The sequence below is a fragment of the Silene latifolia genome, chromosome 5 (assembly GCF_048544455.1).
Source record: "Silene latifolia isolate original U9 population chromosome 5, ASM4854445v1, whole genome shotgun sequence".
NCBI classification, from domain to species: domain Eukaryota; kingdom Viridiplantae; phylum Streptophyta; class Magnoliopsida; order Caryophyllales; family Caryophyllaceae; genus Silene; species Silene latifolia.
Genome location: NC_133530.1, coordinates 82,728,880 through 82,800,968, shown reverse-complemented (window position 1 = coordinate 82,800,968; position 72,089 = coordinate 82,728,880).

The following is a 72,089-nucleotide window of genomic DNA, read 5'->3' as shown; positions in this document are numbered from 1 at the left end:
AAGTTCTGATTCGACTTCTTCTTTGTGAGGATATCTTTCATGTACTTTCGATAAGGCCGAACGTGATTGATTAATTCCTGAAAGGAATCGAGACTTCTAAATTCTTCACAATTTCCATGAACTTTCCAAGTTGATCATCAAAATTGGGCTTGGCTTGACGACTTGGAAAAGGAAGTCTAATCACAATGGGCTCCTTCTCCTTGGCCTTGTCTTCATTTTTTTTGAACTTTCTTCTTTTGATGATTCTCCATCTTTGGAGTTTTGCACAATTCTTCCTTTTCACTAGCTTCCACAACTTCATCCTCAACTTGCTTCTTTGGTGCTTCATACCTTGTACCACTTCTCAAGTGAATGGCACTAACCGCTTCAAGGCTAGGTGGGGATTACTTTGAGGCAGTAATCGCCCCCTTGTTCTTTGTGAGCTTGAAGATGCTAGTTGTTTCACGTGGTTTCCAACATCTTGGTGAGCTAGGATGTTGTTGATGGTGGTTTCCTTTGCTGGACTATCTTTTTGCATTTGAGTGAAAAACTCTTGTTGATTCTTTTTGTATTTGAGGATCATGCTGACATCAAAACCTTGGTCATTTTGGTGATCGTATGGATTTTGATTTTGGTAACCTTGGTTTTGATTGTAAAAGGGTCTTTTGATTTGGTTTCTCATGGGTGGTGGAGATGTTGTCGAATAGTGGTTTTGGACATTTTCGCTGTAAGAGAGATTTGGATGGAATTTGGTGTTTTCATTATAATAGTTGGAATAAGGGGTACCACTCAGATGTTGAAAGCATTCACTTGTTCATTTGTTCCCTACATTCACTTGGTCATGTCCCAAAGTTCCACAATTCTCACATATCCCACTTGGGATTGATGAGGATGCCGCCATGGCATTAACATGATGCTTTGGGCATTTTGAGACTTCTTCAAGTCTAGCCATAGCTTTTTCAAACTTCAAATTGACGTGTCAATGCGAGCACTAAGTCGAAAGCACTAATCGAGTAACTGAGAGTCCACTTCATGCTTTTCCTCCTCTAGAGGCCTTGCGAGGTCTACTATAATGGAATTATGGACCGCCATTTTCAATCTTGTTCCATGTTTGATTGTCATCAACTTCGCTGAACATTCCATTTGATCCCATAAGCCGAGAATGTTCCGAATCTTCATAAACCATTCAAAAATTGATGTACCAAGAACCATTCGCGCAATGTCCATGGTGAGGACATGAGCGACAAATTCATTTGAACCGCTCCCAAGCTTCATACAAAGATTCTTCATCCCTTTGCTTAAAAACCCACTTGAGCTCTTTAGCATGTTATTCCTTTTCCTGGGTAGAATTTTTTGTGAGAAAGCTGGGAGTCAATTTCTTTTCCAAGAATCTATTCCGAGAGTGGCCTTACTAAGGCCCTTCAACCATTGTTTCGCTGCCGATTAGAGAAAAAGGAAATAAGACCCATCGAATTTGGTCTTGAGTCACACCGGTTTGAGAGATTGCATCACAATAGTCGCAGTGCTGCTTCATATGAGAAATCGAGGTCTTCACTAGCATCCCCCAAATTGGCTCCTTTCGACTAATCGATAAAGTGATTTGGCAATAAAATTTCGCTAGATGCTGTGGGTAGACACCATTGGGTAGGTCTCTCCCCGGTGGTACCAATGGACCAGAATTTAGGCATTGTAGGTTGATTTGCTGGCATTTGTGTAATTATTCTCCCCTCCTTCTGTCATAAAGGCCGATGAACTCAATAGTTGGTTGAATAACTTTACCAATACTTCAAATTCCTCCTAGCAAGTCTCCTATTGTTAAGCCAAGGTTCTTTCACTTCACTGGTCATTAAAATAACAAATCACCTTGTGACCTTCTAGACATGCAAAATATCAAACAACTTAAAAACAACATAGAAACAAACCATGAGGAGTTTTACTTCCTTGCATAATGTCCAAACATATCAAGCACGTATCAAGCGAGCTTTAAACAAAGGGTTAGGCCAAGAAACAACAAAGAAGGAGACTTAGTACTTAAATCGGTTAGAGCTCTTTTACTGTGGACCGCGAGAAAATTCAAACCTAATTGGGCCGGACCATTTCTAGTCAAATCCATACTCCCGGGGGTGCGGTTAGAATCACAGACCTAGATGGGAATGAGTTTTCAAACCCAACAAACCTCGACCAACTAAAACGGTATTATGCCTAGAATAGGAACAAAAACGCGCCTCGCGTAACCCGACGTGTCGCTCTTGTGGCACTAAATAAACATTTTGGCCAAGCCGAAATAAGCTAATGTCCTTTGTGCTCTTGCATTTTGACAAATTTGTCATCCTCGTATCATCAAATAAACTAAATTCGCACCTTCAGAGTAAGCAAAAGCTCATGCTCATTTTCTAAGTTTATTACAAGCTCTTGCTTAGAACAATTATTCTTTTACATTTACTCGAACTACGCGCAAGGGTTTGATTTCATTTTTTTAAGTGAATACGTAGGCAATCCTTCACAGGATTCAACCCATTATATCTAAAATGTAAATAGAAGGACATTTGCATTGCATTTGAAATTCGACAAGAATAATAAATAGAAAATCACAACGGTTTCATAACCATTTAACCTTTTTTATTTCATTCGTTTTCTAATAATAATAGTGAGCTACATAATAAAAATAGAATAGGCTAGGATTCTAAAAACCCCACCTTTTTATTACAACAATAAATAATAATAATAATCAAATAATAAATAAAGACTCGGGCTATTCTTCCATCTTCCCCTTGCCCTTGTCGTTCTTGTCATATTTCTTGTCACGACCTCGAGCCGGACGCTCTTGCGCCACTTCAGACCTAATCACCAATTGTCTTTCTCGAGGCCTAGCTTTTCCATTCTTGCCAATCACCATTTCCGCGACAGGAGTAGTCTTTGGTTTCTTCGAAGGATGAGCAACTTGAAACCCGACTTCTTCTTCTCCCTCTGTCAGATGCTTCTCTTTCTCTTTCTCTACCTCGCGCACCTTGTAGTCAACGGGCTCGCGCTTCCTCAGTCTCTCGCACTCTTCCGGAGTAGTAGCCTTTCTCCATCTCAGATAAGAACCCGACACCCACAAGGCATTGGCGGAGAAATTCAAGAACCACATGTTTCTGTGGGCCCATTTAATGGCCCACTCTCTTGACTCTCGTAGTAAGCGCCATAGCGATCAAGGGACGGTATCAAGCCTTGGGATCGTCTGTTTCAGCCCAACTTGTCTCATCAGCCTTTCCGGGAAGATGCACACCATAAACTCCAATCCAGGAATACGCACGGACCTAGTGGGATCCAAAGAAGACACTCCAGTGACAGATTTGAGGTGCCACCACGGTACGACCCACCTAATCAATGGGCCATCGTCGCTCTTCAGCTTGTTCTTCAAGTAATCACAGACCCGAGTGAAGTCCACCATGTACAACCTCGTCCTCATCGCAATCGAGCGGGCATGATAGGAAAGCACATGAACTGGGGGCTCGATCAATCGGAGCCGTTCTATAAGCCAAACCTACCAAAAGCGGGTATTAGACATCATAAAAAAAACGAAAACGTAAAAAAAAAAAAAAAAAAAAACGTCTTTTACCTGCAGAAGGACGGGACTCCCCAAATACGGTAGATCGCGGTTGGATTTCCTATTATCCAAGCCCAAAATAATCTCTCCTAAGCATAAGCAAGTGGGCTCTGCGACTCCATCCGCTCCACAAGGCCCAGAAGACGGAGATCACCTCTCAAGTCTTCATCAACATGCCCTTGGAAGACATACACGTGCAACAAGCAAAAGCCAAATGCCCTCCGCCTAGCAACATGAGAAACGGTGGGGTCGGCCCTGTTGATGAATCGATCTATGAAGTCCAGCATCCTAACGCCCTTCGAGGTAACTAGACGGTCCACCTCAAGTCTAGTCAATCCAAGCAAGTCTCTAAATTTGCTCTTATACCCTTGCGAAGTAGAAGGAGGGGCGGACAAGTGTTCAGGATCCCATCCACCAATAGCAGCAATTTCTTCAGGAAATGGGCAAATATCACCTCCAGGGAACGCAAAAACATGGTAATTCGGGTCCCAATTGTAACACCCCACGGTAATTGAAGAGGTCCAGTGATAGGCTTAAATGACTAGTGCTTAAAGGGATTGGAAGTACTACTCATATCAACAAAGTGCACTTTCTTTTATGGTCATCCATTCGAAAGAACTCCAAAGTTAAGCGTGCTTGACTGGGAGTAGTCTTAGGATGGGTGACCTCCTGGGAAGGTTTCCGGGATGTGCATGAGTGAGGACAAAATGCAGCTATAAAGGACCCGTGTTAATCTGTGGGCCATGTACACAGCCTGGTGAGCTATCATAAGTAACCGCTCCCGACCTGGTTTGGGTCGGGGTGTTACACCAATAGTCAAGGCAAGCATCCAAGAACGGTTTCACAACCTTGATGAGTTTTAAACTCAATAGTGACCCAAAATTATAAGCACCCATATCATGCTTCTCCATATTCGAAAATTCGTTGGTCCATTCCTTCAAGCGGATCTCCAAAGTATTCATGATGAAAATTTATTTTGAGAATTTTATGTAAGTAGACGAAGAAGAGACGGAAGATTTGTATGAATAAAAGCTCCATCGACGTTTCTATTTATACTAATTTCTGTTTCCAAAAATCCGTCAGAACAAGACACCTTGGGAACAGGCGCAGCACCTGCTGCGCCTCTTCAAAGGGACGCAGCTCATGCTGCGCCTCTTCCTCAGCTTCACTTCTGTGATTTTCCGCGTTGGATCTTTCCTTATTCCATGACGAATAATTTCCTATTCCTACGGGTTATTATTTTGGTAAATACGGGAAGATTACCATGTTTCAGGTTTCCTAATTTCGCGGCACGCATTTCGAGGCGACATCGACATTTTTGCCATTTTATCACACTTGTATATTTTCATTTTAGGAAGAAATTGTCATTTTAATTCATCATTTTAGAAAATAATTTTCGTTTTAATTTATTTTAATTTTATATTTCTCATTTAATTCATTTATTTTACCAAATCTCAACATTTATATATTAATTTCAATTCTTAATTTCATTTCTACATTCCTAACTTAAAGATTTCTATTTTTTCTTTTTAGGGGTAACCCTCCCCTACCGTCCAGGTCATTTTAAAGCAAAATTTTTGCATTTTTGCATTCTTTTGAGTCACTCGCTTTGCGCTAATTAAGGCCATATGTATATATAAATGTATGCTTTGCGTGTTTTCTATGTAAATTTCGGCGGCATGACGGCGTAAACCGTCATCTACCAAACTTGTTCAAAACTAACTGCGGATACAAGCAACACAACCCAGCGAGCAAAGGCACTCGGCCGTCGTATATACACCAAACGAAGGAAATGTACAAACTGGGGGCTCGAGCCCCAAACAAAGTCCAAAAATGTCCAAATCAATGTCCAAATGTACAAATGTACAAAATACGGCAAAAAGCTACACAAAACTCGCGGGCGCCCTCCAACTCGCAACTCATGCCGCAAGAACGGCGATCTCGGCGTCTGAACCTCGAGCTCCTCAACAAGCGAGATGTCTCCTCTCGAGATCGGGTCAACTCTCGCTCCAGCTCGCGGTCACCTCAGTAAACAATAAATTGGCTCATGTCAATCGTTTCAAGCAAAATCGGAAAATCAAAAATCAAAAATGAAATAGGCATAAGGTTCATACCTGACGACCTCGACCGCCGACAAGTGCCTCGACGGCAGTAGCTCGCAGCCGGTTGGCCACCCTCCACAACGCCACAAACAGAGACGGCGCAACCTGCATTTTCAAGAAGAAATTCTCAACAATTGAACAAACAAAATCAAATGTGTTCTTACACAAAAGTTATAAAAGTTAGAGGGTTTACCCTCCGAATCAGATGCTGCCAGTCGTCCAGGCCAGCATCCGTCACAGCTACATCAAAGTCACACAGCTCGGAGATCGTCGTCCTCCCGGTCACGTCAGTGTACTCGAGGGTCTCGGGGTACTCTGGGGGCTCGATGCCCGCCGCCTCGACCTCCTGCAAAGACAAATGGTTCTCATTAATCGATGATCTTTCATCATAAATCTCAAAATCAAATCAAGAGGAAGAATAAAAGATGCTCACCACTACCGCCGACGCCAACCTCCCGTAAAGGAACGCCGAGTAGTCCTCGCCAGAAAGAAGAAGGGCGTCACCACTGGCACCAGCCAAGTCCGCCTCCTCTCGGCCTCGAAGGCTCCTAAACATCGTCTGGGAGGATCGACGGAACCGTCAACACGTCCCAGAGCAGCGACGAGCCAAGCGCTCGCCAAAGTACCACACGGGACCCATCGACATCCTCACGCTAGTCGGCTCGAGCTCCGGGTCGAAGGACCTCGCCCACGAAAAGGAGGCGCTCCAGTGTACTCCGCCCAAGGCCTCGGCACCCACTGTGACAAGATAAACAAGGATCATTCCTATGATCAATTAAAAGACAACATAGAAGCAAGTGAATATAAGTGAGATACTTACGCTGTCCAGCTGAAGAGCGTTCACGTCCCGCCGGTAGACGTTGTAAGAAGAACGCTTGCTCTTCGTCCGGCACATCACCCAATCCCTCACCACGGGATAGGCCTTATCCAGCGGCTCCGTCCTCTTGGGCGCGAGGCTCGGGAAGTAGAAGTACACCCACGCCTGTAAAGCAAAATAATCAATGACGATCTTTCGTGATTTGATAAAGAAAGGAATTTACTTTGGTCTAAAGGAAGGTTCATACCACCAGCGGTAGTCCGGTCCGCGGCACCGGGGAGAAGTCCCCTTCTCCATCAACTCCGGACGAACCATGGCCCTCATGAAGCGGATGAGGACCGCGAAACCAACAGTGACCAAGTCCCAACGCCCTAGGGAACTCAGGTCAGAAAGGAAGGGAAGAAGCTTCGTCGCTTGACCTCTCGCCCTTGTCTCGAGGTAAATCGAAGACGAAACCACCGAGCCACAAACGAGCCCTACTGCTAAGGCGTACGGGGAGGAGGAGCCGTCTCCCTCCGTCAATCGTCACCGGCCTTTGGGGTCTTTCCCAAAGTAGTCTCGAACGTAGGAACTAGGTATCAAACCCGACATCAGAATGTGACCTTTGGCGACAAGTTCCGGCCGATCAATCTCCTCGCCTCGGCCGAGTCCACCCTCATGGCGTCTCCGCCACTCCACCTCCTCGGTCCGCACGGCGGACGAGAAATCATGCCGTAGTCCTCCGAGTGACTCCCACCTCACCAAAAGGCATGTGAAACGTGGAAGTCGTATCCCAGGATCGGTCCAAGAAAGCGCGGACGGACTAAGGTTAGTCCGCGAGCTTCCTCTTCGCGATGTCCCTCCGGACACCGCACCAAAAGGACCGAACGCTCCACGCTCGATCATGGCCCGCTCCTCCGCCGACAGCCGCTCGTAGTACTCCATCGCTGTCGTGTAACCCGAGAACGACCTGATGTTCCCGGCCTCCTATTGTGGTTTGAAACAAAAGCTATCTTTAGTTTTGAATAAAATTCGAAAGGAATTTGAACAAATGAATGAAAGAGGATGAGTAATGAGTAGTGAATTCCTATTTACCAAGCTCTTCACCGTCATGTAGGACAGGTGACCCTCTGCAGCCCACAGCAGGTGCCTACTCTCCCAAGTCTCAGCCCACGCAGGAGCTCCTCTCAACTGACGACCTCCTCTCCCGACGTTGGCCCGTCTCGGGGCCTCCTCCTCCTCGACAGCCTCCTCCTTCTGGACCTCGTCTCCGGCAGCCATCACCGCGGCGGTGAAGGCCTGCTCTAAAGCCTCCTCGACAGTAGCAACGTCTATCTCCATGGGAGCTCTCCCAGAAGTAGAAGCCTCATCACCTGCAACATTAAAGCAAATTTAGGCCGCGTCACGTGACGACAAGCCTTGGTTAAGGGATTTTCGAGCCTTCGGAAGCCCTGAAATCGCTCTTTTCTTGCCATCCTTGGCCATATTCCCACCAACTCAATCACTCATGTGGTAACTTGGGTCAAGTCAAGCCTAATTTAAAGCCTAGTTCCGGGTTCGAGCCGAAATTTCGGCAGCATTTCGTTATAATGACAATTATGCCCTAGAAAAGTGTCCTGAAAAAGCCATCACAAACCAAAATTCCGAGATGGTAGAAAGTTTACCCATCATTCAAGGATCCCAAATATCAAGTTTCATCGCAAATGGGCAATCCTAAGGCTATTTTCGAAGCAATTTACGGTTTAGCTGTGAAACCGTCTCAAATTTCACTCAAAGGCTCAAAACTCAACGAAAATTCGAGACAAATACATGGTTATGTTCCTAATATTACCTATTATCCATTTCTAATGTCAATTTGGCAAGGCAAATGCGTTTGGGGGAAAAGCCCCAAAATTTCGATCGAATGGGTCATAAACCCTAATTTTTTCGGCTCAAAATTGAGTAAATGTAGACGATTAATGCAAGAATGAGACACATACCTCGATTAGTCATGATTAATGCAAGCTTTTGGATCAAACCTTGGCAGAAATGGTGAAGATTTGAGAGAGAAATGGTGTGATTTGTGTTTCGAAATAATGAACATAAAACCTCTGATTATCGCGTTTTTACGCAGAAATAACACTTTGGGGAATAGACGCAGCAGGCGTTGCGCCTCTTCCAAGAGACGCAGCTCTTGCTGCGCCTCTTCCTTGTGTTCCCTCCATACGGATTTTCAAAAATTCGTTATGAATTCGTTATTTGTGGGCCCATCATTGGTTCGCCTCTTCCCCGATGCTATTTTATTCTTTTGGTCCGTTTGACGATTTTCTTTCGTTCCGGCCCGCATTTCCAAGCCAGCAGCAGACTGTCGCACATTATTTATTCCTTCCAAGACCTTTTGCACAGCAACAGTATTTATTCCTTCACGAGAATTCGACACACCTTCATTATGTCTCCCGGCGAGAGTAAGCGGATATACTTTCCCTCTCATGACAAGAAGAATAATTCCCAATCATGCCTCCTGCGAGAGTAGTAGCGGACGTCTTGTCCCTCTCAAGACATGAGGATTGACATCTACCTAAGCGATTTCCCTTGGCAGTTCCCTTTGTGTCCTGCTACTCGCAATTGTTTCTCGAAGACTACCCAAGCAGTTTTCCCTCAGCAGTTCCCGCCTGTGTCCTGCTACTCACAATATTTCGTGTTTCCTCGCGGAGTTCGACAAAGGAATCGTTCTCCAGAAGTTCCCAAACTAATAGAGTTCCTATACCCAAGCTTTAGTTACCCCTTAAGTTGAACTTATATTTGGCCTCCTTCCCGTCAATGCTTTCCTTTAGGGCCCCACACCCTAGCACAATCCTTATATATTTTTTAGGTCTTACCCTTAGCTCCTATGCAACTCCGGAAGCATCTCGAGAAGAAGTCTCAGGTATGATCTCTTCTTATGGCTGGCGAGCCTCCTTACGTAGTCTAATGGACTTTAAACGACCCTCCCCGATAGTCGACAGACTCTAAAATGTTCCCGACGACAGGTCCTTGGTTCAGACCCCTTGAGCCGCCTCGCGTCGCCATAGTCGTCAGGTTGTAATCTTCGATTGACCTGATGGCTATACTTTGACTTTCGCCTTGTCCAAGCCTCAGTCAAAGTGGGGGCTCTGTAGATACCTCATTTCTGCACCTCCCGCAAACCACCCGGTGATGATTGGGCCGCATGTTTGGTACGCGGAACGATTTGTGACAATTCGTAAGATTATCGTCAAGTGATTGCTCAAATATTAATATCTACCTCTTAGTTGTCATCTACGTCCTGATACGGTCGTTTTGACGATGAATTAGAGTACATTCGAGTCCGGGCCTAAAACCGTCTCCATTTTTCGATAACCGTTAAATCCCGAGTCGAGAATGTTGGAATGTTCCGGATATTTCTATTCCATATTTCATAATTTTTATCTTTTGGTAAACAATTTCCCGTAATATTCACATAAGATATTAAGGAAAACCGAATTATTTCCGTCCTACCATAACTCAAACACGGAAATCTTTCTTCGCAGAGGAAACCCTTGGGAACAGACGCAGCAGTCTTTGCGCCTCTTCCAAGAGACGCAGATGCTGCTGCGCCTCTTCCCGTGCCCTTTCTGCGTATTTCTCGTATCTTTTTCATATCTTTCCGAGATTCACTTCCAAAGAGTCTCCGAAACCCTAATTCCTCCACGTGATTAGTATAAATAGGAGCCTTCGCTCCTCATATTTCTCACGCGAGTGTCCGCCCTTCTCTTCTCCCTTTGCATTCTAGACCTTTGTTCTTACTTTTTGGCGTCTACGTGCTTGAACTTTCGACCACGTAAGCTCGGATCCTTCTGAGTACCAGCCTCGTTTGCATGACCGACCAATTTGACCAACTACACATCAATCAACTTAATTAATCTAATCGTTTTCCTCTTACGAGGGCACTTTCTTTGCATTCGCGTCGAGCATCACTAATCGATATCTTAGTCCTTCTCGTTTCGTCAACATGTAAGTATGAGGGTGTAATCTCTCTTTTATTTATTGTATTTAAATTATTGTATCATCAATTGTAAGGTTTATGTCAAAAATATCATTAAAACCGATTTCTAAAACCCTTTGTTAAAAACCTCTTTTTACGGATTTCGATAGATAGCAAGTCGAGAAAGGACGCAAGAATCTGCGCGCCTCTTGAAGGAGCGCAGATTCCGCTGCGCCTCTTCGTGAGGCCGTCAGCCAGATTCGCTTCCTTTCTTCTTCGATTAAATCTCTCTGTAATTCGTCGTGTCTATTTGTTTCGTTTGTTCTTTAATTCTTTATCGTGATAGTCTAGTAATTTCATGTATATTATAATCATCATCATTAATATGTTTTAATCATCACAAATCCGACTTAAATCCCAAATAATCCAATATTTGCGGGTTTTCGCCATTAAATTCAATTCCGGGTTTTAGAGATTCAATTCATCAATATTGGCTTTCTGGAATTCGTCTTTGATATAGTTTTCATCTGTCTTTTGTCGTAATTATCACATATTCGTCATTAATCCATCATGTTTAACTTAATCAATTGATTTAATTTGTTTCATTTGTTAATATCTTTCACTCCTGTAATTAATCCATATTAATTCATTTAATTCCGTCTTATCCATGTTTTATCGTTTCTATGACCCATTCATATGTAAATAACCCATTAATCACTTTCATCCGAGTAAGTAATTTTAATCGATCATTAAATTCACCAATGAGTATTAACAACACGCAATTCCGGCTTCACAGCCAGAATTCAGGTCAGGAACATACGCAGCAACTGCTGCGCCTATTCCAAAGGACGCAGCTCTGCTGCGCCTGTTCCGGGTTGAATTCTGTCCCTGAACTCCGTTGTTGCCTTGACCTAGTTTGTTTAGTTTACGTATAATTGACTATTAATCGTATTATCGCCTAATTTCTGTTCGTTAATATTTTTTATTTCTTTTATTCTTCGTTTTCTCAAATTATTCGTTTTAAAGGTATTTTCGACATAAATCGCCTAATCCGTTGTAATTATTGTAATTTTCATTATTGTAATTTGTAATTATTGTATTTCTTTTATTGCTTGTATGTTCTCACATGTAAATCAACCTTAATTCCAACTTTGACCCAATTGTATGCTAAACTACATGTTCCACCGACTTAGTTAATTCTCACATGCTAGGATTAATCTAATTGATGTTGCATTGCATGCATATAGCCGACGATATATCAAGTACGAATAACTTCCCTAATCATTAGTAGAGGCCGCTATCGAGGCGGGCGGGATTAGGTGTTCGATCAAAAGAGCTTCCTCATACGTACCCTCACCCCTTACTCCAGATATCTGTGAACACCCGTGTTCATTGGCATCCACGAGAGTCATTCTAGACATAGAATGCTAAGGGTAACGATTTCTTAGTGTTCATGTCACTACTTTGTGTCTTGACATGACACGAGGTATTCGAACGGTTCCAATTTCCCATAAAAATTGGTGGCGACTCCATACAAAAATGCAAACGCTTGTTTCTCTTTTCCTCCCAAGCGCCCCCGTGGGCCCCCGCTGTCCACACAAATGATTACACATATGAGAACCACAACCAGTATCAAGTACCCAAGTTCCGAAACTTGCATGGTTAATCTCAATCATATGAATATAAGATGACATACCAACAGGAGTGACGCGGCCTGCTTTTATGTCCTCACAGTACACGGGACAGTTCCTCCTCCAATGCCCAGTCTTGTGACAATGGTGGCACTCAACGTTACCGTCCTTACTCTTTACCTTGCCTTGTGAGCCACTAGTCTCACCAGGCCCACTCTTACCATTTCCTGACTTCTTAAACTTTGGCTTTCCTACAGTTAAGTCGCCGTGAGCTTTGCCCTTACCCTTATTCTTGTTGGAAATCATGAGAACATCTTGCTTCATGCTCCCACAAAATTTCATATCCTTCTCGGTCTGTACGAGAAGTGAGTGTAGCTCATGAGGACTTTTCTTCATGTCATTCATGTAGTAATTTGCCCTGAAAAGGGCAAAACCATCATGAAGTCCATGAAAGTTTTGAGCCAGGACTCGCGTGCAAGTGTGGCACTTGGCATAGGGATATCATTATTTCCAGCCATTTGTTGTAAGCAGTATTATCAATATAAAACAAATTCTACACTGCGAAAAGAAGAAGAAAAACATAATAAGCATACTCATCGTTATGATTTAAGTCTAATGCAAAACTGTTATAATGCGAAGACTCAAACATTTATACAATTGACCTCCCTCAAGAATTATATTAATGATCCCTAGACTCAATTATCTGTAAATTGATAAGTCAACCTCTTGGCTAATTCTACTTTTAGAATTCTTGGTTGATAAGTTTCTGTAAATTCTATCTATAGTCCATCATAATCTTGAGAAACTCTTCGGATTATAATGTTGAGGTAAAATAAGTCAACACAAACTACTTACCCAACATAGAAGGGGTCATATGGAGAGTAAGGTCCTATATACCTACCGACGAAGAAGGGATTCATAGTTGTTTGGCCTATAAAGACTAGTCTCAATTTTAGTTTTAGAGGAAGATCCCATCAACTTTATTTTAATACATTTTAAGTGAACTAATATCTAGCATGCGAGAATGAATAAACTAAGATGATGGCTTAAAATAGTGTGACATCTTTATGTCCATGATAACTAACATCCAAACTATATGAGTCAATTTTCATGCATATAAGTAGGTGGTTTGGTTTAGGCGGAATATGATGCACTAACTATCATGCGAAAAAAAACAACAAAAATGGAAAAACGTAAAACAAAAACAAAGTCCTAATGTGGCCTATCTACCAAAATGAACATAAATACAACTTTGAAATCCTTCCTAGGACCCGAGAAGCTTGTCTTGATGTTCCATCTTGGTCCATGTAGCGGGAGTGAGCAATCCAATCTCCATCTTTAGTCTTCTCAAAATTACAATAAATAAATTACAAAATAATCCTATTTACATTCTAATTTCAAAAACATAATACTAAAGAAAACCAAAGGAGATTCGAGATCTCAAAATTACATCAAGATTATGTTTCCATCATTACGAAAACATAATCAACTAAGGCCACACTAGGTAATACCAAATTACAACCGATTGCAAAAATACGTAAATAAACCATTCAACAATTCATACAACTAAATAAAATGCATCAACAATAAATTAATCATTCAAGACATAATTCCTTAGTTATGTAGAGTAATTTATCCAAACCACCTATTTTAAAATGATCAAAATTATGTGACAATTCCTCACAATAATTCCAATCTTAATACACATTAACTTGTAATATGAATTAATCTAACATCATTTTAAACCACTTTAAAATAATTGGGTATCTAAAATTTGTGAACTTTTTCACAACAAACAATCATACATTATAGATATAATGTATAATAATTATCCAAAACACAATTTTTTTTTTTTTTTTTTTTACTCTCGGCATTCTGCCCTAAAATTTCGAAAAACAAGTTTTTTTTTCTTTTCTCGAAAACAACCCCTTTTATGTGAACAAATTTGTTTAATGTTGCTACTATAACAAGATTGGCATAATCATCAACGTTTAATTTAAACATAGATCCAAACTAGATGATTCAATTAACCTCTTAAAATGAATATCTAAATTATGATTAAATCGATTATCTGAATATTTGATTCATCACAATTGATTTGAACATTATTAAATTAATGAATCATAATTCTTAAACAACAATTTAACATCATGTATGCCAAAACTATATAGCAAAAACAAATGAACATCATCAATCAAAACAATTTCCATTTACATTTCAATTTAATTCTTATTAAATCAAAACATCTACAAATTTATCACATTATCATCTTAACATATTAAAACAACAATATCAATAAATCAAAATGGAAACAAGGCATCAAAAAAAAAAAAAAAAAACATCTCGGCAAAAAAAAAAAAAAAATTGATACGGCCGAATTTTTTTGTTTTATATTTTTTTTGTTTTTGTTTTAATCCATTTATGAAAATCATATAAAATAATTCCGTGGCCTATGCTCTGATACCACTTGTTAGAAATATCGGTATATTTCATCAAGAAAATTCGGATTATAACGAAATTATGAAATATGAAATTACGAGTCATAAACGAAATGCATAAACAAAAGAATAGAGATTAGAATTAACCTCCGGTCCTAGCAATTTGGTTTTAAGAACAAATATCGAGATCGATATTCTCCTAATCGTTGCACCCAAAATGCTCCGAGAAATGCCTTTTTGTTGCTAGAAAGAGAACCCTAATTCCTAATAATTTTTAGGGTTTTGTGATGAGAGTATAGAGTCCAAAATCAAGAGAGAAAATGATCCTCCCCCTTCTCCTATTTAACCGTCCAAAAGGAGAAAAAGAGGGGAAGATCTTTTTCTTATTTTTCTCCCCTTTAATTGTGTAACAACTAAACAAATAAGGAGAAAATCTTCTTATTTTAGGTTGTTATCATATTGTATAAAATGTGTATTATTATCAATTGTCATTTATGTCGTCACATATTAATAAGTCCACACACAACAGTTTGTAGTCGATTTATTAATACCGGTCTGTCATCATTTATTATGACAATTTCGTATAATATATACATTAACTATAAATATCGCATATTTTTAATTTGCTAATTAAATATAACCGTTTATGTTTAATTACGAATTAACATCTTAATTCGTTTAAGCTAACATTATATACATTAATTAAATATAACAGTTTATATTCAATTTACGAATTAACAATTAATTCGTCTCAGCTTATATTATTTAATTATATTAAATAATCGACTCATCATCACATTGACTAACCTTTTAGTCAAATACATGGACTAACCTTTTAGTCATATAAGGCATCAATGTGATTATATTTTCATATAATCACATCTCTCAAACACATCCTTTAGGTGTGACTTTTAGGGACCAGTTGATTACCGCCATCAGTATGATAATAACGTCAAACTTCTAGCAAGCCAACCGTTATTAGTAAACATTAATCAACTGATAAATTACTAAGTATACCCTGTGAACCTATAAGAGATTTATACATGTTATCACACTAACTGTGGAGGACACTAGCTCCAACAATTAGGAAGTGAAAGAACGAATCAAAGCAATGAAAACTACCCAAATTAATCACCACAACCCAAGAATGCAAGAGTTTTAGAGAGATTTAGGGAGTTAGGGTTATGAAAGATGAAGAAAGAAAAAAAATAGGAAGAATGAGGAAGAATAAGGGTTTTATGAAACCCGCGGAAGTCACTGTACGGTAGCCTACTCGATCGAGTGCCTAGGGTACTCGATCGAGTTGTGGGATTTATCTGTATGCATCCCTTTAAAATTAAGGACTATAACGAATTTATGAGATGATACGAGTCATAAAACTAAATTGCATAAACAAAAGGGTAAAGAGATAACGAAATAACCTTCGGTCCTAGCTTATATGGCCGATGAACAATATCGCAATGATATTCTCCTATCAGTTGCACCCAAGATGATATGAGATATGCACTTGTTCTTTTGCTAGAATCGATTCCCAAATCAACGGATTAATTTTAGGTTTTTTGTGTTTTTTTTTGGATGAGAGGAGGCAAGGTTGAGTTAGGGAAAAAATTGGAAAAGAATTAGGTTAAAGGAAAAACCCTACTCTCCTCTTATTGTCACCGAAATTAGGGTGAAAGAGGGAGATATTTTTTTCTCTTAAATTCGGCCCATAGGAACCGAAACAATAAGGATTAAAATCCTTATTTTCGGTTATTCCAAAAATGTATAAAATGTGTTTCTAGTGAGGATCGAACCCATAACCTCTTGGTTTGAGTACCCTTACTATTACCACTATGACACATTCAACTTGTTGATTAAATATAACTGATTATATTTAAGTACGAATTAACATATTAATTCGTACAAGCTACCATTACATACATTTAATTAAATATAACTTATTATATTCAATTTACGAATTGACAGTTAATTCGTCTGAACTCATATTATTTAATCTTCATTAAATAATTGTCCCATCAACACATTGACTAACTGTTTAGTCATATAAGGCATCAATCTATATAAAATAATAAAACAAGAACCATTATACACGTTTTTCCCGCCCAACTCCACCAAGCCAAAACAAATGCCAACAGGAACAACGCTTTCTACCTTTATCCTGATTCCTAACCCTAAAATTATTTACTCTTCTAATTTTCTCCCTTCAAAAATTCAATCGGAGGTATGCTCATCAGCGTTCAAACTCATCTGGTAAGAGTAACGACGTATTTACGTGGCAAATTTACTACTCCTATCTATTATCTCCCTCTTTAAACTCAAAATACACACCATATTCTTCATTGAATAAGTTGTTTCCCTGAAAGTCTACGAATTGTTTATTTGCAGTTGCAATTTCCATATCTGCCGGCCAGCCATCTTATTGCTCATTCTACCAAATTGTTTTCAATTTATCCATGAACTTCAATTACTGTGTTGTTTTATGTATATTCTGTAGTATTTTTTTGTCTGTAAACCGCACCTCCAATATTTGTCAAGTCTTTCGGTAAAACATCGTATTAGGTACAGTAGTATATTTGAGTTTGATTGAGGAACATGGTTGGTCCAATTAGATGAATTATTTGATCATGTGACTTGCGCTCAAGGTGTTCGACGGAATGTTGCTTCATGTTTGTTACCTTATGTCTGGCAATATCTTTTGTATGTTTTCAGCCTATATAGTTTGTGATATTAGGATCATTGTAATATCTTGGATTCCTTGAATTTGCTTTGAGTAGTTATATTCTACATTGTTTTTACATTTGTACACAGGAAGTTGTTGGCCTAGATGAAGCTTTTCATTGATAGCATTGTGAATTTGTGATGATAGAACAGCAAACAATGTATGCAAGTGGTTTATCCATTTTTTAAGAGATAGCACATGATCAATCAAACGTGGTATTCTTCTTTTACATTTATCTACCCCTGTTTCCAAACGTTTTTTGGTTCATTTTTTTTTTTTTCTGTTTTTATAGACTTTTCATTGTCTTGGTTAGATTTTTGTTTGTAATTGTGGCTGTTTCCTTATTGAACCCTTCTCAACATTCTTCTACATTATAAGCATATATTTATTGAGATCTGATGCAGTTTTGCAATTAAATGATTTTTTTCCTAATTAATATTTTAGTTACTCTGTAATGCGGGCAGTTGTAGATAGCATATCCCCTGAAATTCAAGTTTTACGCTTTTTAATGGTCTTTCCCGCTTTTGTTTCGTTCGACTATTTTACAGAAAACGTTCATGTTTTGGGTCTGAATTGAAATGTCTGAGTGTCTTACCCATGTATGAATGTCAAGTGTCCGACACAGATACGCGAGTGTTCTACTCATGTATAATTGTCAAGTGTCCGAAACAGATATGTTACTTGATATATTATTGAAGAGTCCGAGCAACATAGCCTTTTGTTATGTTAATGAGTGATGAATCCGAAAATTAAGCATTCGGCTTACTTGGGACCGATAGATATATCAATGTTCTCTTCTCTTGTGGACAAACGAGTCATGTTTACTATGTGCTTCCGCAGGTATGCATCTGAGAGTATTAGGTTAGCTTTTCAATACGCTTACAAAAATGCCAGTCCAGGAAGCGTGTTAAAAGGTAATAGCTGTCATACCCTTTAGTTGAATAATGCAAGAAAACTCAGGATAGTTTTGTTAGGATAAATGACTCATTGTTCCAAATTTCCTTCTTACTCTGTTCCATACTTACATCAGTATTCGTGGTCAGTGTCCAATATTTCTAATGAAGTCAAATATGTTGTAATCCCTCATTCTCAATCATTTGTTTACCTTTTTATTTTTTATTTTTTGTGAGGGGTATTTTAATTAAAGATAAACAAATGATTGAGACGGAGGTTGTGTTACTTTTTGTTTTGGGATATAATGATCTAAATCGGAATGTTTTGCAAACCCACCCTACCATTCTGTTTTCATAAAGTAGTAGACAGTTGTACTTTTCCATTATCGGTTTGGTAAAAAAATTTCCCATATTTCAATGGAAGCCTTAATACCGTCCCAACACTATACCACACTTTTCATATGAGTTTATTGTGGATGCACCGCGATAATGATGAGTTAGTGAAATATTGTTAGCTTTGTACACGCTTATCTAATTCAATTTTTATTTTCTACATAATGCGCAATGAAGACGATGACTACTTGACTAGGCTACCCGTAGTTGAGAGACAACTAGCCAAAGGAGTTGAGGAGTCCGATTAGCTGAAGTGACTTTTGTACCTACAACAACTAACACAATATGTATTAATGTTAAAACTATATGTCACCACTATACATAATTGACAAAAATTAATGGGACAAATTCGGCTTAGTTATCGTAAGTAACTCTTTATACGCTTCTTGACGTATTCTGGTAACTGATACAAGATAAAAAAAAATTGTATGTTGCAGGATTGTTATTTGGCTAACAAGATGGTAAGGGTGGAAAAGATGATTTGAAGAAAATATTAGTGCGATCAATAAGCAGCATATCAATTATTTTATTAAATAGAAAATATTTTTTGCTTTATACTCCCTCCGATTCGCTATAATGTTCCCCTTTGTTTTTGGCACGATACTTAAGGAATACTATTAAAAATGAATAAAGGGCATTGGTGGGGTTGATGATAGGAGAGAGAGATGAATTATTAGGAGTTAAATAAGAAGTTGTGGGGCCAAAACATTAAGAAAAATAATAAAATAGGAGTAAAAGAGTTGTGTGGGGTTTGGTAATAGGAGAGAGGGATGAATAAAATAAGAGTAAAAGTTACCAAAAAAGAAAATGGGAACATTACTTGAATAATCCGTTTCGGGAAAGAGGGAACATTATAGCGAATTGGAGGGAGTATGATTGAACACTACAATAATATTTGAAGTGCTATGTATTTGTCCTTGAAATTCCTCCACGTAATTTTTAAGTTTTCCTATATAGTAACCAGTTTATGTAACATTTTGTACATTTAAACAAATATAACATTGTACGGAGTAGTTATTAAATTTTAAAAAATTGTTTATGTATAATTTTATGTATACCCGTGCAACTTTGCACGGGTTTTAAACTAGTGTGATTATATTTCTATAACCACATCTCTCAAACACATCCTATAGGTGTGATCATTCGTATGATAATAACGTCAAACTTTACCGTTATTAGGTAATCGTTAATCAACTGATTAAATACGAAGTATACCCTTGTGAACCTTTAAGAGATTTACAAATGTTATCACACTAATTTGTGGAGGACACAAGCTCCAACACGAGTGCCCTCTACTCGATCGAGTAGGCGCTATTTCATGGAGTAATCGTGATAAATTCCTACGTCTCGACCTTATAGCTTCCTAACTAGATCGAGTGAGGTCTACTCGGTCTAGTAAGCACTTGCACTCGGTCAAGTAAGGTTGAGTACACGGTCAGAATTACAAAATTAACTAAGGGTTCCTGCAAAACAATATCACGTGTCGATTCCAAACCAAGTTCGGAAGTCGTCACTGGTTATCGTACTCATTCATATATTACCATTTCTAACCAATTACATCATACAGTCTTGCCAAATAAGATTCATATCACATCATCTTATCACGAACTTCACTCAACACGATTTACCTGCTACCGAGTCATCCATGCATACAACTATCCCATTATATCATGTCTAAACTTTGTTTTACTACATTATTAACAAATTTATACTCACGCAACTTGAAGCACATAATTAACGACAAATTTCCATGTATTGACCAAGTGTATTAGAACCATATTCATGCCTCAACATAAACAAATTATTCTACACAAATTAATCACCACACAAGGGGAAACTTTCAACCATTAAACATTGCATATACCCATTACTATTTTGATAATTCCCATTATAACTCAACACTTCCCTAGCTATCATTATTATGGCTACTGTAAGACTTATAAACTCGTATAGGATCACCATCACTAACAACCTGAAACAAACACTAGCATTACCACATTTCATATCACATCACACATCTCTACTCTTTTCACGCACTTCTATCATATAGAACCTTCTACGTTTCTCATTATCATCACTTACGCAACTTAACTCGACCACAAATTCACCATACACGATTCTAACGTAGCTATTGCACTGATACTATCTTCAACAAAGATTCAACCACAAACGATTCTCACATAATCACCATACACGTTAAGCACATACTTACTGACTCCACATTCCCATACTCAGTGACTGGCTTAAGCACAATGGGGCTAAGATTTTGAAATGAGGGCGCCTACTCACCCAAAATCTAGCATCAGCTGGGGCTCCCATTATACATACACCAGGTTCATTTTATTAGACTCACTATGTTCATTAGGTTCATTGGTTACAGGTTCCAAAATCGTCGCTCTGATACCACTTTGTAACACCCTCATATACCGAGGAGCCTTAACCAGACCTTCCTTAGCATATAGAGGCATTACCATCTCGGTTGCCCGAGGTAAGTAATCATCAAAAGTCGATAAAAGAACAATTATAGCTATATTACAAGTGTTACAACCAACTAATAAAATGAAGATACAACTCGTCAACTACACGTTATCTCTATCAGAACTCGTGACGACACACCCCTGCCAGGACTCCAGTTATCAACCACATCAACACCTGCTAAGACTTACTGCTCACCATAAGGGATCACGGCAGACACATAAACAAACAAGACAACCACACAAGGTCAGTAACTGAGGCAAGACACAACAAAACCAACAACAACCGTCAAACCATACAAACACAACCAGTCATACACAATCATACCCACTCCAATCAATCTCCGTCACCGATCGTCCACCGGGACCGCCGCTGGGGGACCGCAGCCGTTCCCACCTAAGCCCCGCTCATCATACCGAGCGATAACCCTGTCCCATTAATGTGCACATCCCCTCCCGTGGCGGGTTCCACGGAGGGCGAAACTAGGGCGTGAAGCCACTCCCGCAAGTGACTTCACTCAGCCGAGGACACACCTCGAGAACCAGAGACAAACAATCACAAATAGTTGTATCACAACAACGACAACCACAACGACAAGACAACAACCACAACAACGACAACAACAATCAACAACAACAATCGACACTCTAACAACCAACAGAGACTGAGTAGGCAAACCTACCTTTAAGCGACTGCGACGATTCCATGCCCATACACGCAACACCCAGCAAACAAGCAACACCTATACACACAATACAATCATCTATCACTACCAATCTAACCCTAACTGAAAACAACAAAGATACGGATGATGATGATGACATACCAACATGAGGAAACTTGGCAAAGGACCGCTACCCGACTCAAGCTATGCACTCCTAAGGCACAAGGACCTTCAAAAGCTCCCATGGAAGGCATATGGTGAAGGGAAGAGGAAGGGACGACATCTAGGTTTAGAAGAAAGAGGCGGAAATGATATGCGGATTTAGGAAAACACGATTATAAACCCTCGGTGAAAAGACGCTACTCGATCGAGTAACTAACGTACTCGATCGAGTGGCCCCTACTCGATCGAGTATCCAAGCTACTCGATCGAGTAGCCTCTACTCTATCGAGTACCACCCACAACTCAAGACACAAGATAACTTTGGCACGTATTCCTAAGGACTTTTACTGCTCCCAAGCTCAGTCAACGCTGGTCAACAGGTCCCTAAAAAAGCGGGTATTACAAAAAGAGCGTTTCTGGTGGGGTTGGAAAGCTAAGAGGACAAGCTTTCATCTCCAATTTGAATCACTTTAAAATCAGTTGTAGATCTCGAGATATGGTTCTTCAAAGTAGGCACTAGCAATATGAAGCTCTTCCTTTGTCCGCTAAGCTTCCTTACTTCTATGCGCATCTGAAAATAGTAGTCTCCAAGCTCCGACTCAACTCATCTCCTAAATGCATGCATAGGGACATGTTTTAGGCTTGATTACACTCCTCTTTGGTTCATACCTGCAAATAATACAAGAGAAACCAAATTAGACAATTCGGGGGACATTTGTAGCTAAACACTACTAAATATGCATAGGAATGCGTGCAAATGAAGTACAAAATGCTTATATAAAATGCACGCATCAAATCTACCCGAACCAAACCTTTGCTTGTCTCTAAGCAAACTAAATGCAACTAACTAATGGAACGGAGTAAAGCTCAGAGCTAGCTACAAATCGTCCACCTAAACCAATTTAATGCAGCAAACTAATACTTATTGTTTAGGTGATTTTTACCAAGTTAATTGTTGTGGGGAAATATCCGTAAAATTCCCTTAAATTTTAGGACTATAACGTAGATTTAGCATGTGATTATTGTCATAAAACTAAAATACAAGAGAAACGATAAAGGTAAAGAATCAACCTCGGGTCCTAGTGCAATTCGGCAAAATGAATAGAAATCAACGTAGATTTCCTCCTAATTGTTGCACCCAAGACTGTTTGAGACTATGCCCTTGTGCTAGAATGTATTCTCTAATTGCCTTGCAATATTGAGAGAATTGTTGTGTGAGTTTTGCTAGATGTGAGATCTAGGTTTTTCAGAGAGAAAATGCTCCTCAAAACCCTAATTTTGTTTCAAATGAAAATGATTAGGTCACAAAAGAGAGAGAGCCTCTCTTTTGTTTGCTCGGCCAACCGTGAGCCCTCATGGGGAAGTGGGCTTCCACTTCCTCTTAATTTTAACTCGTGGTCCGGCTCGAAAATGCTAAATGTATATGACGGGTTTTATTATAAATCGTCATCGGTTATCGGTTATTAATATATCGACTAATAACACGGATTAGTTGAAATATTAATACATGTCCGACAAAGACAATATTGTATAATTAATTCAATATACATCAATTAAATATAATCGTTTATATTTAATTTACGAATTAACCGCTTAATTCGTCTTAGCCATTTTTATTTAATCCGTATTAAATAAAATATCTCAACATCGCGTTTGACTAATTATTAGTCAATGACTCGACTAATCGCTTAGTCAACTTTGGCATCAACATGATTTGTATTTTCATACCGTCACATCTCTCAAACGTATCCTATAGGTGTGACTTTTAGGGACCAGTTGATCACCGCCATCAGTATGACAATAACGTCAAACTTATCTAGTAAGCCAACCGTTATTGATAAACGTGGACCAACTGATAATAATACAAAAGTATACCCTTTGATCCTTTTAGAGATTTAAATGTTATTGCACTAACTGTAGAGGACACCAGCCCCAACAAGCTCCCACTTGTCCGTACAAGTGCATGTGTAATAACGTTATCCGCACTAACTGGAGGACACAGCTCCAACAAACTCCCACTTGTTCGTACAAGTGTATGTGCTATAACCGATTCTCATATTCATTTAAAATTTCTCCCACTCAATGTAAAACAATTTGCAGATCCGGATCCGCAAAGGTCGTATTTTACAATCGATCTTTATCAAGAGTGGTTTCCCCGACTAGAGAGTAACTTAACTGATAAAACGAATTCGTATTCGAGCATGGCCATGCATTTCGATTCTGACTCCTCGAGTGGCCCTGAGAAATATCGAGTACCTGATAAAGGCTGAATATTTCCTTTAACTCGACTCCTTCCGAACTAAGCACAGCATGAAATGACCCAGAAAAAATCTACTTGGCCCCCTGTTACGGATGACCGTGAGAAAGAAACCAAAGTCACCCAAAATCTGTCTTAGTCTCAAGAGACAGTCGATAGTCAAAAGAATCGACTCTTAGGATCACCATGGAGGTCCTATCCACGACCTGGCACCGAATGTTATAAAACATTTAGGACTCCATGTCGACGTCACAATTGTGTCCTACGAGATATCCGTATAAATCGCCTCTGTGATTGGTCAGTCAACCTTTTGACTTATGGCTCGTTGAACCCACCATCAACCAACGTCAGAGAATAATTGCCAGAGTTATCAGCTCATGTGGGCAATTAAGGACCAAAAATATAATGTTTGTTCAGTTCACTTTGTGGTGTTCAAAATTGTCGTACAAATCCACATGAAAAACAGAATATATAAATATCAAAACGATGATGTCGTATAGAGTACAAAAGAGAATGAATCTAATCCATGAAAGAGTACTACAACTCAGGAACACGTTTAATTCCCATGGAATTAACATGCCCTTCATGCTTATCTTGTCGTAATGGTTTAGTGAGAGGATCTGCTATATTATCATCTGTAGCAATATTTTCTATCACTACTTCCTTTTGCTCCACGTAATCTCGGATTAGATGAGCTTTCCGTTGTACATGTCTAGACTTGTTGCTAGACTTAGGCTCCTTAGCTTAGAAGATGGCACCTCTATTGTCGCAATAGATGGTGATCGGGTCATTCGAACTAGGCACTACGGATAGTCCTTGTAAGAATTGACGCATCCATATCGCTTCTTTTGCGCCTTCGACGCGGCATAGTACTCGGACTCGGTCGTAGAATCTTTGTAACACTTTGTTTGGAACTCTTCCGGTGATCTAGCGCCATTAAGAGTAAAAACGAATCTAGACTAAGATTTTGAGTCATCTCGATCCGTTTGGAAGCTAGCATCTGCGTAACCGGTTGCGCATAGCTTTTTTTCGCCTCCATAAGTCAATGCCCAAGCTTTAGTCCTCCGTAGGTACTTTAGAATGTTCTTGACAGCCATCCAATGTGATTCACCTGGATGCTGTTGGAATCGACTTGTCATACTCAATGCATATGCCACGTCCGGATGTGTGCATATCATGGCATACATGATTGATTCTATAGCCGAGGCATAAGGAATCCGTGTCATGCGCTCTTTCTCTTCCGGTGTCTCTGGTGCCTGAGACTTGCTCAAATGCACCCCTGGAGCCATAGGAAGAAACCCCTTTTTGGAGTTAGTCATGCTGAATCTCTCTAGGATCTTGTCTATGTAAGACTCCTGACTGAGAGATAACATCCGACGTGATCTATCTCGATAGATACGGATGCCCAAAATTCTTTGTGCCTCACCCAGATCTTTCATCTGGAAATGGTTCTTCAACCATACTTTTACCGAAGTTAAGAGAGGTATGTCATTCCCAATCAGGAGTATGTCATCGACATATAATATTAGGAAGACAATCTTGCTCCCACTCGACTTGATATATAGACATGGTTCCTCGACCGATCGAGTAAATCCATTTTCTTTTATCACTTGGTCGAAACGATGATTCCAACTCCTAGAAGCTTGCGTAAGTCCATAAATGGAACGCTTAAGCTTGCACACTTTCTTAGGATGTATAGGATCGATGAAACCTTCGGGTTGTACCATGTACAACTCTTCCTCCAAAAAACCGTTTAAGAAGGCGGTTTTCACGTCCATCTGCCAAATTTCATATTCATGAAAAGCGGCAATCGCTAAGATAATCCGAATGGAACACAGCATGACTACGGATGCAAAAATTTCATCGTAGTGCAAACCTGGCGCTTGGGTGAAACCTTTAGCAACTAGTCGTGCTTTATAGATGTCTTGTTGACCTTCCACAGAATGCTTTATCTTGTAAAGCCATTTGCATTGAAGGGGACGAACCTTAGCAGGTAAGTCAACAAGATCCCATACGTTGTTCTCATACATGGAGTCCATCTCGGATTGCATGGCCTTAAGCCATAGCTTTCAGTCGGAACTAGTCATGGCACCTTTATAGGTTGCGGGTTCACTACTCGTTAAGAGTAGAATGTCATCTATGTCATGTTCCTCGACCATACCAATTTATCTGTCCAGAGGAATAGAGACTCTTCCCGACCTCCTAGGTTCCTCAGGAATATTCACCGCAGCCGGGATTGAAGGAATTGGTTCCTCCAATGGTTGCTCGGTATTTGGTTCTGGAATCTCCGACAGTTCGAAGGTTCTATCACTCTTTGCATTCTCGAGAAATTCCTTCTCTAAGAATTTCGCACTAGCCGCAACAAATACACGTTGTTCGGTTGGCGAATAAAAGTAATGACCAAGCGTTCCTTTAGGATAACCTATAAAGTATGTCTTGACCGATCGCGGGCCGAGCTTATCCTCGTGTCTCCACTTGACATAATCCTCGCAGCCCCAAACCCGTATAAAGGACAAGTTAGGGACCGTTCCCTTCCATAGTTCATATGGAGTCTTGTCAACAGCTTTAGACGGACTTCGGTTAAGTATTAGAGCAAAGCAGGTGAAGAAGAGCATAACCCCACAATGAGCCAGGCAACACGGTGTGACTCATCATGGATCGAACCATATCAAGTAGTGTTCGATTTCTCCGTTCGGACACACCATTCAACTGAGGTGTTCCAGGTGGAGTTAACTGTAAGGCAATCCCACAGTCTTTGAGGTGTTGATCAAACTCGTGAGAAAGATACTCGCCACCACGGTCTGAGCGCAGTGTTTTAATCTTTCTTCCCAGTAGGTTCTGTACCCTATTCTGGTATTCTTTGAATTTCTCAAAGGATTCACTTTTGTGCTTCATTAAGTAGACATAGCCATATCTGCTTAAATCGTCCGTGAAAGTGATGAAATACCTATAGCCTTCTCGTGCGGTGATTGACATAGGTCCACACACATCCGTATGTATGAGTCCTAATAGGTCAGCAGCGCGCATTCCAACACCTTTGAAGGAAATCCGAGTCATCTTGCCAATGAGACATGATTCACACGTGCCAAATGATTGAAAATCAAAGGCCGAGATAGCTCCATTCTTTATGAGCTGTTTTACGCATTTCTCATTAATGTGTCCCATACGGCAGTGCCATAGATACGTTTGATCTTTGTCACCAACCTTTAACTTTTTATTCATTACGTGTAATATTTCGGTGGTCTGATCTAAAACATAAATTCCGTTCATGGAGACTGCCTTGCCATAAATCATATCGTGTAATGAGAAAAAGCAAGTATTATTCTCTATTACAAATGAAAAACCAAGTTTGTCAAGTGCAGAAACTGAAATAATGTTTTTAGAAAGACTGGGTACATAATAGCAGTTATATAAAAATAACTCGAATCCGCTAGGAAGCTGGATCACGTATGTTCCCCTCGAGACGGCAGCCACTCGTGCTCCATTCCCGACACGCAGGTCCACCTCACCCTTTACGAGGGGTTCGATGTTTTGAAGCCCCTGCACATGATTACACAGATGAGAACCACAACCAGTATCTAGTACCCAAGTTCCGTAACTTGCGCGGTTAATCTCAATCATATGAATAAAAGTAGAAGAGGAAGAAAACATACCAACAGGTTTAACACGACCTGCTTTTATGTCCTCATGGTAAACAGGACATGTACGCCTCCAATGCCCGATCTTGTGGCAGTGATGGCATTCCATGTTTTCGGTCTTGCTCTTTGTCGCGCCTGATGAGTTGCTTGCCTCACCAGGCCCACTCTTACCTGATCCCGACTTCTTGAACTTCGGTTTACCTACCGCTAGGTCTGCCTGAGCTTTGCCCTTACCCTTGCCCTTGTTTGACACAACGAGAACATCCTGTTTCAAGCTCCCACTGAACTTCATGTCCTTCTCGGTCTGTACGAGAAGGGAGTGTAGTTCATGAGGACTTTTCTTCAAATCATTCATATAGTAATTCGCTCTAAAGAGCGCAAAACCATCGTGGAGTGAATGAAGCATGCGGTCAATCACGATGTTCTCGCTGATTTTACAATCAAGCGCCTCCAGTCTCTCGACATTCTCAATCATGCTGAGAATGTGTGGGCTAACCGGTTGGCCCTTCTGGAGTCTCGCATCAAAGAAGCGAGTGGTATGCTCATAGGTCACGATTCTCGGTGCTTTCGAGAATTCCTTAGTGAGTGTGGTGAAAATCTTGTTTGCACCTTGGGCTATGAAGCGTTTCTGCAAATTGGATTCCATTGCAAAAATGAGTACGTTTTTAATCGCACCCGCTTCCATGACGAAATCGTTATACTTGGCGATCTTGTTAGCTCCAGCCGTGGGACCTGGGTTTGACGGGATGGGCTCTGTCAGAAATTTGAGCTTCCCGTCAGCTGCGGCAGCATTCCTTAATGCCGCCTCCCAGTCCGCGAAGTTTGATCTATCATTCTTCAGTCGAGTTGACTGATTCATCTGATTCATGAAGATCCGAAGCCAGGACTCACGGTCCAATGTGGCACTTGGCATTGGGTCGTCAGCACGGCCAGCCATTTTGTTATTAGCAGTTTAAGTGATCGTGATCTACACTGAAAAAGAAAAGAAAAACAAAACGAAATAAGCAACTCATCGAGGTGATTTAAGTCTATTAAAAATTCATTTTAATCGTGTAGACTCATTGCACTTGCATAATTGATCTCCCTCAAGAATAATACAAGTGATCCCAAGACTCAATTTCCGTAAATTGATAAGCCAACTGTTTAGCTAGTTCTAACGTTAGAACTCTTGGTCGATAGATTTCCGTAAATCCTATCTATAGTCCACCATAATCACAGGATCGTACGAGTGACCATAGTGTTGAGATAAAATAGGTCAATCAGTTCCAACTTACCCGACGTAGAAGGGGTCATATTATGCCTACCGACGAAGAAGGGACTCATTGGAGTTTGACCTATAAAGACTGTTCTCAATTTTTGTTTATACGAGGAAGATCCCATCAACTTAGTTTTAATTCATTTTAAGTGAACGAAAAAATAGCATTACGTGAATGAATTAATATAGGTGATGGCTTAATTAAAAACATGTGATATCTGTATATCAAAGAAAACCAACGCGTGACCTCTATATGAGTCAGTTTTCATGCAATTATTAGGTGGTTTGGTTTTAGGCGGAATATGATGCAATCTATCGTTACGATAAAATAAATAAAAGAATGCATAAACGTAAATAAAAATTCCTAGTGTGGCCTATCATAGTAAAAAGAACATAATACAACTTTGGAATCCACCGTTGGACCCGAGAAGCTTGTCTTGATGTTCCATCTTTTCCATGCAGCGGGAGTGAGCATCCGGTTCTCCATCTTTGGTCTTCTCAAAATTACAATTTAAATATTACAAAATATAAACCTATTTACATTCTAAATAAAAACTGTAATTACAATTGAAAAATCCAAAACGGAGATACGAGATCTCAAAATACAACCAAGACCGTGTTCCATCATTACGGTAACACGTTCTACTAAGGCCACACTAAGTTACAACCGATTGTAAAAATAAATACGTAATTAAAAGCATTCAAGGCATTCAAAAAACGATAAATAAAATGCATCAACTAAAACAAATTTATTCGTGACATAATTCCGTAATTATGTTAAATTTATCCAAACCACCTTTAATGATTAAAATTATGTGACAAAACCGCTTTAGTCAAATTAATTTTAATCCATGATAATCCGTTACTTTAAATCGCTTTAAAATAACTAAATGGTACGTGAGTGAACCGTTTCACTATCATGCGAGTGTACAATATCCGTATAATGTACATTTTATGGCCAAAAGAAAATTTAAACAACAAAAAAATTAAATTTTCAGCGCTGCCAAAACAAAAAGGGCTCGATCGACTGAAACTGCAAGTCGATCGAGAGGATTGCCAAAGAGGAAGTGCTCGATCGACTGAACTCTAGGTCGATCGAGGACTTATATCAGCAAGACTGTTCGATCGAGTACAAGGAGGTCTCGATCGAGCAGTCAGGGTTTTAAAAGTGGTCGATCGAGTACTGCAAGGACTCGATCGAGTAAAAACAAGACAGAAAACCTCTCGATCGAGTAGAAACATGCTCGATCGAGAACAAAACAGTTCTGAAAATTAAAAACCCTCGTGAAAAGATTTGACAAAGCAAAATCAAAGGCAAATTTGACCTAATTCGTATAAAATTAAATCAACAATTGAAAATACATGAACATATTGTTATGATTATCGTTTAAAATAACAATATGCAAAAACCAAATCGCAAACAAACACAAAACAGTCGTGTAACACATGAGGCCGCACGGTTTTCGAGACAAAAACAATCGTTTCAAATCGTTTTATTGAAAATCACATTGAAAAATACACGTGGCCTCGCTCTGATACCACTTGTGGGGAAATATCCGTAAAATTCCCTTAAATTTTAGGACTATAACGTAGATTTAGCATGTGATTATTGTCATAAAACTAAAATACAAGAGAAACGATAAAGGTAAAGAATCAACCTCGGGTCCTAGTGCAATTCGGCAAAATGAATAGAAATCAACGTAGATTTCCTCCTAATTGTTGCACCCAAGACTGTCTGAGACTATGCCCTTGTGCTAGAATGTATTCTCTAATTGCCTTGCAATATTGAGAGAATTGTTGTGTGAGTTTTGCTAGATGTGAGATCTAGGTTTTTCAGAGAGAAAATGCTCCTCAAAACCCTAATTTTGTTTCAAATGAAAATGATTAGGTCACAAAAGAGAGAGAGCCTCTCTTTTGTTTGCTCGGCCAACCGTGAGCCCTCATGGGGAAGTGGGCTTCCACTTCCTCTTAATTTTAACTCGTGGTCCGGCTCGAAAATGCTAAATGTATATGACGGGTTTTATTATAAATCGTCATCGGTTATCGGTTATTAATATATCGACTAATAACACGGATTAGTTGAAATATTAATACATGTCCGACAAAGACAATATTGTATAATTAATTCAATATACATCAATTAAATATAATCGTTTATATTTAATTTACGAATTAACCGCTTAATTCGTCTTAGCCATTTTTATTTAATCCGTATTAAATAAAATATCTCAACATCGCGTTTGACTAATTATTAGTCAATGACTCCGACTAACTGCTTAGTCAACTTTGGCATCAACATGACTGTATTTTCATACCGTCACATCTCTCAAACGTATCCTATAGGTGTGACTTTTAGGGACCAGTTGATCACCGCCATCAGTATGACAATAACGTCAAACTTATCTAGCAAGCCAACCGTTATTGATAAATGTGGACCAACTGATAATAATACAAAAGTATACCCTTTGATCCTTTTAGAGATTTAAATGTTATTGCACTAACTGTAGAGGACACCAGCCCCAACAATTGTATTAGGTAAATGCGGTCTTATTCGTTGGTTACTTGATTGATCGTTTGGTATTTGTTATTTGAATAAGGAAATAAAGCACGAAATGTAAATTGACACGTACGATTTGGTGACGCGGAAAACCCGATGTGGGAACAACCGCGGGAGGGACGGTACCTTGCCAAATATTGCACTAGCTTTGAATGAGAGGATGAATACAATCGAGACGTAATGTAAATTTGCTAGCACGAGGTATCGTGCGTGTGATCTTGAATGTCCTTCTTTGATGGCTTCCTTGACTATTTATAGGGTAAGAACCCTAGGTGTATCCTACCACGTTTATGGAAAGGAATATAACTTCCATAATAACTCTTTCCATATCATGCCATCTCCCTCCATTCTCCCTGATCTCCCTGACTTCTCCCTAAACTCTTTCCTAAACACGGACGCTTCCTTCCAGTGGGCCTTGATTCTCTTCACACGCTCCCTGGCCCATTTACCTTTCATCAATCTTGCTTCCAACCGTGGGCTCCCCTTCTCTTATTCCCCCTTCATGGCCCATTACTTTAATCACTTACCAAGTGGGCTCACCCAGTTAGATCATCATGTAAATTTTGACCCAAACAGTTTGCCCCCAATTCCTTGTGAGGTACGTCGTCAGGTGTCGAACAAGGAATTTACGCAGTTGAATTAAAAACCCTAAGCCATCATTTACACTTCCCCCCATGCACTCATCATTATGCGGCCGCCCATCTCCTCATTTCTCGTGTCTCTCTCTCTCTCTCTCTCTCTCTCTCTCTCTCTCTCTCTCTCTCTCTCTCTCTCTCTCTCCTCCTTTATAACCCCAACTCCCTTCTTCAGTTCATTAATCACACAATGATTTTCCCCATAAAACTCTCCCTCTCCTAAATCCTCACTCTCCCCTTCCTCTTTCCTCACCGGCCACCCTGCATCATCCTTGCCGTCCACTTTACCAGGTATTTCTCCCTTCTCTTTTTTCCTTAATTCTCCTTTTCTCCTTCCCACCATGGGAAAAACCCGACATTCCTCTTCTACCTCCATTCCTTCTGATCGGAATCCAGACCCCGTCTTTCCTTCGCGAAATCTTTTTACTCACCCCCACGACTGTGACTCTGCCATGACTCCCGCCGATATTCCCCTAATCAAGGGTATGCTCGGCCTTGGTGATGGGGTTGAGATAGCCATCCCTGAACCGGGTCAAAAGGCTGATGCTATCCGTCCAGGGTGGGTTTGTCTATATCTATACCCATTTAGATACGGCCTCCGTTTCCCCTTTCCGAAACTTGTCCAAGACTTCATCTTTACCAACAACTTTGCTATGGCACAAATTTCTGCCACCGTTTGGAGGGTTCTCCTCTACTCTTTAGCTGCATGTCATAACTCTGGCAACTCCATGTCTCTGGGCGATTTGGCCCATATGTATGATATCAGGTCCCTGGGAAGGGGCCAGTTCTCGCTCCGGGGTTCTGGTGAGACTCCCTTCAAGTATGTGTCAAAGTTCAGGGACGAGAAATGGGTTGAGGATTTCTTCTACGTGAGGAAGGCTTCTATCCAGCCGCCTGCTGACTATATCTTCGAGAAATGGATTATTACTTCAAGTAGCTTTCCTGACGCCTGACTTGTTCATCTCAATGCTTAATGGCTTACTTTGTCGTTTTCGTGCAGGTCTGATGTGAACATTATTTGCACACATTTAATCCCCTAATTGAGCCTATTTTGCATACTATTATAACATTTTATGGCCATTTTATCCGTCAAAACCTTCCTATTTGCTTTTCTAGCGCATTTCATATGTTTTGTAGAAAAGGAGATAAATGAGGCGGAATTTCCCCCTCTTGCATGCATATTTGGAAGATTTTTGATGATATTGGATGGACTAGTATGAAGAGGAAGCAAGAATGATGACCAAGGATGTAGGAATAAAGAGTATATAGAAGGATCATAGGGTTAAAAAGCAAGGATGACGAGAAGGAAGTCAATGCAAGAACAAATTGCTCGGAACCAAACCAAGGGTTGCTCCTTTGGCTCTGAAAGTATGCTATATGGAACGGCGTCGAAAAATCAAGTGATCTAGGCTTTTGAATCACTCCAATAGGAGTCCGGATGAGAAAATGACGTCCGTTTTACAATCCGAGGTCAAACAAAGAAGCTGTACGCCAATCCGCTCTTCCCGAGACCCAATCCGCTCGTCTGCTACAGGAATCCGCTCGTCCACCCTCCAAATCCGCTCATCTTCCCTTCTTTTTATCCGAGCGTCCCGTGCTTGAATCCGCTCGTCCTCTGCTCCAACAATCCGAGCGTCCCGACCCCTTGGCCGCTCGGATTCCCTTACAGCAACTTTCGTTTTCTTCTTTCTCCATGAAAGATGCGCATATTTTCGGAAGACTAGCAAAATAGAGACCGGCATCTCTTTTGAGAGGAGCGATTCCTCAAGGACTTAATCGTCATTTAAGCCCTTAGTAAACCCTAATTTGTGCACCTAATCCCCACTATAAATATCCCATTTGTAATAATAAAAGGAACCAAGCTTCCTTAGATTAAAACCAAGCTCTCTTAGTAGGAAATTCTCTTAGATTAGATTAGGAGTAGATTAGAATAGATTAATCTCAATCTTTCCACAAAATTACACATTAATCTTTCCTTAATTATTGTTCAAGTTTATTATTATTGGGTAATTGAAGATTATTGGGTTATTATTGGAGAATTGACAACTCTTCATCAATCAATCAAGTTTCTTCTATTATTCTTTGCTTTATTATTTGGATCATCTTAAGTTTGGTATAATTCCTTTACTCTTTACTCTTTACTCTTTACTCTTTACTCTTTACTCTTTACTCTTTACTCTTTACTCTTTACTCTTTACTCTTTATTGTTTATTTCTTCACTCTATTATCATGTTTATACTTGTTGCAATGATTGGCACCATTAATGACATGTTGCCCATGATAATGAGTGAGTAGTCTCTTAACTAGGATTAATGGGTAATTAGGGGAAACCAACATGGGATTAATCATGCTTAATTTAATATGTTTTCATAATTAGTTTGCTTGCTTGTTGTGATGTCAACCTATGCACATGTTATGTTTGATGAAATGCTAAGCCTATGAATCCTTGCATTTCCAACCATCTCTTATCTACTCAACTTGACTTGTAAGATATAAACCAACTCGAGTCTTGTTAGACCATGCATAGAAGTTGAATAGGAGGAAAGTAAGTCGACTTGTAGGTGTTGTACAATCTAATCGATTCGGCTCCAGGACCCAACTCTTCCTATGAACCGTAAGACATAAACCTGTTGGAATATGTGTCCTCCGACAATAATGCGATCACAACTGTTGATCAAGATGATCACATGTTTAAGTCTCATTCTAAAGAATACAATTGGGAAGTAATATTTTACTGTCAACTGGTCCACACATATTGGTAATGATTGGCTGACTAGAGTTTGACATTACTGTCGTGCGACGGTGGTGATCAATTGATCCCCTTAGGTCATACCTAAAGGGTAACACTCTTAATTGATTATTTAATTGATCGTATGACGATACGGGTTGATTAAATTACTTAAAATTGACGGACGATTTTGGAAGTAATATTTACGTATCTCATTATAATTTGATTAAATAAGATACGGTCTAAGTGATCGAATTGTTTTATTACTTAGATGAAATTATTGTTTAAGGAAACAATTGCATTTGAATGAATAATTTATTATAAATACAAGATGTTGTGTTTTATAATTGGTAAAATATTTTGGTACAAGTAATTATGAATTACTAAGTCAATTTTGTATATGACGTATTTTTATTAATGCGTTGATTTTTAATATGTTAAAAATGCATAACAATTTTACATGACATGTGACATGTGACAAATTGACAAATTGACAAAGATAAAATGGAATCCATTTTATCTTAATATGGACCGAAATTAGTGGGAGTATTAGGAAAATATTATGTTAATTAACATAGTGGTAAACATAATCATTTTTGCCTAAACCTAGCCATGCAAACCTAGTGCCTCTTGTGAAGAGCACCTTGCTCATGCATTGGCCCTAAAAACCCCTCCCTCTACCCGGTTTTGTGAAGAGAAAAACCATGGGTTTTTTCCTCTAATTTGTACCTAATATACACTACTTGAATATTAGAGTATTCATTCATCCATACACACATCTAAAATAAGAGTTTTAGAGAGATAAAATTCTTCCTCTTTCTCCCTTCTTTTAGCCGAAATATTAAGAGAACAAAATACTATTTTGGTCAATTTTATTCAAAATTAATATTGTTCTAGTAATAATAATATTAATTTTATTAAGTAGTTACCTTGGGTATTATTCCTTGGGAGGGATTCTTTACTTGAATCCTTGTTCATCCATTTTAGGAAGCTCAAGAACAAGTGAGTAGGAGAACTCACTTGTGCCAAAATAATCCGAAATCTTCAATGTAAGATAATGATTTCTTCCTTATTCTTTTTATTGTTTGCATGCATAAGATCAACATTTAATTTTATGACTAAATTAATTTGAAACATTTATGAATATGTATATTAATGAGATATAGATTTCTAACAAGCGGTATCAAGAGCCTTTGGTTGTTTGCATGCAAATCGGTTATAGTTTTTCCGAGTTATACGATTAACATATAAAACTTGTAAATTTGTGTTATTATGATATATCACGAAATAAATTATGCATGTTAGAGTTTCTGATCCTAAAATGTATTTAGGATATTTTAGTTAATTTATGGATTTTTATTGTTCATCTTATAAAATAATGGCATTAAAAATGTGATTTTATGATAAAAAAATGTCATTTTCGGACTAAAATTAGCTAAACTTCGAACTTTCCAGTGGTTTTTGGATATGTTTTCACATATTTTATTTTTAGATGACCTGTAAATTTTCATAATTTTTGGAGTTCTCATGCTCGAAATATGGATCTTTTCCTGTTAAAAATCGGATTTAGATGAAAAATAGGTTAAAATGAGATATATTTTGAATCTAGTCATATAAATTTAGTATGTTGTCACATGCAATTTTACAAGATGTGTGTAAAATAATAGGCTATAATGAAGTCTTTATGCATGATTTATGAATTTTTGATGAAAAATAGCATAAATAGTGACTTTAATTAGTGAATAATTGCTAAAACATACTTCATGACTAAGGAAAAACATCACATGTTGCATTTTATTATCTTTTTCAGATATAAAATTGAAAAGTTGATGAATATAATTTTTCTCATGTTTTTATGATTATAATTGATAAATCCGATAAACCGCAACAATGTTTTTCCCGATAAATTTTCGAAATTTTAACCTAAGTTTTATGAACATTATGAGTGTCATGGTATTTTTGCCAGAATGTTCATGAGTTTAAATTTCAATTTTTGAATTTATTTGAAATTTTTGTGATTTATTTGAAGTTTATAGCATTTTATTGTAATTTTGAGTCAATTAATGAACAATTTTTAATAAATATAAGTTAATTATAGTCAAATAGTTAGTGGAGACTAATTTTGAGTCCTAAGATGGTTAGGGTAATTAACTTGTGCATAAATATGATTTTATGTAATTCATTGTGATTTTAAAATGTTGAATCACGCAAATCCGTAAAAACCGATTAATATACGATATTGGCTCCTTAAAGGCGATTTAGCATAATATTGGGCATGTTCATACATATTATAATGCTGCATTTTATTTATGATTGTCATAATTTTATTTTATGTAATTTTTTTAATTATGTAAATTTTACTTAGTATGGCCTTAGTTTTAAATTGGTATTACCCGAAATGTATGGGAATATCGATTCGGTTGTAATTTATTGTGATCTTGTATCACTGTTTTGTAATTTAATAGATTTATTTTATTTTAATTACAAATGTATAATAGGAAATTATGTAATTTGTTATGTAATTTATTTATTCCGGAGTTCCTTGAAGACGGTGTCACTCAAGAAGGCGATACATAAAGACGGTGTTACCTCGAGATGCGTGCCAAAACCGAAGTTCAAGGGACCAATGGAGTTGGTTTCCGAATATGTAATAGTTAATTAGATTTTCTATTTTAGGAAGGCCATACTAGGATTTATTTTATGCTTTGCATTTTATTTATATGTCGCATGCATCGCTAAATCGGCATAACTAAAACATGCATCATCTTTTAATCGAGTTTATCGACCGTGTCAATTATAATTATCTTAGTTCACCGCTTTAGTTCACTTAAAACGTGATAGATAATAAATTGACATGACCTCTCGCTAAAAATAATCAATTGAGACATAGCCTTACCAAAAAGTAGAAACCATGAAAACCTATTTCATGAGGAGTGCACTCGGCTTTACCGGGGTACAAACCTTGTTACGTAGGGGAAGTGGGTGATAAATGTCTACCCACCGAATTTATAAAGATGAGGGTTGTTTTCGGCTTTACCGATGCCCAAGTTGATGTAAATTTGGATCATGGACACATTTATTCGAAATTTGGGTTGAACTCAACGAAAGTATTCTCAACGGTTGCCGGATGTGTTTCGGGCTAAAGATAAATTTTAATGTAAATTTATCGACCAAGAGTTCTAAAAGTAGAATCGATTAAAATGTTAATCCACCGAGTTATATTGATAAGGGTTGTTTTTCGGCTTTACCGATGCCTAAATTAATATGAATTTGGGTCTTTGAATCATTTATCAAGTTGGGTAGAGGTCACTAGATAAATGCAAAACTTGTTTAATTTAAATTTTTACGAGTATTATTATTATGAAAACGACATATATTTTAATCCTTCTATTTTGTTTTGTAGACCGCTTTTATTTCTCATAACAAATGGTCACTCCAAACACCAACGCCACGCCTCTCACTAATACTTCATGGCTCCGATCCTTTATGGATCGCTGTAAACTTGAAAAGAATGTGTCAAATTTCTCCGATTGGGATGCCCAACTCAAATTAGCCGGCCAAGGTGACGACAAGATTCGTTACCTCACCGAGGCCTCTCCACCCGAACCTAATGCTAGGTCGAGTGCCGCTACTAGGGAAGCATATGAGGCTTACCACAAGGAGTCCGCCGCAATGAAAAATGTGTTGATCTTTGCGATGGAGGCGGATCTCCAAAGGAGAGCCTTTAAGATGGGCACCGCTAATAAAATCTATTCCAAGCTTGTAACAATGTTTTCACAAACTCCGCGGATCGTCCAATATGAGGCGGCCGCGGCATTCTTTGATCTCGACTTTAAAGAGGGCCAAAAGGTTTGCCCTCACGTGCTCAAATTGATGGAGCTAGTCGAGACCTTGAAGATTCAAAAGGTTGAAATCCCCAAAGAACTCATTGTAGATAGGATTCTACACTCCTTATCCAAAGTCAAAGCGTATGTTCAATTCCGGGTGAAATTTAACATGCAAGACAAGAACGTGTCTCTTGAAGAGTTGCACAAGTTACTAGTGCAAGCCGAAAGAGACATGGGGTTAAATGGTAACCCACCTAAGGATGTGCTTAACATAAGCACCAAAAGCAAGGGGAAGTTCAAGAAGAATGAGAATAAGGGTAAAAAGCAAGCTCCCACTTTCACCAAAGCTAAGACTTATGAAGCTAGCACTTCCAAAATCAAGAAGGGTCCTCTTGATAAATGCCATTATTGTAATGGTGTTGGACATTGGAAAAGAAATTGTTCCAAATATCTTGGTGACATTAAAGCTGGAAAGATCACTCCAGTAGGTAAATGACTATCCTTTCTTTTATGTTTCTAATTCAACTATGGTATTGTGATACAAAGTTGTGATAATGTATCCCCTTTTTATTGTAAATAGGGCCTCCACCAAGCAAGGACAAGGGAAAAGAAAAGCAAGCTTGAGAAACCATCAAGAAGCTAGGAGTAGCTTCCATGAAGCTTGGCTTTTTATTGTCTTATTTTAATTTATGTTTCGGATTTTAGAACCTTTTGATTTCCGTGTTCGACATGGAAATGTATTTTGGATAATGGTGGCTTGGTTTGCAACCCAAGTCACCCGTTTTATAGTATTTGATCCTTGTTCTAAAATTCGTCTTTATCCGCTTGCTCATAGAAACATATGATCATTCACTTAAAGTGATCTAATAGACAACTATAATGATGGGATTCATTATATGACCACAAGCTTAAGGCTTGTGTATGATCAATTATAAAGTGATATTGAGTTGATGAACTCTCCTAAAGGAATGTCAATCACCAAGTATACTTATCAAATTTAAAACAATTAGTCAACCTATGAGATAGTCCTCCTTATACTTCAAAATCATTATTTGTGTCTCATAAACTATCTTTGAATCTCTAGTGTATTTATTCTAAAGATAGAGTGGGAGAAGAATGAAGACACAAAGAACACCAAAAAAAATATTTTTGTACTTGTGTAAATGAGATCTACGCAAGGGAGAATGATTTGAATAAAGGTATAGCTATTTATATAGTGTACTCAAATAGATGAGATCTATGGTCTCGAATAGATGAAATCTACATGACAAAAGAGACCAAGTGAAGTAATCAAAAGAATATGTTCTCAAGATAACTACACGAGGAGACCAAAAGAAAGTTTTGGAAGAAGAATGACTAATGTAAAGTCTTAATTGACTAGTTTATGATATTTTTGACCAATAGTTTCAATATTGATATTTACTTAAGAGCCTAAATGAATCAAAATTGCATCCTCAAAAATAAATGTGATTTATGACTAAAAGTTGCAAAGAATGATATGCCAATATCCACAAGAGCTAAGTTAAGTATTAACCACGCTAATGTCATTACTTAACCTCATTATGAAAATGAAATGGTTAAACCTCCTTCCGAAAAGGGTATTTTGAGAAGGACGTATATTAGATATAATTCACATTTAATCTAATGACATTGCCGCGCATCATTATAAAATGAATGAGTTGGAGATTAAAATCTCTTTCCATAAGGTTAAGATTGAAACCTTTTCAAAAAAGGTATTTTGAAAGGATATGATGGGAACATATATGGTTTTATCTTAATAACTTAACAAAGCAAAATATATTTCAATTCTTGAAATGTTTCGATTGAGTAGTCAATTGCGAAACATGTGGAATTAAGTGGGAGTTGAAAATTATCATGTGAAGACATGGAATTTAGTGGGAGCAATCATCTTGTAAAAGTTTATAACTCATTACTCATTGAGAATGACGAGCTAATACTATTCTTTCACAAAGAAGTATTTGAGTTTTCAATTCTGGATGAAAATGGACTATGATGAATCCAATCACATCATGAGATGTTGGATTAGTATTGAGATATACACATCGAATCAACGAGAAACGTAGGTTACTCATTTTAATGAAAATGGAATTGCCATTAGCAGTCATGGTCATTCATTGAACCTAAGAATGGTTGATGACATGATTAAAAAGTTACTAATGTTTCCGCCATTAGAATAATCATGCACATATCCAATAATGAATCATATGCATAAGAGCATGATGATTCATTGGCGAGCCATAGAAGAATCATCATGAATTCTCGAGGAGAACCGATAAGCGATTTTAGTGTTGGACAGAACACTCTGTTATATGTCAAGAAGTTGCACATATTAAAGTTCGAACACGCGTAAGGATTTATGAAAAGCCTAAGCTTTTCAAGCTAAAAGGAGAAATAAGAAGTTTGGAAAGATACTTAGTTGAAGTAAGAGGTTACTTAAAACTAATATCTCCTGATATGCTAGGACTTGTGAGAAGTGCTAGGCTAATCATCTTGACAATTGTTGCAAGACTCTACAAAACATATACATAGTGCATTGTGAGTGGGTGGGTGGAGTACTTGACCAGTGCAAGTCAAATCATCCACCACAAAAATTTATTGGTTGTGTGATAAACAACCAGGAAGTTCTTTCAAGATAAAGAACCCAAACCAAGGTTGGGAACCTATATGTGTACTTGGTGAGGTTCATGCTATGAGAGATAACATGAATGTAAAGGAAAATGCGATTAAAGAAGTTTGAACACATGGACACATGATATGTTAAACTTCCATTGCAATCGTCTGGTGTTTACACACTTACGATATGCATCACAAGGTTGTAATATGGTATTGACTACCCTAATGTGATGTCGATATTTGTCGTTTGAGTTATTATTAACTCACCTTATACTTTGTTAAATCCAAACGGGTTGTAGAGACAATTGAACCCCGTTAAAGTGAACACGGATTGGCATTGTATTCGCCCATAGTTACTTACATGAGGTGACATCTCAAAGTGACTAGAATGTGATGCGATTGATGGCAAGTTCAAGTGCCATGGAGTCATATGAAAATGACTAGTCGATCACATAAGCAGACTGTTAGGAACACTTTGTCGGGCCTTATGACCGCTTATAGAGTTCTGGCAAATTTATATAGCCTGGTCGTGGCGAGAGCTACTATAGTATTCTAATGAGTCGATTCTTTTGACTAAAGACTATTCGCCTAAGATGGCACAGTTTCAGATTAACTTTGATTTGTGTTACTACGACCTTCGTAAATGGGGTCAAATGGGCATATTTTGGGTTATGATGGGTGTGGCTTGTCGAAGGGAATGAGTGCGATAGGAATTGTCCACCCCTAGTCAGGGTTATAACAATATCTCAGGGCCACTCGAGGAGTAATAAACTGGAAATGCGTGGCCACGCTCGGAAGATATCTATGGTAGATAACTCCGGTCAATCAGTTATTCTCCAGATCGAGGAAACCACTCTCGATATGATCACTTGCAAGTACGACCTGAAAGACACCTTGCATTGAGTGGGAGATAGTAATAGGACAAGAGAATTGGTGACGCACACTTGTCGAGGACAAGTGGGAGATTGTTGGAATATGTGTCCTCCGACAATAATGCGATCACAACTGTTGGTCATGATGATCACATGTTTAAGTCTCATTCTAAAGAATACAATTGGGAAGTAATATTTTACTGTCAACTGGTCCACACATATCGGTAATGATTGGCTGACTAGAGTTTGACATTACTGTCGTGCGACGGTGGTGATCAGTTGATTCCCTTAGGTCATACCTAAAGGGTAACACTCTTAATTGATTATTTAATTGATCGTATGACGATAAGGGTTGATTAAATTACTTAAAATTGACGGACGATTTTGGAAGTAATATTTACGTATCTCATTATAATTTGATTAAATAAGATACGGTCTAAGTGATCGAATTGTTTTATTACTTAGATGAAATTATTGTTTAAGGAAACAATTGCATTTGAATGAATAATTTATTATAAATACAAGATGTTGTGTTTTATAATTGGTAAAATATTTTGGTACAAGTAATTATGAATTACTAAGTCAATTTTGTATATGACGTATTTTTATTAATGCGTTGATTTTTAATATGTTAAAAATGCATAACAATTTTACATGACATGTGACATGTGACAAATTGACAAATTGACAAAGATAAAATGGAATCCATTTTATCTTAATATGAACCGAAATTAGTGGGAGTATTAGGAAAATATTATGTTAATTAACTTAGTGGTAAACATAATCATTTTTGCCTAAACCTAGCCATGCAAACCTAGTGCCTCTTGTGAAGAGCACCTTGCTCATGCATTGGCCCTAAAAAACCCTCCCTCTACCCGGTTTTGTGAAGAGAAAAACCATGGGTTTTTTCCTCTAATTTTTACCTAATATACAGTACTTGAATATTAGAGTATTCATTCATTCATACACACATCTAAAATAAGAGTTTTAGAGAGATAAAATTCTTCTTCTTTCTCCCTTCTCTTAGCCGAAATATTAAGAGAATAAAATAATATTTTGGTCAATTTTATTCAAAATTAATATTGTTCTAGTAATAATAATATTAATTTTATTAAGTAGTTGCCTTGGGTATTATTCCTTTGGAGGGATTCTCTACTTGAATCCTTGTTCATCCATTTTAGGAAGCTCAAGAACAAGTGAGTAGGAGAACTCACTTGTGCCAAAATAATCCGAAATCTTCAATGTAAGATGATGATTTCTTCCTTATTCTTTTTATTGTTTGCATGCATAAGATCAACATTTAATTTTATGACTAAATTAATTTGAAACATATATGAATATGTATAGTAATGAGATATAGATTTCTAACAAAACCAACTCGGTTCCTCCACAACATTAATTGCTTCCAACTTTGTAAACATGTTTGTATGATCAACACCATGAATCCCCTATGACCCCATGACATCCTAGTGCTTTTAGTCATTTGTTTACATTTCTTAGTTCATTGTTTGCTTTACTTTGTTACTTTCATTAGTTTAGAATACAACTACAAACCCCATCAATTGTGACACTAGCATAAATTGAGATAGATAGACTTAGAACCCAAAGCACACCGTCCCATGGATCGACCTTGACTTACCGCTAACTAGTTGTTTGTTGAGTATTATAAATGTGTTTGATTGGATGTGACCCGACGACATCACCCATCAAAATGGCGCCGTTGCCGGGGATGGTGCTATGTGATTAAGTTCTTACTTGTTTGTCTATTTTGATTTTGCTTTCACCTTGAGGAACTTGTTCCTCAAGGATTGTTCTTACCATTTTTGTGTAGTTTCCATGCTTGTAGTTGTTTCCTTGTCTTAGCTATGATTACTCAAGACTTGACATATGGAGTATTTGGTGGATATTTTGAGTATGACTATGGGTATGGGGAGTTTGAGAAGCAAGTCAACACAAACCTACCTTACTATTTGTACAATGAAAATCCTAACCACTACCCCAATTTTTCCCACCAAAATCACCACATCCAATATCCACAACAACCACCCACTCAATACCCAAAGAGAAATGCTATCATTAATGAAGAAGTAGACAAACTCCTGGATATGGGATTTGTTTTGGGTGGATTCTACACTTAGCTGAATCAGGTCAGGGTAGAGTTTGTTGCAAGATTAACTATCTCGAACTGGTTGATAAAATTTAGGTTATGGTCCCGGACAAGGAACCCGACTTGTGACTGTAATATCAAATGATGCACTACTTCAACCAAGTCCTAGTTTGAGTCTCACCATCTAGGGATCACAAAGACACAAGTGTCCTAGTTTTCCCCCAACGAATTCGCCAATCTGTGGACATGGGCCACCCGCACGCCGATCGGTTGGACACACGACGGTCTGAAATCATTCGTGGACGTAAAAATGCTCTTGTCCGGATCACTTTAGATCGGTCGATTTCGTCTTAATGAAGGTCTTAAAAATGATGCAGAGATGTTCGGAGTCGCCACCAAGCAATTATGGGATGCCTGGAAACCGTTCAAAATCCACTTTATACTCTGGTCAAACGAAGCACAAAGCAGTGCTTGACATAGGTACGAAAGATAAGTACTCGTCCCTCTTTTAGCATCCTATCGCTAAAGTGACTCTCGTACAACCTGGATAAGGCCATCCATTATCCAAAGGTTCTGAGTAAGAGGTGAAGGTACAAATTGGGAATCTCTTTAATCAAACACCCAATCCCGCCCACGGTAGCGACCTCTACTGATCGATCTTGGTTGGTTAAGTGCAAAAGTTGATAAAACGGATAAAATGCATGAATGCGCATCCACAAGTTTAAACCTAACATGTGATAATTTCCTATGTCGGTTGTTGGGCCCAAAATTATCCTGCCTGACCTGATATAGGCCATGCAACAGCCAAAGTCGAGTTCCAAGCAAAAGACATATGAAATCAGACATTGATCAAGTATGGACAGGCACCAACCAGGAGTTGATAAAAGACAGGCGAAAGATAGCCTGGAGCCTGAAAGGGAAAAATGCCGGGCTAACGTCAAATAAGCATTGCAGGCGACAAGCAGGCAGTTTATATGTACACCCTATAAAAAAGGAAGACCAGTTCAAGAAGGAAAAGATATAGGAAACAGTCAAAAGCAACGGCTAAGTAAGAGGGCAACTATCTCCGGGTAAATAGGGCACATGCCCTATTTACCAGGAAACCCTAAACGGCAGAGAAGGAAACGGTGAAAACAAGTATAAATACAAGAGAAGACAGAATCAGAAGGGACATTCCACACTCTCTCATTCTTACTTACATTTGTGTATTCTTAAGCATTATAATTTCTCCTGTCACGCCTGATATACCAATACTCTGTCAGGCCATCTAAAATCATAGTAACAATCACTCCTGGCTTGGTGCCCGTGGTTTTCTCTCTTATTCCCAGGGTTTTTCCACGTATAGAATCTTTGTGTTATTATTTGTTATCTGTTATTTTACTTAATAGTACTAGTCAGGCGAATTGTTTGAGTTAGATCACCCTACACATAAATCCCTGGCAGGAAGTTCTTATTCAGTAAAATTTCTGCCAAAACAATTGGCGCCCACCGTGGGGTATCTAGCTCAAAAACAATCAAAATCCATAACCTAACACCACAAAAAACTAAAGAGAAATGGCAGGAGATAGCGTTGAGCAACAACTGGCTGCCGCCAAACAACAATTGTTGCAAATGGAACAGTTGAAACAAAAAATGGCTCAGGCTGAAGCAGAAGTTACAAAATTGAAAGAATCATAATCCAGCCTGAAACAACAGAACAATTGAAAGAAGTCAGACAACCCCAACCCAAGGAAGGATACCACCAAATGGTGTGAATTTCACATGGATATAGGGCACACAACAGAAGAATGCCTGGGACTGCGCAAACAAGTGGCTTACCTGCTAAAGAAAGGATATTTGAAAGACCTGATGCCAACAAAGAACAGGGAAGATGATGGAACAAGAAGGAACACAGAAAGGCAACAACGTGACTTACCCCCTGCACCACCCATCTATGAAGTCAAGTTCATCAATGGAGGATCAAAGATTTGTGGCGACGACCGGTTCATTTTTTGCAAAGAAAATTGCCAGGGAGTCAAAAATGAAATCTCCTTTTAAACCTATCAATTTACCTCAAATTACTTTTGACGACACTGATATGCAGGGCATTCCAGACATCCACCATGACAGCCTGGTTATCACCATGCAAATAGGAACAGCACATGTCATGAGAGTCCTGGTAGATGAAGGCAGTTCAGTGAACCTGATCATGCTTGATGTCCTTAAAGCAATGAAGATTGATGAAAGCCAAATCATAAAGAAATCTAATGTCCTGGTAGGATTCAGTGGAGAAACAAGAAACACCTTGGGGGGAAATACACCTGCCCACATACGTGGAAGGAGTATCCTCATACGAAAGATTTGGAGTCCTGGACTGCCTGTCATCCTACAACGCCATATTAGGAAGACCATGGATCCACAATGTAAAGGCCATACCTTCCACTTACCACCAGTGCATCAAGATACCAACAGAATGGGGAGTAGCAACCATAAAAGGTGAACAAAAATCTGTCCAGGAATGCTATACTGAGTCACTAAAGCCTTCCAAGGCAGGTAAGTCTCTCGCCTAGCAATTACAGTACCCTGTCAGGACAACTCGAGTGGCAGAAACCAAAATGGAAACCGATCAAGTAATCTTAGACCCTGAGTATCCTGACAGGCATGTACTGGTAGGATCTGATGTCCCTGACAACATCAAGCCAGAATTAGTAAGTTTTCTCAAAAGTAAATCTTCATGTTTTGCCTGGTCACATTTTGACATGAACGGTATAGATGCCAATATTATTACGCATAAACTAAATATAGATGAGTCTTATAAGCCTGTCCAGCAGAAAAGAAGAAAGTTTGCCGCTGAAAGAAATGCTATCATTAATGAAGAAGTGGACAAACTGTTGGACATGGGGATGATAAGAGAAGTCATGTACCCTGACTGGCTAGCCAATGTAGTGGTGGTACAAAAGAAGAATGGTAAGTGGAGGATTTGTGTAGATTACACGGACCTCAATAAAGCCTGCCCAAAAGACCCATTTCCACTACCACACATAGACACAATGGTGGATGCTACAGCAGGGCATGAACTCCTAACATTCATGGATGCCTCAAGTGGATTCAACCAAATCAAGATGCACCCATCTGATCAGGAACATACTGCATTCATCACGGAAAGAGGCATATACTGCTACACAGCAATGCCCTTTGGCCTGAAAAATGCAGGGGCAACATACCAACGCCTGGTCAATACAATGTTCAAAGACCAAATAGGAGACACAATGGAAGTCTATATTGATGACATGGTGGTCAAATCAAAGAAGGTTGAAGATCACGTCAGGGACTTGGAGACAGCTTTCAAGATCCTGGAAGAATTTAACATGAAGCTTAACCCATCCAAATGCCATTTTGGAGTCTCTTCAGGCAAATTCCTAGGTTACATGGTGACCAAAAGAGGAATAGAAGCCAACCTAGAACAAATAAAAGCCATACTAGAACTGGAATCTCCCAAGTCAGTTAAAGACATTCAAAAACTGACAGGACGAGTTGCAGCCCTAAATAGATTCATTTCCAGATCATCAGTAAGGTGCAAGGCATTCTATGACCTACTCAGGAAAAACAAGGCATTCAAATGGTTGCCTGAACACGAGATAGCCTTCCAAGAGCTCAAAACATACCTAACTACACCTCCACTACTTGCCAAATCATACAGAGGAGAACCCATGACGGTCTACCTATCTGTCACAGAGACAGCAGTAAGTGGAGTCCTGACCAAAGAAATTGACGGCCAACAGCATCCAGTCTACTATGTAAGTAAGAGTCTCCTAGACGCAGAAACCAGGTATGGCTTACTTGAAAAATATGTACTTGATCTAGTAATGTCCTGTACTAAACTTCGCCCTTATTTTGAGAGTCACCCAATTATTGTAAGAACCAACCTGCCTATCAAATCTGTCCTGAGAAAGCCTGAGTTGTCAGGCAGAATGGCAAAATGGTCAGTACAAATTAGCACCTATGATATAACCTTTGAACCCAGGACGGCAATTAAATCTCAGGCATTAGCAAACTTCGTGGCTGAATTCAGTCCTACCCTAGAACCAGACCTCATAAAAGAGGTCAATCACCTTGACACCCATAAGATAGATCAGGAATGGACTTTACACGTGGATGGAGCAACAAATATGAAAGGCACTGGCCTAGGATTAGTCCTGAAATCACCACAGGGAGACCTAATTGCACAGGCTATTAGTTGTGAATTCAAAGCCACAAATAATGAAACTGAATATGAAGCCCTAATTGCCGGACTAAAGGTATGTATAGAACTCGGTGTAGCAAACCTCAAGGTAAAAACTGACTCTCTCTTAATTTCCAACCAAGTAAAAGGAATATATGCAGCAAAGGATTCAAAAATGGTGCTCTATTTAGAATATGTCAAAAACCTTTGCAAAAAATTCAAAACCTTTGACATTGACCAAATACCAAGGGACTTAAATACCCAGGCGGATGCCCTAGCCAGCCTGGGATCGAACTTCAGCCCTGTTGTGTTTGATAAAATACCCATCATCCACTTGTTGGAACCAACCATAGAAAGGCTTGATCAAATTTGTCCCATCCAGGAAGACACAACCTCCTGGACTAAACCCTACTATGATTGGTTCTTACAGGGGATACTCCCTAAAGATAAAAACGAAGCAAGGGCCCTAAAAATCAAAGCCTCCACTTATACCATTATAAATAACACGTTGTTTAAAAAGTCTCAGGCTGGACCTTACCTACGTTGCCTGGAACCAAATGAAGCCAGACAAGTCATAGAAGATATACATGATGGATACTGTGGAAATCATAAAGGTGGCAGAAGCCTGGCAAGCAAAGTCCTCAAGACAGGCTATTTTTGGCCAACCCTGAGAGCTAACTGCATAGCATATAGCTCCAAATGTGAAGCCTGCCAAATCCACTCCCCTTATATCCATCAACCATCAGAGCTACTACACTCCATCTCAGCCCCCTGGCCATTCATGAAATGGGGCATGGACATAGTAGGCAAGTTACCTCAAGCGCTTGGACAAAAAGTTTTCATGCTAGTAATGACTGACTACTTTTCCAAATGGATAGAGGCAGACTCTTACAGGCAAGTCAAAGAAAAGGATGTCATATCATTCATCAAAAGGAATATCATATGCAGATATGGAATACCTTCAGAAATAGTTTGTGACAATGGTACACAATTTGTGGGAAAGAGAACATCAAACTTCTGTGCACAATGGAATATCAACCTAGTCACATCCACACTAGGCTATCCAAAAGCCAACGGACAGGCAGAATCAAGCAACAAAGTAGTAATTAGCTGCCTGAAGAAAAAGCTAAAAAGAAGAAAAGGAAGATAGGCATAAGAACTACCCCTAGTACTGTAGGCTGACAGGACTACACCCAAAACTGCCACAGGCCAGACACCATATTCCTTGGTCTATGGCTGTGAAGCAGTAATACCAGCAGAAATTCATGTGCCAACCACCAGAAGCAGCTTGAACACCATAGAAGAGAACAGACCCCTATTGCAAGATAACCTGCTCCTCACAGAAGAACTAAGGGATGCAGCCAAAGTCAGGATAGCTTTCTACCAATAGGCAGTAGCCAGAAGCTACAACAAAAATGTCAACATCAGAGTATTCAAAGAAGGAGACCTAGTCCTAAGAAAAGTCTTCCCCAACACCAGAGAAAAAAATGCAGGCAAACTAGCCCCTACATGGGAAGGACCGTACCTAATTGATTCAATAGTAGGACAAGGAGCTTACAGGCTACAAACTTTGGAAGGAGAAATGATCCCCAGGTCCTGGAACATTTCCCACTTAAAACTATTTCATATTTGAGAAGCAGGTAAAACTACCTACTCTATATACATGTCAATAGAACTTCCTACTATGTGCTAAACTGCCTGCCTGTTATTCTTAGCTCTATCTAAAACTTTATTCCAATCCTGAAAACTTGTTTTACGCCTTCTTTTCACTCGTTATATGCTATATTTTAGGCTTGAACAAATGTTCAGGATTGAGGGCCACTCCACCCAACCTGAATAGCATTTCTAAAATGCTCCAGAATTTGGCACCTGCCTGCCTGACCTAAAAACTAAACTGAGCTCAGTACATAAAAAGATAAGTACAATGGTGGAATAGACCAGAGTACTTATCAAAGTAAGCCCTCCTGACAGGCTGGGGGCCGTAAGCCCTCCTGACCGGCAATCACCCTCATTTTAAAAGCCCTCCTGACAGGCAAACAGGGCCACCATTTCCCAAAAACACAGGAATGAGGGCCATAAGCCCTCCTGACAGGCATTACTCTAACAGAAAAATGCCACATGAATATACAGGTACAAATCCAGTCAAGCACAACAAGAAAATCAAGAGAAGAAAAGATATATTAATACCTGCCCAGGAATATACCCTTCCCAGGCAGGAAAACTGTCCATCCAGGAAATACCCAAAACCAACAAAAACAAATTCCAAACTGTTTGTCCAGGGAACATCCCCCCCTGGATAGGCCAAAACTACACATAATTCCACAAAATAACAAAATAAAAAAACAAACTAGTCCGCCTTAGAAGCTGTAGCATAACCAATTCCCTCATCAGCAGCCTCCTCTTCTTCATCTTCATCTCCTTCCCCGTCAGCATCACTACTCTTTCCTTTAGATGGTGGAGAGTCCACTTCTTCGTCAGCATGTAGTTTACAAAGCTCAGGATAAGTGGTATTGAGATCAGTCAACTCTTGATCAGGATTCCAAAAAGGCCTGACCTCAACAGGCTCCTTCATGGCATCCACACGACCCTTGCCAAAGAAATACAGTGCAGCATCTTTGTACCTGGCCTGAACCTCATCCCTCTCTACCGCCAATTCTTCATTCACCTTCAATTGCTCTTGCATAGCCTGCTTTTCAGCCTTCAATTCTTCCTGGGCAATATCAAACTTGGCCTGAAGAGCCTTCAGGGCATCCTGAGCAGATTTCAGCTTAGAAGACTCCACCACCAACCGAGCCTTCCCTACCTCATTATCCTCCTTTAAAGAGTGATTCTCAGCCTTAGACACCTCCAACTTAGCCTTAAACTTTTCAGCATCTTTTTTCAAAATCTGTACCTCCCAATCCAAGGTATTTTTTAGGTTGTGGACTGGTTCCAGTTGACAGGCGCTCCTCAGCGTATCATTGACATTCTAACAAAAAATAAAACGCCTATCTGAGCCACAAAAGAGAAAACACACACAAATACTCACAAGAAACAAGCCAAAAACAAAAAAAAAACATACCTCCTAAAGCTTGGTAATCAGGTTGGCAGCCATAGTCCCTGGTACGGTACATAGCAGCCAAAGCACGGGCAGAAGCATCCTCTGCCTGATACTTGAAGTAGGGATCATCAACCACAAAAGCCTGAGCCTGAATTTGTTCCTTGGCAAACTGGACCTCATCCATACGAGCCCTAACCCCTCTGACCTCGTGAACCCCTCCTGAAGACTCATCCACTCTCTTCCTCTTCTCAGAACGGTCACTCTCATCCACAACCTTCTCAGGCGATGCTAACTGAACCCCCTGCACAGGTTCCTGAACCTGAACAGCACTATCACTTCCCGTAGCCTCACTACTCTTAGACTTCTCCCCTGTAATTTGAGAAACCCCTGCCTTCACCATAGACAAACCAAAGCTAGCAATCTTGGCAGAAGCCCTGGTAGCTGCACAACGAGGTTCTAAATCAGCAATATAAACACATGTCCAATACAGGAAACAGAATGACAAAAGAAAGCAAAAAAAACTTACTCCCTGATGAAGATACCCCTGGAACCTTAGTGCTCTTCACCGGCTTATATGTACTCAACTTGGCCTTCTTAAAACGAGGCATGGAAGCTTGCCCCAGACAGGCAGGCCACGCCCTCTCCTCTTCAGGCAATGCCATAAACGCTGCTATCCGGTCAATATCCGGTTGCCGACCCCTCGGCATCAGGATCATTCACCCAATCATTTACTACAAGGAAGCATGGGCAAAGTAAGTAAACTCTCCAAAGTATATTATTGCCAAACCAAAATAATACAGGAAAGAAAGTTACCTCCTTCAACAGCTGGATAATTGAGATAGTCCAGATCAGGGGCAATTGAACCGGCCTTGATGAACATATAGGTTTGAGCCCATCCTTTATCATCCCCTGAATCAAAGTTGGTAATCAGGTGAGCCATCTTCGACCTGACTCGAAAATTAAACCTTCCAGTAGAATGACTCTTCAGGTGATAGACATTCTTGAAGTCATCCAGGGTAATAACCAACTTGTGCTTAGAACACAAGTGCTCAACTGAATGGACAATTTTCCAGACCATTGGCATAAGTTGAAACGGGGGAACCCTGATAGCCCTAATCACCTCAGTCATGAAAGGGGAAAGGGGAAGCTGACAGCCACCCCTGAATGCCCATTCAAAAATACAAAACCAGCCTGGACTACTCCAATTAGCCCTGACCGGACTGCTCTCAGGGATCCAAACCTCAGCCCCATGAGGAATAAGGCCCCTGCCCTTGACATAATGCTCAAAAGCTGGTTTTAGCTGATTGGCTTCATGAAAAGAAGCCGCCAAAGCCTTAATAGGAGTGTATTCAACCCCCTTATAAGACATGGACAGAATCTCTGGGGCAGCAACAACCTCCACCTCATCATCCTCAGGGATGATATCAGGGACCTTCTCAACCTCGGCAGAAACCATTTTGACTTCAACAGGAACTTTTTCAGTCTCAGCAGGAGCTTTGGAAGCTGCTGTCTTTCTCCTGCCACCAGCCATATCTTATTTTTATGGAAAATGAATTTTTGCAAAGAGAGAATTTTTTAGAAAGAGAAAGAAGAAAATTGGAGATTGGAATGTGAAGACAAACACGGCAAAGGCAGGATATTTATAACCGCAAATCTATAATGGCTAGGAAAACAAGTGGTTGAGATTAATCATGACTCTCCTAGGGTTTTGTGAACCTACCCTATTTATGGCAAGTAACCGTTACAAGAAGTTGAATCAAACACTAATTCTAATCCGATAAAAAATCCCTGCACAAATCCTTCGCCTGGCCCAAATTTTTATCTCCTTATTCCTGGCCAGACCCAATAATGGAATAAGCAGGTAAGGGGCAATTGTTGGGCCCAAAATTATCCTCCCTGGCCTGATATAGGCCAGGCAACAGCCAAAGTCGAGTTCCAAGCAAAAGACATCTGAAATCAGACATTGATCAAGTATGGACAGGCACCAACCAGGAGTTGATAAAAGACAGGCGAAAGATAGCCTGGAGCCTGAAAGGGAAAAATGCCGGGCTAACGTCAAATAAGCATTGCAGGCGACAAGCAGGCAGTTTATATGTACACCCTATAAAAAAGTAAGACCAGTTCAAGAAGGAAAAGATATAGGAAACAGTCAAAAGCAACGGCTAAGTAAGAGGGCAACTATCTCCGGGTAAATAGGGCACATGCCCTATTTACCAGGAAACCCTAAACGGCAGAGAAGGAAACGGTGAAAACAAGTATAAATACAAGAGAAGACAAAATCAGAAGGGACATTCCACACTCTCTCATTCTTACTTATATTTGTGTATTCTTAAGCATTATAATTTCGCCTGTCATGCCTGATATACCAATACTCTGTCAGGCCATATAAAATCATAGTAACAATCACTCCTGGCTTGGTGCCCATGGTTTTTCCCTTATTCCCAGGGTTTTTCCACGTATAAAATCTTTGTGTTATTATTTGTTATCTGTTATTTCACTTAATAGTACTAGTCAGGCGAATTGTTTGAGTTAGATCACCCTACACATAAATCCCTGGCAGGAAGTTCTTATTCAGTAAAATTCCTGCCAAAACATCGGTTGTTTATCTAAATATCATGTAATGGATGTGGATTTAAACGTTGATTTGATTGCAAAGACGGAAATTAAACATCCATTTACCAAGTTAGGTTTACGGTGCTTAACACTATCCATTTATCTAAAAAAAAGGTGTGTTTAAAATGTGAAATATAAACTCGTTAATCTGATCCGTCATGTATTTGGGTTAACTGAAATCAAGATCGTCCTAAACAAGTGTTGTAAACGAAATAAAAACAGTGCCAGGCAGCCTTTAAGGCGCGAGCCTATGGACGGTGTAAGGCGCCTCCCCCTTGTTTTGTAAGAGATGAAGAACAGAAGGACATTGGGGCGCGGGTTAGACGGTAGCCCAAGTGAGCCTTCTGGTCTTACAAAGAGTTGTTAAAACCGTTTAAAAAGGTTTGTTTTTAAAAACCGCTTTTGTTGAAAAGATCATTAAGACCGCTTTTGTGTTAAAGTGTAGAATGTGACTCGGAATATTCATCATTATATTGACGGTACTCGTTTTCGGGTTCGAATTTGCAAGCTTGACATGAATAGTTTTTGTTAGGCCTTAAAATTCTCACTACCGGCAAGATAGGATACTACCCTGACCTGACAGTTAGGGTAGGTCGATTAAACTTTGGCACCAATCACCGTGCCTAGACTCCCACATCATCTTCAGGGTCAAGTTCAACCCTGGTCTCACAATCAGGACAGGATTGTCAGGGTAGCCCGAGCCTGGCACCAGACTGGAGAGGACAACTGTAATACCCGTCCTTTTAGGGACCCGTTGACCGACGTCGACTGACCATAGACACCGATCTTGACCTTCGGAAACTTTACGAGTGATGGCTTGTGACATAGTGGGCTTTAGTTTGTGTGTTACTCGATCTAGCTGAGGCTACTCGATCGAGTAGCTTGGGAGCTCGATCGAGCAGAGCTCACTCGATCGAGTAAGTTAGTTACTCGGTCGAGTAACGGGTTTGCAGCGGGGAATTATAAATTGTATATCGTGAAATCCCAAATCCGTCACCTCCTTTCTCCTCCACCATAATCCCTTTCCTTGAGGCCTTTGGGGATGCTTACACCATGGGGATGGGATGCTTCAGTCGGGTAGCGGTCTCAACGCCAGATTGCTTTGTATAGGTATGTCATCGTCATCATCATCGTCATCGCTATTTTCAGTTAGGTTTGTAGTGGTAGTAATACATGGTTGTATTGATTGTATAGGTGGTTTGCTTGGTTGATTAGTATCTTGTAGTCGGACGCGGGATCGTTGCGGTTTGCTAAAGGTAGGTTCACCTACTCAGTACTGTTGATTGTCTAGAGAGTCCGTTGATGTTGTTTGGTTGGTTTAATGTCAGTATTGTTGTTTGGCTATGATAGTTGGTTAGTCTTGTGTTGGATTGATAATCGTTGTTTAATCAGCTGGTTGTGATTTTTCACCTGTGGTTCTCGAGGTGCGTCCTCGGCTGAGTGGAGTCACTCGCGGGAGTGGCTTCACGCCCTTGATTCGCCCTCCGTAGAACCCGCCACGGGGGGGGGGGGGGATGTGCACATTAAGGAACATGGGTTTATCGCTCGGATAGATGAGCGGGCCTTGAGTGGGAACGGTTGCGGTCCCCCACTGGCAGGACTGGACCTTCGAGCAGTCAGAGGTGTGGTTGGTTGGAGGAGATGCGGTGTGTGTGTTGTTATACTTGTGTTATGTCTGCTTTTGTATGTTTGTTACCTCAGTTGCTGACCTTGGGTGGTTTTGTTTTGTTGTTTGTTTCTGTTGTGTTTGCCGTGATCCACTATGGTGAGCAGTCTATCTTAGCAAGTTGTTGTTTGGATCATAGTTGGGTGCTTGGAGGGACGAGTCTATCACGAGTCACGACATAAGTAGTTCACATAGTAGATAGTGGTTTTGGGTTGTATCTTTCATACCGTTTGTTGTTTGTAAATCGCTTGTAATATAACTTAAACGTTCTTCTATCGACATTTGATTATTACTGTCCTCGGGCAACCGAGATGGTAACGTCCTTATCTACTAGGAAAGGTCTTGTTAAGGCTCTTTGGTAGATGGGGGTGTTACAACAACGGACAAATGTAAGGACAACATTTGACCGAGTCAAGGAAAATTATATAAGATTGTTAATACTTAAAAGCGGTAATTAAGAAGAATAATGCAGATTGATGATTAATCATTTATATGGGCAATTAAGCACAATTAAGGAGCAATTAAGAGAGCCATTAATTGAAAATATCACGCCTTAATGAGGAAAATTATAAAGCAGTTGAGCTTGGCTATATAAGGGGCAGCATGAAGAAAGAAGAAACACACACGCATTCAAGCTAATACATACTCATACAACACTTAAACTATTTTGTCTCATTCTTGTGCTAATTACTCAAAAATATAGTGAAATCCTCTCATGGTTTGGTGCACGTGGTCTTTTTCCCATTTAAGGGTTTTCCACATACAAATTTTCTTGTCTTATTATTTACGTTATTTGCATTACTTTTATATTAACCTACCCTACCCTGCCCTACAGTGTATACATAGATAAAAACCGAGCTTGTTAACCCTGCATAAACCATATCCTGACCTGATTTAGCCTTGTGCAAAATCCATACAAAACAATTGGCGCCCACCGTGGGGCATCTAGCTCATTAAATATCTTTTTCTTCCTTTTTCCACAAAAAATCCAAAAAGAAACTAAAACAAAAAAATGGCTCAACCAACCATAGAAGAATAATTGACTGCTACACTACAAAAAGTAGCAGAGATGGAATGCCTGAAGGAAAAAATGGCTCAATCTGAGGCTGAAATCCTACAATTGAAAGAATCTGAATCAGCCACTAAGTTAGAGAAATCTAAAGGATCAGACTCCAAAATCCAGCATGGAACCCCTTTCTCATCAATTATCAAACACTTTGATTTCTTAAGCTTTGGGAGTTCATGTAGCGCCAAAAAAAGATCAACATTGATGATGATGACATTTCCAAGGATGTCAATGAGAAACCTGATGAAACAGGAGCAGCTATCATGATGGCAAAAGTTCAAGAGATTAAAAAACTTAATGAAAAATTCGAAAAAATAACTAGAGTTCCTGCCACCATGGAGGAAGTTACCCCTGACAGCTATGCTGATTCACCTTTTATAGACAAAATAGCTAAAATTGATCTTCCAAGGAAATTTGTGATCCCATCCATGAAAATCTATGACGGGGCCACAGATCCTCAAAATAATGTAGCCCTCTACAAACAGAAAATGTTGGCTGCATCCATCCCGAGTGAGTTCAGGCAGGTCTGCATGTCTATAGGGTTTGGAACGACGCTAACCGGCCCTGTATTACAGTGGTACATCAATCTGCCAACTGGAAGTATCCAGTCCTTTGCCAACCTGATCAACAATTTTAATCAGCAGTTTGCAAGTAGCAGGGAGTTGGAGAAGCATTCCAGTGACCTCTATAGAATTACCCAGAAGCCAAATGAGACCCTCATGGTATTTCTTACCAGGTTCAACAAAGAAAAGGTGTCAATTCTCAGGTGTGACGTTAGAACTGCAGTGGAAGCATTCAGGCAGGGATTGCTACCGAGTAGTGATCTTTACATCGAACTCACCAAGTATCCCTGTCATACCTTTGAAGATGTTCAGGCCAAGACCCTAGCTTTTATCGTGCAATTCCAAAGAATATGAAAAGCCAAATAGAAAGAGAAGAGGCAGCAGCCACAGATCAACCACATATTCCAAGCCAGACTACTTAGAAGTCAACCTGGCATATGAACAGCAAGGTAAGGCTAATGTTCACCCACCTATTTCAGAACATAACTTCAGTGTTGATATTGCAGGCTTGATCCAGCGACTTGGCAACATGGGATCAACAGTTAAATGGCCTAGGAAGGTCAAAAATCCTAATCCAAGGAGAGACCATACAAAGTGGTGCGAATTCACATGGAAATAGGGTATACGACAAAGGGTTGCTTCACCCTGAGGAAAGAAGTAGCCTACCTGTTGAAAGCTGGATACCTAAAGGATCTAATCAATTCCAAAGGCAGGAAGGAAGATCAAAATAAAGGGAGCCAGGAGCAAAAAAAGGAACACGATCTCCCTCCACCACCTCCAATTTATGAAGTAAAATTCATAAATGGCGGATCAGAGACTTGTGGCCTGACCAGTTCAGCAGCGAAAAAGATAGCTAGGACTCCGCAAACCAAATCACCCTGCAAGCCTGGAAATATACCACCTATCTCCTTTAGTGAATGTAACCTGGTGGGAATACCTGACCTTCATCATGATGGCCTGGTAATTTCCATGCAAATTGGAACATATACTGTGAGAAGAATTCTAGTAGATGGAGGCATCTCAGTAGCAATTTGGGTAGTAGCAATACCCCTAGGAAGCATAGCCGCGGTGGGCTTAGAATGATCGGATAAACGAACCATCTTTTTGATTGGCGGTTGATAAGTAGAAGATTCCTCCTCTTCAAGAGCTTTGAGGTCTTCTATGTAAGATGTTCGAATGCTTTCAAGTTCCGCAAGAGATGCGGCGTCGGTAATTTCCCTAATGAAACGCAACCGTCTACGCAAGGTTTACTCGGGCTCGGGATCAATGGGAAGTAGTTCACTGACTCGAGAGGACCTTGACATAAGACAACAATCTAGAAAAGATTGTATGTAACGGTCAATGAATAAATGTTCCTTAAGACAAAGCAAAACAAGATAAAATTCAACTAGTCATAAGAAATGAAACCGTGCTCTCCGGCAACGACGCCAAAACTTGATAGGCTTATCGCGTACCTAACAAAGATACCCTAGGCTTAGCTAAGAAACAAATATATTTAGGGAAGTAGGGGTAAATCTCAGGGAGATGATAGATGCAATATGACAAGCTATGAATAGAATTCTATCAAGGTCGGTCACGATTTGGTTTTGGTTTGGTTTGTTTAAGATGAAAACAATTGTGTAATAAAAGATGTAAACAATTATTATAAAGGATCTAGGGGGAATGAGGTTAAACATGTATAGATTAGCATAAGATGATGTCAAATTAAGGGAACATAGATACCAATTGTTGTTTAGGCTATTAGCAATTTCCGTTCGGCCTATTACTCAACCATAAAATAATTACTAACGAGCTTTCGCACAAATTAGGTCGGTCTACTAAACATGCTTTGCCTCATTCAATTCCCCACTTTCGTTCTTAGGAAAAGAATAACAAATTAATCTACAATCATGGCCAATAATCAAAGATCAACAAAACAAAACAAGCATGAATTATAAACAACAAATTGATATTATAATTCTCTAATTCAACATGAAAGCAATGCTAATCAAACATGGCTTCTCCGCCCTATATTAAGGAACTACTCACACATATTAACAACAAAACTAACAAAAATTATATTTATAAACACAAACATGATAACGATATATAAAATTAAAAATGAAATGATAAAGTAAATTAGGGACATAAATTACCAACTTGAAGGAAACAAGAACAAGAACTTGAAGGAAATTAGAACAATATAAACTCGGAAATCAACTTGAAATAACTTGAACAATTATAGCAAACAATTACAAACTAAATTATTAAACTAGGGTTTTGATGTGAAAACTGAAATGTAGGAGTAAATATAATCAACTCACATCCCCCTAAGGGTAGGGGATGCGCATAGAAATGCGTAAAACTCTCTTAAAGCTCCATAGCTTGCCTCAACACTTCATCAAATCTCATTCCTTCTTTCTTGGGGTGCGTGACATTTCCCAAAACGCCCTTCTATGGCCTAAACTCGTTCCTTATAGCCTCGTGATACTTGATGGATGCCACTATGGTAAGAATAAGCCGTAAAATGAATTATTTCCTACAAAACACAACCAATACATGCAAAGCACCTAGAACACGAAATTAGCTCATAAAAACACTTCGTAAAGTGCAAATGACAAGTAGAAATGAGCCAAAAGGGGGTGAAATCCTATAAAAATAAAATACATCACACCATGAAGGTGGCTTGTACCCTTCGTGACTGAACTCCTCTGCTGTACCTAATGGGTAGCATGATGGTCCCTATTGGGGCCGAGGCCTCTACTAAGAATCCATACAGTGCTCCGCTTGTCGGCTTGAGGTGCTAAGGTCCGAGCCCAAGCCGTTCAAAAGCGGGTCGGCACAAACAGGTTGGTGTAAGCCCTTGTGTCGATTAGACATCTTCGAGTGCATGGGCGCGATCTTTAGGTAGAGTATGAGTGGGTCGTGGTGAAGACTCACTATGCGCTTATGGTCGAACGCGTTGATCATCAAGTCGGGTATCCTTTTGACTGACACGTACTTCGGCATCTTGTCGACCTGAGCGATTAGGTTTCAAAGATCTTCCTTGAGTTTGTTATGCATGGAGCCTCCGTCATTTTCCCCTGTGACCATGTGGAAGACGGGGGTGTTATTGTAATACCCGCCCTGTTAGGGATCTTTTGGTGACCGTTGACCATGAGAGGACCTTAGTAAGGGAGACAAAGGGAGTCTCGCGCATTTGTCATCGTAACGTGATACTCAACCTATTAGAAGTCACTCAGCCAAGTAACTGGGGTACTCGACCGAGTGCGACGTACTCCGACGAGTTTGTCCATACTCGACCGAGTACCTCGTCTGACAGCGTGTTATTGTAAAACATGATGACTAAAGCATAATTCATTTCGACGTTTCATCTTATCATTTCTAGAACCCAAACTCTCTTCCTCCCAATTAGCTCATCTCTCTCTAACTATCTTAAGTAGCCTTGAACCTTAATCCGGGAAGGGGATAGCCTACGCATGAGGTCGTCAAATCGGGTGTCTCCACCTTCAGGATCGTTTTGTCCTTCAAGGATACTATATAGAGTCTTGCTTGATGTGGTCTGATTGATGCGTTCTATTAATTTGCAGAAAGATAGGGTTTTCTTACTCAGTTGATTGTATATTTGATATGAGAGGGATTGTGATTGATAACATGTATTATTTGGATTGAGATTGATTGAGATTATATTGTTGTTATGGGACCATTTTTGGGAGATGGTTCCAACCCCATGTTTTCCCCTTGTGTCTCCCGTCACAAGGGGGATGCGCACATTAATGATCTGGGTTCGCTCGTTGCAATGAGCGGGGATTTGGTGGGCAAGGCTGCGGTCCCCCACTGGTGGTGTGGGTTACCTGTTGCGATGGGTAACCTGGCAGGGCTACACACTTTGGTGTGTAGTCGATTACTGGTTACTATTGGAGTTGGAGGATGTTTACTACTCATTAGAATGGATTGAGTTTTGGATTGTGTTATTGTGTTACTTATATTGTTTATGCAGTTGACTGAACCCGTTTATTGTTTTCAAAACTGTGGTAATCCAATCGGGGTTGGTGAGCAGGTTGTTTAGCAGGTTTTGGATGTTGATGTTACGTGTGGGATATGGACGGGATCGAGTCATCACGTTGTTTTAGCTAGCTGCCGCGGCCACTCATACTTTAGTTGTTCTTTTCTTTTCTTTCCGTAGTTGTATTCCATTTTGGTTATGTAGTTGTATCAACTGTAAGAATACATTTGTAGGCACGGAAAATTTATTAATGTGCCGAAAAAATAAAATGAATTAATTAGTTTGAGTTAATACTAAATTTTAACTTAATTTAATTAATTTATCCCGATTAAATAAAATATGGGTTGATTCGAATTATAAAAGGAGTTATTCGGATCACTAAACCCAGAAAGAATTAAACTTGGGCCAAGGTTGCTAATAAACCCACAAATGGGCCTGTGACCACCAAAGTCCAACAAGGGGATTTGAAACTCCATAAAAAGAGCTCTTCTCATTCATTCAAAGGGTTGTAAAGTCATAATTGCAAAGGAGCTAGAGAGAACAAGGTACAAATTCCTACAAATCCTCTCTATCAAAATCATTGCAAGTAGTCAACAAGCACATCAAATCGTGTCACATGTGTTGAAGATTCAATCACAAGTTCAAACCTTCAAGAGAGATTCAAGTCATCGCGACCCTCTCAAGAAATCAAATTTACATCGCGCGTAGAGCAATTAAAGTTGTCTACACGCGCACCCCTCATGTGTACCCCGTACACGTACCCCTTACGGCATATTAGAATCAGAGGATACATTAGAGATTGTACACGTACTTTCTGATATTTATTAATAAAATATAATTGTTTCCTTGTTTTGTATTTCAGTTATCGTTATACAAAATTTGCTGTTACAACATTTAATAAATGTTCTTTTATGGTCTATTTGATATACTTACCTCGGGCAACCGAGATGGTAACACCTTTACTTATTAGGGAATGTCTTGGTAAGGCTCCTTGGTAAATGGGGGTGTTACAAAGTGGTACCAGAGCGACGATTTTGGAACCTGTACCAATGAACCAAATGAATGTAGGGTGTCAAATTAAAATGAACATGGTGTATCTGTGTTGAGGGCCTTCCTATGTCGGTTTTGGGTGAGAAGGCGCCCTCATCTCAGAATCCTGGCCCCAACATGCTTAAGCCAGCAACTTCGTATGGAGTAAATGTGTGGGATTATGTGTGTGTGTGTTGAATGTGTGATCTTTTTGGATGTCATATTGTGATTCGGTCTAAAAGTTGAATTGGTTAAGATGCAAGAGACGGTGTGTGTTCGTGCACATGAATGAACTTGTGTGATTAGCTTAGAATTCTATGTACGTTGGGCATGAAAAAAGCAGGAACGAGAGATGTTATTGGTATAGTATGTAAATGCGCTTATATGGTGTATGAATGGCATATGATAGTGTTTCATAGAGTAATTGAGTGAATACTTGTAAACATATGACATTGTTGGTGATATAATCGAGCTTGAATGGGTTATGTGTGCATGTAACATGTGCTAGTTTTCGTTGTAAGAATTACCCGAGTACGACGTACGATCTGCAATTAGGTTGTATTGATGTGCGTAATTGATAAGTTGCTTGGGGGATGTGCACATTAAGGAACATGGGTTTATCGCTCGGATAGATGAGCGGGCCTTAGGTGGGAACGGTTACGGTCCCCACTGGCGAGGATCTGGACCTTCGAGCGATCGAGGTGTGGTTGGTTGGAGGAGATGCGGTGTGTGTGTTGTTATACTTGTGTTATGTCTGCTTTTGTATGTTTGTTACCTCAGTTGCTGACCTTGGGTGGTTTTGTTTTGTTGTTTGTTTCTGTTGTGTTTGCCGTGATCTACTATGGTGAGCAGTCTATCTTAGCAAGTTGTTGTTTGGATCATAGTTGGGTGCTTGGAGGGACGAGTCTATCACGAGTCACGACATAAGTAGTTCACATAGTAGATAGTGGTTTTGGGTTGTATCTTTCATACCGTTTGTTGTTTGTAAATCGCTTGTAATATAACTTAAACGTTCTTCTATCAACATTTGATTATTACTGTCCTCGGGCAACCAAAATGGTAACGTCCTTATCTACTAGGAAAGGTCTTGTTAAGGCTCTTTGGTAGATGGGGGTGTTACAACAACGGACAAATGTAAGGACAACATTTGACCGAGTCAAGGAAAATTATATAAGATTGTTAATACTTAAAAGCGGTAATTAAGAAGAATATTGCAGATTGATGATTAATCATTTATATGGGCAATTAAGCACAATTAAGGAGCAATTAAGAGAGCCATTAATTGAAAATATCACGCCTTAATGAGGAAAATTATAAAGCAGTTGAGCTTGGCTATATAAGGGGCAGCATGAAGAAAGAAGAAACACACACGCATTCAAGCTAATACATACTCATACAACACTTAAACTATTTTGTCTCATTCTTGTGCTAATTACTCAAAAATATAGTGAAATCCTCTCATGGTTTGGTGCACGTGGTCTTTTTCCCATTTAAGGGTTTTCCACGTACAAATTTTCTTGTCTTATTATTTACGTTATTTGCATTACTTTTATATTAACCTACCCTACCCTGCCCTACAGTGTATACATAGATAAAAACCGAGCTAGTTAACCATGCATAAACCATATCCTGACCCGATTTAGCCTTGTGCAAAATCCATACAAAACAATTGGCGCCCACCGTGGGGTATCTAGCTCATTAAATATCTTTTTCTTCCTTTTTCCACAAAAAATCCAAAAAGAAACTAAAACAAAAAAATGGCTCAACCAACCATAGAAGAATAATTGACTGCTGCACTACAAAAAGTAGCAGAGATGGAATGCCTGAAGGAAAAAATGGCTCAATCTGAGGCTGAAATCCTACAATTGAAAGAATCTGAATCAGCCTTGAAACATAAGTTAGAGAAATCTAAAGGATCAGACTCCAAAATCCAGCATGGAACCCCTTTCTCATCAATTATCAAACACTTTGATTTCTCAAGCTTTGGGAGTTCAAGTAGCGCCACAAAAATATCAACATTGATGATGATGACATTTCCAAGGATGTCAATGAGAAACCTGATGAAACAGGAGCAGCTATCATGATGGCAAAAGTTCAAGAGATTAAAAAACTTAATGAAAAATTCGAAAAAATAACTAGAGTTCCTGCCACCATGGAGGAAGTTACCCCTGACAGCTATGCTGATTCACTTTTTATAGACAAAATAGCTAAAATTGATCTTCCAAGGAAATTTGTGATCCCATCCATGAAAATCTATGACGGGGCCACAGATCCTCAAAATCATGTAGCCCTCTACAAACAGAAAATATTGGCTGCATCCATCCCGAGTGAGTTCAGGCAGGTCTGCATGTCTATAGGGTTTGGAACGACGCTAACCGGCCCTGTATTACAGTGGTACATCAATCTGCCAACTGGAAGTATCCAGTCCTTTGCCAACCTGATCAGCAATTTTAATCAGCAGTTTGCAAGTAGCAGGGAGTTGGAGAAGCATTCCAGTGACCTCTATAGAATTACCCAGAAGCCAAATGAGACCCTCATGGTATTTCTTACCAGGTTCAACAAAGAAAAGGTGTCAATTCTCAGGTGTGACGTTAGAACTGCAGTGGAAGCATTCAGGCAGGGATTGCTACCGAATAGTTATCTTTACATCGAACTCACCAAGTATCCCTGTCATACCTTTGAAGATGTTTAGGCCAAGACCCAAGCTTTTATTGTGCAATTCCAAAGAATATGAAAAGCCAAATAGAAAGAGAAGAGGCAGCAGCCACAGATCAACCTCATATTCCAGGCCAGACTACTTAGAAGTCAACCACCTATTTCAGAACATAACTTCATTGTTGATATTGCAGGCTTGATCCAGCGACTTGGCAACATGGGATCAACAGTTAAATGGCCTAGGAAGGTCAAAAATCCTAATCCAAGGAGAGACCATACAAAGTGGTGCGAATTCACATGGAAATAGGGTATACGACAAAGGGCTGCTTCACCCTGAGGAAAGAAGTAGCCTACCTGTTGAAAGCTGGATACCTAAAGGATCTAATCAATTCCAAAGGCAGGAAGGAAGATCAAAATAAAGGGAGCCAGGAGCAAAAAAAAAGGAACACGATCTCCCTCCACCACCTCCAATTTATGAAGTAAAATTCATAAATGGCGGATCAGAGACTTGTGGCCTGACCAGTTCAGCAGCGAAAAAGATAGCCAGGACTCCGCAAACCAAATCACCCTGCAAGCCTGGAAATATACCACCTATCTCCTTTAGTGAATGTAACCTGGTGGGAATACCTGACCTTCATCATGATGGCCTGGTAATTTCCATGCAAATTGGAACATCGACTGTGAGAAGAATTCTAGTAGATGGAGGCATCTCAGTAGCAATTTGGGTAGTAGCAATACCCCTAGGAAGCATAGCCGCGGTGGGCTTAGAATGATCGAATAAACGAACCATCTTTTTGATTGGCGGTTGATAAATAGAAGATTCCTCCTCTTCAAGAGCTTTGAGGTCTTCTATGTAAGATGTTCGAATGCTTTCAAGTTCCGCAAGAGATGCGGCGTCGGTAATTTCCCTAATGAAACGCAACCATCTACGCAAGGTTTACTCGGGCTCGGGATCAATGGGAAGTAGTTCACTGACTCGAGAGGACCTTGACATAAGACAACAATCTAGAAAAGATTGTATGTAACGGTCAATGAATAAATGTTCCTTAAGACAAAGCAAAACAAGATAAAATTCAACTAGTCATAAGAAATGAAACCGTGCTCTCCGGCAACGACGCCAAAACTTGATAGGCTTATCGCGTACCTAACAAAGATACCCTAGGCTTAGCTAAGAAACAAATATATTTAGGGAAGTAGGGGTAAATCTCAGGGAGATGATAGATGCAATATGACAAGCTATGAATAGAATTCTATCAAGGTCGGTCACGATTTGGTTTTGGTTTGGTTTGTTTAAGATGAAAACAATTGTGTAATAAAAGATGTAAACAATTATTATAAAGGATCTAGGGGGAATGAGGTTAAACATGTATAGATTAGCATAAGATGATGTCAAATTAAGGGAACATAGATACCAATTGTTGTTTAGGCTATTAGCAATTTCCGTTCGGCCTATTACTCAACCATAAAATAATTACTAACGAGCTTTCGCACAAATTAGGTCGGTCTACTAAACATGCTTTGCCTCATTCAATTCCCCACTTTCGTTCTTAGGAAAAGAATAACAAATTAATCTACAATCATGGCCAATAATCAAAGATCAACAAAACAAAACAAGCATGAATTATAAACAACAAATTGATATTATAATTCTCCAATTCAACATGAAAGCAATGCTAATCAAACATGGCTTCTCCGCCCTATATTAAGGAACTACTCACACATATTAACAACAAAACTAACAAAAATTATATTTATAAACACAAACATGATAACGATATATAAAATTAGAAATGAAATGATAAAAGTAAATTAGGGACATAAATTACCAACTTGAAGGAAACAAGAACAAGAACTTGAAGGAAATTAGAACAATATAAACTCGGAAATCAACTTGAAATAACTTGAACAATTATAGCAAACAATTACAAACTAAATTATTAAACTAGGGTTTTGATGTGAAAACTGAAATGTAGGAGTAAATATAATCAACTCACATCCCCCTAAGGGTAGGGGATGCGCATAGAAATGCGTAAAACTCTCTTAAAGCTCCATAGCTTGCCTCAACACTTCATCAAATCTCATTCCTTCTTTCTTGGGGTGCGTGAAATTTCCCAAAACGCCCTTCTATGGCCTAAACTCGTTCCTTATAGCCTCGTGATACTTGATGGATGCCACTATGGTAAGAATAAGCCGTAAAATGAATTATTTCCTACAAAACACAACCAATACATGCAAAGCACCTAGAACACGAAATTAGCTCATAAAAACACTTCGTAAAGTGCAAATGACAAGTAGAAATGAGCCAAAAGGGGGTGAAATCCTATAAAAATAAAATACATCACACCATGAAGGTGGCTTGTACCCTTCGTGACTGAACTCCTCTGCTGTACCTAATGGGTAGCATGATGGTCCCTATTGGGGCCGAGGCCTCTACTAAGAATCCATACAGTGCTCTGCTTGTCGGCTTGAGGTGCTAAGGTCCGAGCCCAAGCTGTTCAAAAGCGGGTCGGTACAGCAGGTTGGTGTAAGCCCTTGTGTCGATTAGACATCTTCTGAGTGCATGGGCGCTGATCTTTAGGTAGAGTATGAGTGGGTCGTGGTGAAGACTCACTATGCGCTTATGGTCGAACGCGTTGATCATCAAGTCGGGTATCCTTTTGACTGACACGTACTTCGGCATGTTGTCGACCTGAGCGATTAGGTTTCAAAGATCTTCCTTGAGTTTGTTATGCATGGAGCCTCCGTCGTTTTCCCCTGTGACCATGTGGAAGACGGGGGTGTTATTGTAATACCCGCCCTGTTAGGGATCTTTTGACTGACCCGTTGACCATGAGAGGACCTTAGTAAGGGAGACAAAGGGAGTCTGCGCTGTCATCGTAACGTGATACTCAACCTATTAGAAGTCACTCAGCCAAGTAACTGGGGTACTCGACCGAGTGCGACGTACTCCGACGAGTTTGTCCATACTCGACCGAGTACCTCGTCTGACAGCGTGTTATTGTAAAACATGATGACTAAAGCATAATTCATTTCGACGTTTCATATTATCATTTCTAGAACCCAAACTCTCTTCCTCCCAATTATCTCATCTCTCTCTAACTATCTTAAGTAGCCTTGAACCTTAATCCGGGAAGGGGATAGCCTACGCATGAGGTCGTCAAGTCGGGTGTCTCCACCTTCAGGATCGTTTTGTCCTTCGAGGATACTATATAGAGTCTTGCTTGATGTGGTCTAATTGATGCGTTCTATTAATTTGCAGAAAGGTAGGGTTTTCTTACTCAGTTGATTGTATATTTGATATGAGAGGGATTGTGATTGATAACATGTATTATTTGGATTGAGATTGATTGAGATTATATTGTTGTTATGGGACCATTTTTGGGAGATGGTTCCAACCCCATGTTTTCCCCTTGTGTCTCCCGTCACAAGGGGGATGCGCACATTAATGATCTGGGTTCGCTCGTTGCAATGAGCGGGGATTTGGTGGGCAAGGCTGCGGTCCCCCACTGGTGGTGTGGGTTACCTGTTGCGATGGGTAACCTGGCAGGGCTACACAATTTGGTGTGTAGTCGTTTACTGGTTACTATTGGAGTTGGAGGATGTTTACTACTCATTAGAATGGATTGAGTTTTGGATTGTGTTATTGTGTTACTTATATTGTTTATGCAGTTGACTGAACCCGTTTATTGTTTTCAAAACTGTGGTAATCCAATCGGGGTTGGTGAGCAGGTTGTTTAGCAGGTTTTGGATGTTGATGTTACGTGTGGGATATGGACGGGATCGAGTCATCACGTTGTTTTAGCTAGCTGCCGCGGCCACTCATACTTTAGTTGTTCTTTTCTTTTCTTTCCGGAGTTGTATTCCATTTTGGTTATGTAGTTGTATCAACTGTAAGAATACATTTGTAGGCACGGAAAATTTATTAATGTGCCGAAAAAATAAAATGAATTAATTAGTTTGAGTTAATACTAAATTTTAACTTAATTTAATTAATTTATCCCGATTAAATAAAATTTAGTTGATTCGAATTACAAAAGGAGTTATTCGGATCACTAAACCCAGAAAGAATTAAACTTGGGCCAAGGTTGCTAATAAACCCACAAATGGGCCTGTGACCACCAAAGTCCAACAAGGGGATTTGAAACTCTATAAATAGAGCTCTTCTCATTCATTCAAAGGGTTGGAAAAGTCATAATTGCAAAGGAGCTAGAGAGAACAAGGTACAAATTCCTACAAATCCTCTCTATCAAAATCATTGCAAGTAGTCAACAAGCACATCAAATCGTGCCGCCTGTGTTGAAGATTCAATCACAAGTTCAAACCTTCAAGAGAGATTCAAGTCATCGCGACCCTCTCAAGAAATCAAATTTACATCGCGCGTAGAGCAATTAAAGTTGTCTACACGCGCACCCCTCACGTGTACCCCGTACACGTACCCCTTACGGCATATTAGAATCAGAGGATACATTAGAGATTGTACACGTACTTTCTGATATTTATTAATAAAATATAATTGTTTCCTTGTTTTGTATTTCAGTTATCGTTATACAAAATTTGTTGTTACAACATTTAATAAATGTTCTTTTATGGTCTATTTGATATACTTACCTCGGGCAACCGAGATGGTAACACCTTTACTTATTAGGGAATGTCTTGGTAAGGCTCCTTGGTAAATGGGGGTGTTACAAAGTGGTACCAGAGCGACGATTTTGGAACCTGTACCAATGAACCAAATGAATGTAGGGTGTCAAATTAAAATGAACATGGTGTATCTGTGTTGAGGGCCTTCCTATGTCGGTTTTGGGTGAGAAGGCGCCCTCATCTCAGAATCCTGGCCCCAACATGCTTAAGCCAGCAACTTCGTATGGAGTAAATGTGTGGGATTATGTGTGTGTGTGTTGAATGTGTGATCTTTTTGGATGTCATATTGTGATTCGGTCTAAAAGTTGAATTGGTTAAGATGCAAGAGACGGTGTGTGTTCGTGCACATGAATGAACTTGTGTGATTAGCTTAGAATTCTATGTACGTTGGGCATGAAAAAAGCAGGAACGAGAGATGTTAACGGTATAGTATGTAAATGCGCTTATATGGTGTATGAATGGCATATGATAGTGTTTCATAGAGTAATTGAGTGAATACTTGTATACATATGACATTGTTGGTGATATAATCGAGCTTGAATGGGTTATGTGTGCATGTAACATGTGCTAGTTTCTGTTGTAAGAATTACCCGGAGTACGACGTACGATCTGCAATTAGGTTGTATTGATGTGCGTAATTGATAAGTTGCTTGGGGGATGTGCACATTAAGGAACATGGGTTTATCGCTCGGATAGATGAGCGGGCCTTAGGTGGGAACGGTTACGGTCCCCCACTGGCAGGACTGGACCTTCGAGCAGTCAGAGGTGTGGTTGGTTGGAGGAGATGCGGTGTGTGTGTTGTTATACTTGTGTTATGTCTGCTTTTGTATGTTTGTTACCTCAGTTGCTGACCTTGGGTGGTTTTGTTTTGTTGTTTGTTTCTGTTGTGTTTGCCGTGATCCACTATGGTGAGCAGTCTATCTTAGCAAGTTGTTGTTTGGATCATAGTTGGGTGCTTGGAGGGACGAGTCTATCACGAGTCACGACATAAGTAGTTCACATAGTAGATAGTGGTTTTGGGTTGTATCTTTCATACCGTTTGTTGTTTGTAAATCGCTTGTAATATAACTTAAACGTTCTTCTATCGACATTTGATTATTACTGTCCTCGGGCAACCGAGATGGTAACGTCCTTATCTACTAGGAAAGGTCTTGTTAAGGCTCTTTGGTAGATGGGGGTGTTACAACAACGGACAAATGTAAGGACAACATTTGACCGAGTCAAGGAAAATTATATAAGATTGTTAATACTTAAAAGCGGTAATTAAGAAGAATATTGCAGATTGATGATTAATCATTTATATGGGCAATTAAGCACAATTAAGGAGCAATTAAGAGAGCCATTAATTGAAAATATCACGCCTTAATGAGGAAAATTATAAAGTAGTTGAGCTTGGCTATATAAGGGGCAGCATGAAGAAAGAAGAAACACACACGCATTCAAGCTAATACATACTCATACAACACTTAAACTATTTTGTCTCATTCTTGTGCTAATTACTCAAAAATATAGTGAAATCCTCTCATGGTTTGGTGCACGTGGTCTTTTTCCCATTTAAGGGTTTTCCATGTACAAATTTTCTTGTCTTATTATTTACGTTATTTGCATTACTTTTATATTAACCTACCCTACCCTGCCCTACAGTGTATACATAGATAAAAACCGAGCTAGTTAACCCTGCATAAACCATATCCTGACCTGATTTAGCCTTGTGCAAAATCCATACAAAATAATTGGCGCCCACCGTGGGGCATCTAGCTCATTAAATATCTTTTTCTTCCTTTTTCCACAAAAAAACCAAAAAGAAACTAAAACAAAATAATGGCTCAACCAACCATAGAAGAATAATTGACTTTCACGCACTACAAAAAGTAGCGAGAGATGGAATGCTGAAGGAAAAAATGGCTCAATCTGAGGTGAAATCCTACAATTGAAAGAATCAATCACCTTGAAACATAAGTTAGAGAAATCTAAAGGATCAGACTCCAAAATCCAGCATGGAACCCCTTTCTCATCAATTATCAAACACTTTGATTTCTCAAGCTTTGGGAGTTCAAGTAGCGCCACAAAAATATCAACATTGATGATGATGACATTTCCAAGGATGTCAATGAGAAACCCGATAAAACAGAGCGACTATCATGATGGCAAAAGTTCAAGAGATTAAAAACTTAATGAAAAATTGAAAAAATAACTAGAGTTCCCGCCACCATGGAGGAAGTTACCCCGATGCAGCTATCTTTGATTCACTTTTATAGACAAAATAGCTAAAATTGATCTTCCAAGGAAATTTGTGATCCCATCCATGAAAATCTATG